The sequence below is a fragment of the Arachis ipaensis genome, chromosome B10, assembly GCF_059453495.1.
Source record: "Arachis ipaensis isolate K30076 ecotype BB chromosome B10, ASM5945349v1, whole genome shotgun sequence".
NCBI lineage: Eukaryota > Viridiplantae > Streptophyta > Magnoliopsida > Fabales > Fabaceae > Arachis > Arachis ipaensis.
In genome coordinates this window covers 30,092,227-30,160,931 of record NC_142435.1, presented here as the reverse complement: position 1 = coordinate 30,160,931, position 68,705 = coordinate 30,092,227, and the positions used below count along the sequence as shown (strand labels likewise).

General features: G+C 35.7%; 4 protein-coding genes and 1 non-coding gene across 8 annotated transcripts; 1 reads left to right on the top strand and 4 right to left on the bottom strand.

Annotated features, from left to right (window-relative positions):
* Nucleotides 1–13,174: 13,174 nt before the first annotated feature.
* Nucleotides 13,175–15,288, bottom strand: LOC148579556 (uncharacterized). Its single transcript, XM_088490610.1, has 4 exons — nt 15,156–15,288; nt 14,240–14,451; nt 13,905–14,126; nt 13,175–13,708 (listed from the first exon to the last, which is right to left on the bottom strand). Exons 1-4 carry the CDS (start codon nt 15,286–15,288, stop codon nt 13,175–13,177), a joined length of 1,101 nt encoding a protein of 366 aa, XP_088346736.1.
* Nucleotides 15,289–24,769: 9,481 nt separating this feature from the next.
* On the top strand, nt 24,770–28,210 carry LOC107624393 (Mad3/BUB1 homology region 1). 2 transcript variants are annotated; one of them, XM_016326892.3, is made up of 6 exons: nt 24,770–25,171; nt 25,446–25,683; nt 25,769–25,913; nt 26,051–26,208; nt 26,642–26,726; nt 26,975–28,210. In XM_016326892.3, exons 2-6 carry the CDS (start codon nt 25,601–25,603, stop codon nt 28,052–28,054), a joined length of 1,551 nt encoding a protein of 516 aa, XP_016182378.1. In that variant the 5' UTR covers nt 24,770–25,171; nt 25,446–25,600; the 3' UTR covers nt 28,055–28,210. The 2 variants fall into 2 exon arrangements, with proteins under 2 accessions (XP_016182378.1, XP_020969164.1); XM_021113505.2 differs by having other exon boundaries at nt 24,845–25,171; nt 26,981–28,210.
* A 188-nt stretch (nt 28,211–28,398) lies between these two features.
* LOC107622014 (non-classical arabinogalactan protein 30-like) lies at nt 28,399–29,149 on the bottom strand. Its single transcript, XM_016323954.3, has one exon. The coding sequence runs from the start codon at nt 29,105–29,107 to the stop codon at nt 28,580–28,582; it is 528 nt and encodes a 175-aa protein (XP_016179440.1). The 5' UTR covers nt 29,108–29,149; the 3' UTR covers nt 28,399–28,579.
* A 2,754-nt stretch (nt 29,150–31,903) lies between these two features.
* Nucleotides 31,904–35,994, bottom strand: LOC107623368 (inactive receptor-like serine/threonine-protein kinase At2g40270). 3 transcript variants are annotated; one of them, XM_088507359.1, is made up of 10 exons: nt 35,630–35,994; nt 35,390–35,531; nt 34,977–35,048; nt 34,730–34,873; nt 34,505–34,645; nt 33,903–34,411; nt 33,584–33,774; nt 33,345–33,477; nt 32,146–32,767; nt 31,904–32,047 (listed from the first exon to the last, which is right to left on the bottom strand). In XM_088507359.1, the coding sequence occupies exons 1-9, from the start codon at nt 35,736–35,738 to the stop codon at nt 32,172–32,174; spliced, it is 2,037 nt and encodes a 678-aa protein (XP_088363485.1). In that variant the 5' UTR covers nt 35,739–35,994; the 3' UTR covers nt 31,904–32,047; nt 32,146–32,171. The 3 variants fall into 3 exon arrangements, with proteins under 3 accessions (XP_088363485.1, XP_016181086.1, XP_088363489.1); XM_016325600.3 differs by having other exon boundaries at nt 31,904–32,767; XM_088507363.1 differs by having other exon boundaries at nt 31,904–32,767; nt 34,752–34,873.
* A 26,827-nt stretch (nt 35,995–62,821) lies between these two features.
* LOC148579555 (small nucleolar RNA R71) lies at nt 62,822–62,929 on the bottom strand. The gene has a single exon (XR_015896699.1). It is a non-coding gene; the product is annotated as a small nucleolar RNA R71 (small nucleolar RNA).
* Nucleotides 62,930–68,705: the final 5,776 nt, after the last annotated feature.

Genomic DNA, 68,705 nt, shown 5'->3' with positions numbered 1-68,705 from the left:
AACCTTGAAAAGACCTCATGATGTTTGCATTGGTATATTAAATGTTGTTGATTGGTTAGGAGAAGAACAAAAAAAAAAATTAGAGAGCATGATTAGAGAAGGATAGAGTGATGACCCTATACACTAGAGAGACTAAAGTGTACATACATCATCAGTGAGGGTTCCATGCTTGAATTTCTATGTTCCCTGCTTTCATGAGCTATCTTCTTGCATTTTTATCTGTTCTTACTGTATAAGAATTGAGTTAGTGGAATTTGATTTGTAATTATTTTGAAGAGCTTATTTACTTTAGATCAAGTGGACAAGAATCATATAGTTGCATTTGCATATATAGGCTGCATTGCATTGCATGGGTTTTACATGTTCTTACTCATTCATTTTATCTCCTTCAACTAAGCATGAGGACATGCTAATGTTTAAGTGTGGGGAGGTTGATAAACCACTATTTTATGGTTTATATTGTGTTTAATTATGTGGTTTTATCATGATCTTTACCCACTTATTCATTAAATAAGCATGCATTTATAATTCCTTCCTAAAGTTATTGCATGATTGAAAACTTGCTTCCTAGAGACTTTTAATTATGTATTTTATTTCTCCTTTATTCCATTCGATGCCGTGATCTATGTGTTAAGTGTTTCAGGCTTTATAGGACATGAATGAGTTGGAGATTGGAGAGGAAGCTTGCAAAAATGGAAGGAACACAAGGAATTGAGGAGATGACCAGCGAGAAGCGACGCGGCCGCATGGATGACGCGACCGCGCGGAAGAGAGGAAATCGCAGTGACGCGGCCGCATGGATGACGCGACCGCACGAGTTGGAAACTGCACAAGTGATGCGGAGGCATGGACGACGCGTCTGCGTGGCAAAGCGAAATGCCGAATGACGTGTCCGCCTAAATGACGCGTCCGCTTGACATGCGCGATCTGCATAATCTGCAGAATCGCTGGGGACGATTTCGGGCCTTATTTTGACCCAGTTTTTGGCCCAGAAAAGCAAACTAGAGCCAGAGAATATGCAGAAACCAACAACAAGATTCATTCCGCATAGTTTTTAGTTTTTAGATCTAGTTTTTCTCTCCTCTAGGTTTTCTCTCTAGACATTCATAGTTTTTAGAATTTGTTACTTTTATTGTTTTTGCATTGGGATATTGAGAAGAGTTATTGCCTCATCAAGACTTCGACATTCTAGTTCGTTCTCTTTACTTGTCTCTTACTCTTCCATGTTCCTCAATTTACTTAATTTTACCAGTGGATTATTTTAGCATTTATTAATACAAGAATTACTTTTATTTTCAATTAATCTTTTGATCATTATTTATCATGCCTTTCTTTAATTTCCTTTCTTATGTTATGAATTTTACATTTACAATGAGCGAGTAGTTCCCTAACTTGATAGGGAGTTGATTGAAAGGAACCCTTGAGTTAGGATGCTCAAGAGAAAGATTGTAATTGGGTTATTGTTGGATTGCTCTCTAGTCACTAACACCAATCCTCCCAAGAGCGGTTTGGAACTTGTGGATAGAACAGCATTCCAACTTGTTTAACTTTCCCTTACTTAGTGAGGGACAACTAAACATAATAACCCTCAATTGTCAATTAATCTTGAGAGTACTCCAACAAGAATAGGGCTTTCAGCTAATCAACTCCTAGTCAAGGCTTTTATTTAAATTTATATAAATTCTCTAATTTAATTTTCTGCCATTCAACTCAAACCTTTTTGAAAACATCTAATTAATAAAATAGCACACTTTTCTACAACTCGTTAGGAGACGACCTGGGACTCATACTCCCAGTATTTTAATTTTAATTTCTGTGACACCCTTCTAAATTGATAAGCGGATTTCTGGTTGGTTGAGAACTATACTTGCAACGCATATTTTATAATTATTCTTAACTCGCCAATTTTCGCCCGCATCAATCGCATTGGCTTTGTTCTTATTAATAGCAATTCCCTTTTTATGGACAATAAATCCCAAGAAATTTTTTGCTGAAACGCCAAATGCGCATTTTAAAGGATTCATTTTTAATCTCTTCTTCCGTATTGTACTGAAAGCCATTCTCAAATGGTCGATGTGTTGGGCTACTGAAATCGACTTAACCATAACGTCATCAATATACAATTCCATAAATTTCCCAATATACTCATGGAAAATAGTATTCATGGCGCATTGGTATGTAGCACCGGCATTTTTTAAACCAACGGCATAACCACCCACTTATACATCCTTAATGCTCCAGGGCATCGAAAAGCGTTTTTAGACACATCATCTTCCGAAATGAAAATCTGGTTATACCCCGAATAACCGTCCATAAAACTTAAAATTTCATTACCTGCAACATAATCGATTAACATATCTGCTATGGGCATAAAATATTCATCTTTCGGAGTAGCATTATTCAAGTCTCGAAAATCAATGCATACTCTTAATTTTCCATTTTTCTTCATTACAGGAACAATATTCGAAACCCATTCTATATAACGTGCAGTTCGAATAAATTTTGTTTTGATCAAGCGTTCAATCTCTTCTTTAATCCTTTGATTACTTTCAGGAGCAAATCATCAAGGCGTTTGCTTTACAGGTCGAGCATTTGGTTTTAACGCTAATCGATGTTCCACAAGAGAACGATCGAGACTAGGCATTTCATGATAATTCCAAGCAAAGAAGTCTTTAAATTCATGTAAAAGATGGAATAATTCTGTTTGAAACGGGACTATAAGGTCCTTACATATGTAAGTAATTCGAACATCATCAACAGATCCCAAATTAATCTCTTCTAAGCAGGGACAGACCCAAGCATACAAATGAGGGGGCACTTGCCCCCATGATGTTTTTAATTTTTGTTTTAAAAGATATAGTTATATATAATATGCCCCCACTTCAAATTTTAAATGATCCCACTACAAATAAAATAAATTCAATTAGCTAAAGTTTTAAATTTATTTTTTTATTTTTTATCATTTTGACTATTATTTAACCTAATTAAATTTAATTATTGTACCGTCAATTCTTTATTCTCTTAAACCCTCTTCTTATTTTTATATTTTCAACCTTCTTTTTCTATTCCTTGTCTAATGGTCATCTTCTTTTCATCAAAAAGTAAATTTTAAATTCTCCAATTTTTTTATATAGCTCTCCAAGACTCTATGTATCTTTCAATTTCATTATTTTTCTTTTTGATATTTTCAATTGCAATTTTTAATTCAAACAATTATAGTTTAGGTATCAGTCTAATATTTTATTTTTTTCGTGACTTTATATATTTTATTTTATTCTCGATTTATTCATCCTTATTACTTATTTTTTATCTTTTGTTCTATTATATGTACCTATGTTGCATATAAAATTTTAAAATGAACAGATTAATTTACTAATTTAGAATATATTTTTTATTTTTAAAAATAATGATAGAAAATATTTTAATTATAATATATAATTAAACAGATACATAAAATATTTTATCTAACATTATATCAAAATTAAATTAAAAAATATATAACAAATTTAATTATTTTAAAAAATAAAAAAAATTATAAAAATTATGTTTTTATTATTTTATATAAACATACTTTTCATATAAAGATTTAATTTTTCTAGTATTTATATATAATTCTAATTTCAAATTATAAATACTAATGTATTATTAGGCGCTAATATGCCAGTTAATTCAGTCTTTTATTATTAAATGTGTATAAAAGATTAGTTAGGATAATAAGTTATTTATAATTTAATTAAAATATTTTAATTTTAAATTTTAGAAATAAAAAATATTTTTTATAAATTATATATAATAAATAGTATTTTAAGAATAAAAGTGTTCACTAACTCTTTTTAATTTTTATATCTCCATATAATTAATAATATTTAACAAAATTTATTTAATATATACATTTTTTTGCCCCCACTCCTAAAATTTTCTGGGTCTGTCACTGCTTCTAAGGGGTCCTACGACTCGAAACCTTTTGCATACTCATCATCTTTTACCGAATATTTTTCAAAACCTAAAGGTTCTAAATCATAAATGCAATCAAAAGACAAAACAACAGATTCACTGGGATCGAAACACACTTAATTACTTACTGAATTAACATTAATCTTGTTTTCAATACAATGTACTTCTGCTATATCAGCAGCAATTTGATTGACATCATTATTAAAATCATGGAAACAAAAGGAATTTAAACCATGACTAAATTCGATTGAAGGAATCGAATCTACACTATAAGAAGAATATGAAATTACATTCCTAAATGATTCGACTTTATCAGAAGAATCACCTTTATTTTCAACTGAAGAAAATTTTTTTAAATATTTATTTAAAGTTACCAGATAATTTGAGACGTCTTGTTCTTCTGCCATCGAAAAACATCATCGAACCACCACTTATGATGAACAATCCCACCCAGTCAGAGGAATACTGAGTTGTGGATAATGAAGCTTAACACTTAAATCCTCTGAAGTCAGATAGCACCCTTCACAATTGAAAGAATTAAGTACCCTGTCAATATTCAAAGGTTTCAATTTAGGACTATACACCCTGAAGTCAACGTGTAACTGTTCGACATACAGATTCAAATCAGCCTTGACTACTTCAGGTTTTCCATCATCTATCCAAAGAAAGACGCTTTGATGCACAGTGGACGGTACAACTGCAACTCCATGGATCCAATCACGTCCTAGTAAGGCGTTATAACTAGCCTTTGAAGACACCACAACAAAGACGGTGTTTCGATCAGAGGATCTAACCTTCACTTCCAAAGCAACTAAACCTTTAGCAGGGGTCGAAGCACCACTAAAGTCTGTTACTAAAATATTAGTGGGGATTAAATCATCAGGATGTTTTTCAACCTTCATCAACATCCTGTCTCGCAGGAGGCTAATAGCTGCTCCTCCATCAATCAGGACTTTGTTTATTTTGATCCCACTCATGGTTTCGGTAATGCGTAATGGGCGCAAATGAGATTTTTGCTTCTCGGAGGGCCTTTGAAAATAACCAGGTTCATCCTCATACCGAATGAACGAAAAGGCTTCCTCATCATCAACATCATAATCCTCCACTGGATTACCCTCATATTCTCCCAGATACTCAGTTGGGATAATCAAAATGGTACTGACCATTTCATCTTCTCCTTCTTCGAAGTACTCTTCATCTAAACCAGCAACCTTATCCTTATCACCATCAGAAGTAGTGACCACTGCTTTTTCCTTTATCCAACTTCACAAGGGAGGGAACTCCCTTTGGATACGTCTCTCCATCAGTCAGGAAGACTATTTGAGAGTGCACAGAAGGTGTTTCCCCTTGACTTTGTCAACTGGAGATACCTTGGATGGCTGTCATCCCTTTCTTCCTTTGCCCCTTTGACACCCTCTGGCGTGGCCACGGATGTAAGGATATCGACCTCGAGGAGGACCTCTATGTCCCCACTGTGGGTTACGCTTATAATATGCATCCCTGTTCTGAAACTCTTGACAGTTTCGAATCCACTGTACACCCAAGGCTTGAGAACGACTTATAGTTGCAACAATGTTTCTCTGAGAGCCATTAGAACTTTGTCCTTCCATTCGTCGAATGGGATGTTTTTGACGTGCTTGCTCTTCTCTATGAGCCAATTCCTTCCTTATCCTTTGTTTTTCGAAAGTTGTTGCAGATTCAGCATCGAAAATTGCGTTACATCGAGGACACAAAGATATGTCCCGATCTTTCAGTTTCTGCTACATTAAGAAATCCAACAACCCATCTCCTGCCCCAGGATAAACAGGTCGAACATCCGATTCGAAATTTTCCAAGGCCAGATCGAAGTCATAAGACATTCCCACCATATTCACACTGAACTATGGCTCAGCAAAACTGGCCTCACTGTCAAAGGGGTCAGAATCAACATTCATCTCATTTTTTCTATCATCAAATTTCAATCGCCCTTCCATGATAGCCTCTTGTATCAAGTCCCTGAAACAGACACAGTTATTAGTCAAATGACTAGTTATTTGATGAAACTTACAATAAGGTTTCCCTTTTAAATCTTTTACCGAAAGCAAAGTTCTACCTTCAGATAAAATTTACTATTGCAACACATAAAAAATCTGATCAGATTTCAAAATATCAAAACTATATCTCTTTCTACTTTTCTGTTTTAAATCATTCGACTTCTCACTATTAGGGATTTTCTTAAGTAAAGAACAAACATAAGGCGGACCTTTCCTAAGTTCGGCCAAATCAACTTTTGCCTCTAAATTGAACTCCTCATCGGAGGACTCCATTGCCACATAAGAGACTTTCTCTTTTTGAGGAAAAGGTTTACTCTTCAAACTCCTTTTATCATTCTTATATTTCTCTTTTTCTTTCCTTAGATTTTCAACCTGACAAACTCTCTCAGCCAAATAAGCCAAGTCAGGTATATGAACATTAAGCAACTTTCGTCGCATATAAAATTCTAATCCCAAAACCGCTATTTTTACCACTTCACTTTCAAGGAGAGACACATAGCATCTACTCCTAGCATTTTTGAAACGAGTCATATAATCATCAATGGTTTTACCATCTTTACGTTTCAAAGCCACTAGATCAGTAACTGCCATATTCATTTCTCCCTAGTAGAATTGGGCATGAAAAGCGGTTTCTAATTGAACCCATGTTGTTATCGAATTTGGTCTAAGATTCGAAAACTAAGTAAATGCATTTTTCATTAACGAAGAAGGAAAGAACTTTATTTTCAAATTTTCATAATTGGCTAGATTTCCAATCTCAACCAAATATCAAGCAACATGTTCAGTAGTCGATTCCACAACTTCTCCTACAAACTTTGTAATTATTTTGGAATTTTTTACTTCTCTCGGCACCTCAGCCATTTGAACATTATGAGGAAAAACTGACAGAAAGTGGGGTCGATTCATGAACCCTATATTGAATCCAACTCTATTAAGAACATCTTCTACAATTCTTGTAACCTGATAACGTTTACCGACTTGATTAGCACGTAATCGAGCTAGAACATCATCTGCATTTTGACCACGAGAAATTAATTGAGGGTTTTCTCTATTTCTAAAAGCGTCATTTTTATTTTGAAATAAAATTTCAAATCCCTCATTATTTCCTCTTGTGTCTTGCCTTTCTCCTTCATCATCATCAACAATTCGAGCAATTAGCTCGACTTGCCTTGCAAGACGATCAAACTTCATTTCATGATCAGCCATCATAGGATTAAGAATTGTAGTCATTTGTTGAGTCAATAAATTGACCAAATCATGATAACTTTCTTCTACATATTGTCGAAATTCTACTCTTGAATTAGAAGCATTCGATGTAGAACCCACATTAACATCTCGAGAATACTCGGTATGTGGTTGTGGAATTTGAACATTATGTATTCCACTTGCACCTCCAAATCGGATCGAAGGGCCAAAACCACTTACTGGTGGCGTATAACCTGGAGAAAGGCCACAAGGAGGCCAACCAGCAGTTACTTGGGGCTGTATTGATATTGAATTACCACGTGGGCGAATGTTACGCCCATTATTACCAGCCTGCACACTTGTAACCGCTACACTTTCACTTACAATAACACCTTCCAAACGTGAAGTATCGTCCGAAGGTTGTACAATTACTGGTGCACTATCAGTTGTGGACAAACCACCATTCACATTCGAAACTTCATCAGTCATGCGAATAATTCTTCCACTCCTTAATTGCATACGCTAAGCAACACCAAAATCATTTGACACACTTAAATTTAAAACTGTCCCACCAGGCGTGCCAATTTGTTTTATCGATTTTTAGCAAATCGAAGATGATTTGATTCTAATGTTCTGGGAGCGAAACCTACTCCTCTTTTGCGAGTACTGATGAGCGGATAATTTATACCCTTTTTGGCATTGTTTTTACATAGTTTTTAGTATGTTTTAGTTACTTTTTATTATATTTTTATTAGTTTTTAAGCAAAAATCACATTTCTGGACTTTACTATGAGTTTGTGTATTTTTCTGTAATTTCAGGTATTTTCTGGCTGAAATTGAGGGACCTGAACAAAAATCTGATTCAGAGGCTGAGAAAGGACTGCACATGTTGTTGGATTCTGACCCTCCTGCACTCGAAGTGGATTTCCTAAAGCTATAGAAACCCAATTGGCGGGCTCTCAATTGCGTTGAAAAGTAGACATCTTAAGCTTTTCAGAAATGTATAATAGTCCATACTTTACCCGAGATTTGATGGCCCAAACTGGCGTCTAAACGCCCACTAGAGACCCTTTTCTGGCGTAAAACGCCAGAATTGGCACCAGAACTGGAGTTAAAAGCCCAAACTGGCACCCAAGCTGACGTTTAACTCTAGAAATGGCCTATGCACATGTAAAGCTCAATGCTCAGCCCAAGCACACACCAAGTGGGCCCCCGAAGTGGATTTTTACACTACCTGCACTTAGTGACTTATTTTCTCATTTTCTGTAATCCCTAGTAACTAGTTTAGTATAAATAGCACTTTTTACTATTGTATTCGCATGGTTGGAATAACATTTGGAGGCTGGCCACACGGCCATGCCTAGACCTTCTTTTCTTATGTATTTTCTACGGTGGAGTTTCGACACCTCATAGATTAAGGTGTGGAGCTCTGTTGTTCTTCATGAATTAATGCAAGTACTATTGTTTCTCTTTCAATTCACGCCTACTTCTTCTCCAAGATATACTCTCGTACTTAATTCAGTTAAGTCAGAATGAAGGGGTGACCCATGAAAATCACCCATTATCTTCGTTACTCGCTTAGCCAAGATCCGTGTGCCTGACAACCACAAGCGGTCTACATGATGTTCAATGTAGTCATTGGACAACAGCCGAAGTATATTCTCTTGGGTCTCTAATCCACGGACCGAGTCCATGAGATTAGGATCTTCGTGGTATAGGCTAGAACTAATTAGCGGCATTCCTGAGATCTGAAAAGTCTAAACCTTGTCTGTGGTATTCCGAGTAGGATTTGGGAAGGGATGACTGTGACGAGCTTCAAACTTGCGAATGTTGGGCGCAGTGACAGTGTGCAAAAGGATAGAGAGATCCTATTCCGACGCTAGTGAGAACCGATAGATGATTAGTCGTGCGGTAGCTGTACCTGGTATTTTTCATCCGAGACGAGAAATCCGACAGTTGATTAGCCGTGCAGAGGCCGTACCTGGTATTTTTCATCCGAGAGGATCATACAGCTTGCCATGGAAGGGAGCACGCATGAGTGGAAGAAGAAAATAGGAAAGCAGAGGTTCAGAAGCAACAAAGCATCTCCAAACGCTTATCTGAAACTCCCACCAATGAATTACATAAGTATCTTTATTTTATTTTATGTTTTATTTATCTCTTAATTATCAAAACCTCATAACCATTTGAATCCGCCTGACTAAGATTTACAAGATAACCATAGCTTGCTTCAAGCCGACAATCTCCGTGGGATCGACCCTTACTCACGTAAGGTATTACTTGGACGACCCAGTGCACTTGCTGGTTAGTTGTGCAGAGTTGTGAAAAGTGTGATCACAATTTCGTGCACCAAGTACCAGTTTTCTAAAAGTGCATCAAAGACTCTCGAATTAGACAAGATTTAAAGAAAAGACTAAAATAATAAATAAAGACTTTGAAAATAAACTTGTCTGAATTATAAATGGTTTGCATTGAATTTAAATAGAGCAATAAAACGCTTTCGATTAGATCAAAGGACTTTGAATTCGAAAATAACAAAGCAAGAATGTAAATTTGAACAAATAAATTAAGTGTTGCTTGAAAGATAAATTTGCAAGAAAAGTAAAGTTTGCAGAAAATGTAAATGGAAAATAAAAACAAGTGAAAATTTTGTTTTATCGATTTTTAGCAAATCGAAGGTGCGATTCTAATGGTCTAGGAGCGAAACCTACTCATCTTTTGTCAGTACCAATTTTCTAAAAGTGTATCAAAGAACCTCGAATTAGACCAGATTTAAAGAAAAGACTGAAAAAACATAAACAAAGACTTTGAAAATAAACTTGACTGAATTTGAAATGGTTTGCATTGAATTTAAATAGAGCAATAAAATGCCTTCAATTAGATCAAAGGACTTTAAATTAAAAAATAACAATGCGAGAATGTAAATTTGAACAAATAAATTAAGTGTTGCTTGAAAGATAAATTTGCAAGAAAAGTAAAGTTTGCAGAAAATGTAAATGGAAAATAAAAATAAGTGGAACGAATCCTACAGAAATTTGACTCCAAGCAGACTCAGAAAGTCGCTAGGATGTGAGTGTGCGTGAGTAATTTCTGAAACAAAGTTCCCACCCTTGTATCTTCGAGCCTTCTTCTATTTATAGCCATTTCTTAATTGATTGAATTAAAATGTAACTTCCACGTGTGTGAAAACGTGAGTAACTGTTCCCGCTTTTTTGCTTGACCATGTAACGGCTGGAAAACAACCTTTAAATCTTAAGACCTTCGATCCACTTCTTCGAATAACTTCTCGACTTGCTAGGTTAATCGGACTTTTACTCGATATCCCTTAACACAAGACTTCTTCGATATCAACTTTCTTCCGAAATCCCACTCATTAAAGTTCGAATAACTCCCTTCTTCGAATTTAATTACTTTGACCAACACAATGACATGTGATTCAATTGCATAATTTTAGTATAATATAACCCAGATGAAAGTGAGGGTAACTTTTCTAATATAACCTTTTTATTTGAATCATGAGTTGTGATATACAAGTACTCATGATTTCCCTCATTCATTATTTCAATATGATATCCATTTCGGCGAATATCTTTAAAACTCAATAAGTTTCTTAGAGACTTAGTAGACAATAGTGCGTTATTTATTTTGAATCTTGTTCTCCATGAAACAAAATTATAGCTCTTCTGGAGCCTTCTATCACAATGCTTGAGCCAATAATAATATTAACATATTCTTATTTTGGCACAAGATGAGTAAAATATATTACTTTTGAGAATAGTATGCGAACTTGCACTATCCACAAGGCAAATATCTTCACTATATATCCTTGTCATTTTTTTCAAAGACAAATAATAATAATAATAAAATGAGTAGAAGTATATGCGCAGTAAAATTATTTTCTTGATTTATTTTCTAAAACATACTGTACATAGTATCATATACTAAAAAATTTATTATTATTTTAGAACTTGGCAGATTTAATAATTTTAAAATTCATAAACATAAATATTTTATTAAACATTATTTATATACATCACACTTGAAATTCAAATTCATAGGGAATAACACATAATTTTTTTATTTATTTATTTACCTGAGTACTTAACAAACCCACATATTAAACTTTTTCATCGTTGATCAAATGACCAATATTTCCTTTAGGATCCTCAAAAAAATCAGATACATCATAATGAGTGGTGTAATTTTTACCAGTATAATTTGAAACAAAATTCATCTTCTTTCTTTTGTCGTTCTTTTTCAAAGATGCTTGATAAAGATCGACTAGGTGCCTTGGGGTACAACAGATACGCGACCAATTGCCCTTTCCACCACAACGGAAATATTTATCCTCTGTTGATTTATTTTGCCCATTGTTTCTTTCTTTATCCCACTTCTGGTGAGATCCTTTCTTGTGAACATAATTTTTCTTCCTTCCATAATTTTTCTTGTTGCCAAAACATTGTCATTTACCTCTTTTGGGGTTATGATTTACTGCATTTATTTCAGAAAATGGGGCGGCGCCAACTGGACGCGCTTCATGATTTTTTAAAAGCAACTCATTGTTGCGTTCAGCAACAAGAAAGTAAGAAATTAACTTAGAATATTTTTTAAATCCTTTTTCTCGATACTGCTGCTGTTGGAGCACATTCGAGGTATGGAGGATCGAGAAAATTTTCTCTAACATGTCATTATCAGTTATCATTTCCTCACATAATTTCATTCATGAGCTAATTCGAAACATTGCTGAATTGTATTCATTTATGAATTTAAAATCCTGGAGACGTAAATACGTCTACTCATATCGAGTTTGAGGAAGTATTACTGTCTTTTAATGATTATACTATTCTTCAAGGTTTTTCCACAGATCTGCAGGATCTTTTAATGTGAGATATTTATTTTTCAATCCTTCGTCAAGATGACGACGAAGGAAGATTATGGCTTTGGCTTTATCCTTCTGCGATGCATTATTTTCAGTCTTAATGGTATCTCCAAGATCCATTGAATCAAGATGGATTTCAGCATCTAGTATCCATGATAAGTAGTTGTTTCCAGATATATCAAGAACATTAAATTCAAGATGAGAGAGTTTTGATATAATGAAAATTTATTACCTGAGTCTTCCTAAAATTTGATCAGAGTCTCGTACTGACAACATGTTGTAAAATAAATAAATAAATAAGAAAAATGTAATAAATATAAAATAAAGAAGTATAATTAAATAACTCTAATAGTAATATTCACCACAATTACTATCTCAATATAATAGAGATGATTAATATATTTACTAATATTATATGGGGCACTCTAGTGTACATATTGAAGTGGTATAGAGAGAGTATAAATTCTTTTTATAGTTATTTTTTATTATTTTATTATTATTCAAAACTAGTGTATGAACCCTGTTCAGCACGGAAAAATTTATAAAAGTAAACAAAAAATTATATGTTTGGATACTTTAAAAAAAACACAAAATAATTATTATGTTAAAAATTTATAAAATTATTATCAAAATCAAAGTTTAACTTAAAAATAGTGAATAATAATCATTTTACATTTTTTAAGTAAAATAATTATACATTGATACAGAATTTAAAATAAAATTAAAATATTTATATTAGAATCCTATTTTTTTAAAGACTTTTCTATAAACAACATTGATGGTTGAATTTGCAGACATTCCTACGTGATTTATAAGTAAAACTTTTAAATCTCTCTTACTCTTAACTCTTGAGAGTGCCACATATAGTTGGCTATGTGTAAAAACTGGTTTGGACAAGTACAATCTAACATGAGATAAAGTTTGTCCATGAGACTTATTAATTGTCATGGCAAACGATACTATTATGGGAAACTGTCTTCGTTGGAATCTAACTGGGACGGTTTTATTTGTTGGTACCATATTCATTCTTGGAGTCAAAGCAATATGACCAACATTGTTATCTGTTAAGACTTCACATTCTATGACATGATTTCCAAGCTTCCTAACTTGTAGCCTTATACCATTACAAAGACCATCTGGATTGGCCAATATTTTTCAGTAACATCACTGGATCACCAACCTTGAGTATTAATTTATGTGGAGGCAAACTAGAGCAATTTATGCTATTCAGTAATTCAGGACCATAGAGATCTAGTTGACTCTCCATATTCCCTTCATCCATAAAAATCGAATCCGAACTAAGATATAATTTTTTCCCTCCAGGAATGATAGCCATCAGATGGTTGTTGACCTCTTCAACGATGTCCAGTGTGGGAGCCAGTATAGGTCTTGCTTTGAAAAAATCCTTTGTGGACATGTTATCAAAAATATTTGGATAAGAAAAATGAACCAACTCATCAAATGCCTGGTCCGAAGAAGGAATAACAATATCTCCTGGAAGACATATCTCAGATTCACCATCCATATTGTCACATATTAGACCATCACAAACTTTCAATAACCACTCACCAAATTGCTCTGTCTCATCTTTATCTGAAGCAGTCGTCCCTACAGAAAGTCTCATGTTTTTTGTTAGTTTGAGCACTTGACAAAACTTCTAAAGGTAAGATGAATTCATGGTTGAATGAACAATATCTTGTCTCGATCCTCGTGAAATGACAGGAAGAATGTCTAAAGTCTCCACCTAGTACAACCACTTTTCTTCCAAAGGGCAAATCTTTGTTATATGTTGGAGAAAAGCTCATGATATCACCTAAACATTTATCAAGCACTTCATAGCAGTACCTACTAACCATTGGAGCCCCATCCCAAATTATAAGTTTGGCTTTCAACAGCAGCATTGCTTGAGGGGAACCAGGTTTGATGTTACATACAGAATCCTCAGTTATATTCAGCAGTATTTTGAACCTTGAGTGTGTCGTTCTTCCATTGGGAAGAAGTAAAGATGCAATACCACTTGAAGCAATGTTTAACACAATATCACCCCTTGAGCGAATCTCAGCAGACATAAGGTTCTAGAGAAATGTTTTTCCAGTACCCCCATAACCATACACAAAGAAAAAAACCCTTCATCACAATACACAGCTGTAACAATTTTATCGAATGCATATTTCTGCTCAGGTGTTACAATGGCTAACATGTTTGAGGCATTTTTCTTTAAATCATCCCTGTTAAAGTGTAGCTCTTCCCTGATAACCCTTTCGGTTAACAAAGAACTATCAAATTCAATTGCTAAAGGCATAGGAAGATAGTCTTTCAAGGTTTTACCATAGGAATGTAAGATCTTGTCTATATTCGTTAAGCACAACTGATTAATCTCATCATCTGATATGTTTAGCTCTGCATATTATACGATACTGTAAAAAATTAATCAAACTAAAAATGATCAATAATGAAGAACTTTTATAATTGCAATTATAAAAACTCACCCCTTATGTTCATCACAATTCTCTGTCGATACAAAATATCATCTGAGAGTTCATGCCAACATCTATCCCAGACATGTTCTGGTCTTGAGATATTGTTGGATGTTAATAGAATGACAAATAACCTTCTAACATATGATCCTGAGGCCCACGAGCTTGCTTCCTTAATTGCATCTATGAATTCTCTGTCATCTTGCAAGAGTCCAAAGACGAAGCATGCATCTCTATACGTAGCATAAATTGTTCCTCCTACTGTTCTTATACCTCAAAAATTCATATATCCTCTTTGAGTACTCAAGAGAAGTCGTTGGTAATATTCTTCGGTATTTGCTGCAAAAAACTTGATTAAAATCCCACTTTTAAATTGCTAAATGGATTAGGCTACATGATTTCAATTATTATGTAGCTACACATCCGAATAAGATTAATTTTTCTAAAAAATATAGAACAATTCTAAAATTGTGTAATTTGAAGATTATAACTGCTGAAAGTTATTTGAACATTTGTTTTCTAGTGTAGATAAATCGAATAAAATGGGCGTGGGGTACATGCTGTTAAGATTTTAAATTTAAATCATCAAATAAATAAGATCAAAATTGAATATAAACTCGTCATTACCTGCAGGTACATGAGTCAACCTTCCAATTGCGAAGCCTTGCTTTCGAGGAAACCACTTTGAAGCATTGTCCTTCCAAACAAACTTGGTTGGAAACTCAGCATAAGTCAGACTTCGAGCATAGGGATATGACATGTTCGCCGTCATCCATCCCAAAAACATGGACTTGAGATATTGTTCTTTCAACGATATCATTCACATTAGAAGTTTCACCATAAACCACAGGTTGCTCATCTTCCAAATGGAATGGAAGTCTAATCACAAATGATTTTTTCTCTTGGATTTCGTATCCAAATAAACCAGACTGCCTCACATGCCGAAATGTACCTACAATCGTAGTAATTCCTAATTTTGTCAACAACTTGTGTGGCTTCTGACGGATCACTAGTGTTGTATAGGGTAGTTGTTGTGTGGTCATTGCCTTTATGTACATACTTAAACAGATACTTAATAGAACTTTTTTGGCATGTGTATTTCACATTTATGTGACACCCGAAGTTGAGCAACAATTCTGGATTATAAGCAATAATGAACTTATTGTTTAGTATACATTCCTTTTTCTTCACTGTTCGACCGTTATCAGTACGCCTATATTTGGGAAACCCGGCTTCATCAATGAGTGCTCGCTGTCTAAACTCTTTGGGAGAAAACTTTGAACAGGATCCATTCTTCATGCAAGGTAAATTCTTGTTATACGGACCACATGGACCATGTACCATGTAATTTTGAACAGCTCCATGTAGATTTGGCCTTTCATTTTCATCAGGAATCTTAGCTGTTATATGTTTGTCTATGTCATCTGGTGTTTGTGGCTTGAACTCGATACTCATGAATTAAAGGATATGTGCATGCGGAAGCCCTCTCTTTTGAAACTCTATAGTGCAAACATCTGAAAATTGAAAAAGACAAATGAGTATAAACATATTAAGTGCTGAGTAAGGGCATCGAAAAAATGCACCCGTCATTCTCAATATGAATGACCAACATGTCAATAAGTTTGCCATCCTTCACATATTTCCTCTCACCCTCTACACCGGTCATAACTCTAGCAACGTCTAAAATAAATATCAAACAGAAGATTGTGCATAAATCACCCGTCTTAGTGATATTTTGTCATAAAAACAAAAGAAAAATTAACTTATGTACTTGCCATAAACCATACACTTACCAACCAGAAAAGGATGTTGAGGAGAGTATCCCATAATTTTCCTAAAAGGGACCAACTTAATACCATATAACGGTATTGCATCACAGAAAGAGGATAAGACAGTAGTTCTTTTTTGAAAAAATAATCAAAAATGATGTGATGTTGTGCGGTACAATCCACAGTTGTTGCTAACTCTAAAGTATGTAAAAACATACACAGCTCCCTCCGATATCAATGATTCGAATACAGATATCAGATCCTTATCTATAGAAGTATGCATAGTTGTTCCCTATTTTTTTCACAAAACAAAATATTTTATTATTCACTTTCTACACACAATACCAATAAGGTCCAACTAAATAAATAAATAAAATTTATATAAAAGATTTCTTTCAACAAAAATAACTGAATAAATTAAAAATATGATTTAATTCTAAAATATTAAGTATTAAGTATTAACTAACAGATTTATATTCACCCAAAAGGAAGAATATACATATAATGGATTCAAATATTTAATACTTTAATGTATACTATCATTATATTTTACACAAAAATTTAATTATATATTAACACAATAATTAAAATATTTAATTTAAAACGACTAATTTTATTTTTTAGTGACTTTCACTTGAGTATAAAATTTTTGTACTTGACTTTTTTTTTCACCAAACTCATATGAAAAACAAGTTGAGAAAACTTTTGATTTATTTTTTTAATCATAGGTATTAAAAAGAAAAAATTTGTGATGACAATCATGCATGAGAATTAAGTGTTATGTAAAAGAGGGTTAAGATTAACAACAATCATGCATATGCGTTAGTCATGCTCTTATTATTTTTCTCTCTTTTTTTTCCTCCATATACATCTTTGTTTAATGTGATTGATTTAGTCTAGAATTTTGAATGTTAAATCAGTGGAGGTTATACTGCTTATTTCCCAACTGTCAACACTATCTAGAGATACTTGGCATAAACTTTTCTAATACAAACCTCTCTTGTTAGTTGTCACCTGTAACACCCTAACTACCAAAGCTCACGTTTCCGGCTGCGCAACTCTGATAGCTCGGACATTACGACGACACTTATACTATTTAATACTAAAATATGAGCCTGTTTAAAACTTTAAACCGCAATACCGCTCCCAAAAATACTTTCGTTCGATAGCGTACATCCATAAATACCATACGACTTACAAAAACTCATAAAGAGTACATCCATATATATATATATATATATATATATATATATATAAGTAATATTACAAACATAATCCAATACAATTCCTATCCCTCTTACAGATTATATCAAGATAAAGGCGAGGGTACAATAGACCATAACTAAAATAATACAGAGCATCACAACAGCAATTAAATAAGCTCTTCGTAACTTCTGCGCCCATATCCTGAAAGGGGAAAAATGTAGGGGGGGTGAGAACATCATCCTCGAAAGGGTTCTCAGTAGAGGTTTTTTTTTTTGGGAATTACTGTAATAGGATACGTGAAGATAAATCGTACTAGTGATTAATAACCGTCTTATGCCTCCTTTTCAAAATCAACGGTTTACAGTAAAAGTAAAGACTAAAAATCTTTTCTGAAGGAAGAACCGTTCAATTCTCAAAAACTCAAAAACCTTTCAAAACAGTTTATCTATGCTGAACCAAAATAGCCTTTCATATTTTATTCCAAACCAGAAACACAAAACCAAAATCAACCTCGGCTCATCTCATTCCAACCACGGCCCTAGGCCCAAACAATCCAACCATCAACCAATCACACAGTCCAACAAAGTCCCAGTAGCAAACACAAATAGGAAGATGCAAGCACAAACAAACAGTTATTGCAAGTAGAACAATTAGCAATTAATGACATAGGCAAACCAAGTATATTATGCACACCCAAGCAATGTCACATAGATGCATATGATGCATGCCTGTCCCTAGTGACTGATGATATCATCTGTCGGTTATAAAGCCAACCCGACAAGTCCTGGTAGCTAACCATTGGACTGTCCCTCTGTCGCGCATCCCCAACTCGAGTTATACTCATCATAAACTTGATCATAATCATGATCCATATCCATCACCCTCACTGGTGAATATTTACAGGGGCGAGCTCATCCGGGCTTTCACAGTGCCCGGCCACACTTACGACATAGGGTCAACAGAGTATCAAGTCTCAACCTGGAGCACGTGGTGGCTAGCCACTGCTACTACCCAGGGAAACTCGTATCTCAGATAGTGGAAGTGCAACATTCACATTTATCAATGATTCAGCATAAACATGCATTCAATCTCATCCATGGATCAACATCCATCTCAACCATCCGGCTCACGGTTCATTCCAGAACCAGCCAATATTCATATCATACACAGCCATTCTGGCTCACGGTTCAATCCAGAACCAATCAATATGTATAATCATACACAGCCATTCCGGCTCTCAACAAAATAGCACTTCCACATTCAAAATCATCAAATTCATGAAATCGGCATTTAAGCCATAAATCATTTTCTCAATTCATTTCACTTTGAAATCGAGTTTCAACTCTTTTCAGCCTTGGCTTTAAAGATCTCATTTCTTAAATCATCCCAGGCTCATAAGCCACTTTTACTCAAGGTAAATTCCCCTTTTAAAACCATGCCACTCTCGGCATCCTCTTTTCAAAACTTCCATAACCATGGAAAGTTAAAGATTTCTTTTGAAACATTCAAAATCACCCATCCAACAATGGGATTTTTGTAACAAAATTTTCTCGGCAGAGTCCCAAGTCCTTAGGGGAGGATAGCATAACTCATTTCGCCAAATTCATTTAAAATCATTAAAACCTTGGCTTTCCGATTTGAGTAATAAAATAGGGTCTAAGCCAAACCGAGTCACGTAATCATTTACTTCTTTCAAAGCCGTTTCCTTTACTTAGGCAAAACCAGATTTAACCCCCATGATAAATTCTACAACGTTTCAACTGTTCAAAATTGTTTTAGTCTTGCAAAAATTCAAAATTCAAAGAGTACTTAAAACCTTTCTCAAAACATTTCAAAATGAAACTTGTCAATAGACATTCAGGTTCTTCCATAGTCATTGAAACTTCTTCAATTGAAACCCCCAAGTCAAATTCAAAGGTATAAACCCTTTTCACATTCAAATAGCTTTAAAACACAAGTTTCATCTAAATAACTTTCTTCTGAAAGAGATACAATGCCTTTCTTAAGAAGCAAGACTAAATCACAATTTTCTCTTTAATAATTCATTTCAAAAGCATGAATCATTCTTTTCTTGATAATTCAAGTAAAATAGTAGAAGTCTTTAACTCATCATTTTTCCAGACAACATTCAATAAAGACTCAGATTTTATATAAATTTCGGCAGCATCTCCCCTAAAATTTGGACTTTGCCACCTGGTTCGGGTCCCAACTAAACCGTTCCACAATCCTTTTCAACAGTCCAGAATCCAAAATCAATTCAAAATCAAGCTAAATCCAACAGTCGCCTCATTGACATATCTCAAGAAAACTGTTTCAAAATCACACCAATATCAACTGAATTAACTCATTTCCAAAGCTTTAAAGAAACGGTTCAGCAACATTCATTTATCAAACCAGATCATTTAAAGCAAGCCAGGCTGAATTCAAGGGTGGATTCTATTTTTCACATTCTCAATAAAAATTAACTCAAATCAATTCTCAACGGGTTAAACTCAATCTCAAAGCTTTAAAAGAATCAACTTGAAAAGCATTTCTTTTCACAAAACCACACAACAATTCAACCAACAGACGTTCATAACCAACCAAGGCAAATCAAGCCATACATAAGGCCGATACAATCACCAAATACACATTCACTCACATCAGTATCCATATGTAATAATTCCAATATATAAAATATAGTTTTTGGAAAGCGCCCCTACCTCAAAACGTAATTCCATAACCCAAACGCCTCTCAGAGTCCTTTCCGCCTCAACCCGAACTGACGGCAGCCAAAACCTCAGCTCCCAGCCACTTTCGCAATAACCAAAGCAACACTAATGCAACATATAAAAATCAGGACTCGATCCCACGTTACCAAAACTCATATTCATTAACCAAACACAATCGAATACTAACGCGAGGCTTTTCGAAACATAATTTACTTACTGAGTTAGCGAAACGAAGCAGCCGCAGCTCCATATCAACCCGGCAGCGACTCCGTCAGCCACCTCAAGCGGCAGCGGCGATGAAAGACTCTGACAACTGCGACTGCACAACAACGTCATGGCGATAAAACCCAGGAATAGAAAGGAATGAAGACCAATTGCAAGGACCCTTACCGGCAGTGGTTTTTCGGCGACTAAGCTGCGTTCTCCGGCGACAGAGATGGCGGAGCAGCTCGAAACGGCCAGCAGCAGTGGCGGCGCTAACCCAGCACCAACATCCACCACCGTTTTCCGGCAACCAGAGGCACTGCAGGGTTTCATGGCGACAGATCTAGCAGGAAAGGGACCCTCGGCGCGGTGAAACGGCGACGGTCAGTGGCGCGTCGGCGGCGACTGGACGCAGCTCCTCCAGCTCGCGTCTCCTTCTCTCCCAGCGTCGCCCAGTCTCGGCCTTCCTCCTCCTTCGAGTTCGACGGAAAGGGACCCACGGCGGCGCTGTGCTTCCTCCACGATTGCGGGCCCGACGGTGGCGCAGCAGTGAGGACGACGGAGCTGGCGGCGAGTCCCTCTCTGCGCGACGCTGACAGAGCGGCTTCTCCCTTCCTTCGACTCGGACCTGACGGCGGACCCCAAGGCGGCGCGACGGCTGGGCGGTGATCACAGCGCAGCCCTTCCCTCTATGCCCTATCTCCCTTCTCAAGCTCCCTCTCCTTCTCTGCCTCAGTTTCTTTCTTTCATGGGAATGGGAAGCCGTGTGTGTTGCATTCTGTTGGGGAAAGGGAGAAAGATCTGCTGCTGCTGTTGAATGTGTTGGTTTGAGGAAGAATGGGTGTTGCTCCGTGGGTGAAAGGGAAGACAGGTGGGGTTTCGGCTGCTGGGATGGAGGCCTCAGGGTTTCATTCATTTTTGAAAACTAGGGTTAAGGGCATTTTTGTAATTTCATGTAAGAGTAGGGATAATATAGTAATTAAAATCCAAATTAAATTCAACACTATTTGTACATAGAAAATACTATTTGCTCATCAATTTTACAAATTATTTTCAATAAAATGCCCAAATCCAATAACTAGAAATAATATAATTAAATCATTTATTTTCCAAAGCAGCAGTATTAATATTTAAAATATTAATTATTTAATCCAAACCATATAGAAATCTTTATTATTTCACAACTACCAATTTTATAATTTGAATATAGAAAATAATCCAATAATTGTGAAATTGGATAATAATCATAACTTATCTCAAATCCCATAAGTCAAAACTTGCCTTAATTATCTTTAATAAAGTGATTTCCGAAATTAAGGCTATAAATAACCGTATGATTTGAGACTTGATCATAATAAAACTTTTTAAAGATTTTGGGTCTTACATCACCCATACGGGAGGAGAAAATTTAAGTCTTCAAGATGAGAATAATAAACAAAGAAGTAAGGAATAATCTGATTCTCAATTTTGTTGTGATGTGCTTATTATTTCTTATCAAAGATATACATTATGCTTTTTTAGGATGTGAAAGCAAGAGTGACTCAAATTTTGTTGTTTTTAGTCGGCATAAACTCTTATATCCAATCTGCATTATTTAGTGATTATGTATCTTGGCATTAGTGCATGTCTTTGCAAGCTAAAATTTATAATTTTATATAACTGTCTATGAAAATCTTGCTAAAAGTCTCCCAATTCCTCTCTTTATTGGCCGAATACAACATGAGCTACATATTAAATCTGTTTTTGATTGTAGAATCTTTTTTTATGATGAAAAGTTTATGTTTTCTTGCAGGAAAGTACAGAATTGGGTTATATTCTTATTCTATTTTTGAATGAATAGTCCCAAGAAAAGCAGAAACTGCTGAGGTTGAAATTATGACAATTATGAGGTGAGAATCATACAAATATGTGACTAAGTGTATGAAAACAGAGAAACAATTGTGTGCATGAATAAAATTAGAAGTACCTGCTCATCCATCAACACCATTTCAATAGAGCTAATGGATTTGGGGTCTTTGAATCTCGGTAAAGACCAAAGTCTGATTATTCTAACATGAATCTTCCAACATTTATTTGGCGGTGCAATCATCTCCAACAAATCATATCGCCTAATAATTTTTTATTTAGTGAAAAAATAAGAGAAAACGTAAATTCTAGCAAGTACGTATGGTAAGATTGTAGGATCACACCTCTTAGGTTTTTATAGCAACTAAGAAGAGGTATATTTTCGAGTAAACCATTTTAAAATCGGAGTGCATCCAAAATCACATATCCTCCATAATCCAAAAGAAGAAAAAATATGTCTTGATGATTTAAAAAACGAAAAAAGATTTGAATTGAAAATAAAACACTTATTCTACATCATAAATACTGTCAAATCAAAATGTACTGAGTGAAAAAGGGGTATGAAAATAAGATCTGAATCCATGCCTTCCTTGCAGCAGCTCACCTCCATCAGTTACAGATAGGGAGCATCCCGGTGCGACGGCGATCTAAACGACAACAATATCAGTGAAAGTCTCTTGCCGGTCCACTATCTAACCTCTCTGGTCACATTAGCATCTCTGATCGTCGTCGACCTCCTCGCCGACACAACCCCATCATCATCCCGTCGCTGTATGAGCAACCAGTCTTCTCATCTTTGCCGTTCTGAAGTTGTTAGTGCCAAGACGCCATTCTCCATTGCTGGCGTATATGCTTGCTTACTGAGAGAGAGAAGACCCAAAAAGACTAAAAGAGGACTTTGGGTGCGGGTTGAAATAAATTGTATGAGATCCGAATAGGTTTTTTATCTGCCCAGATTGGAATCGGGATTAGTCTCCATAAGCCCATGTTTTGTTAAGATGCAATGGAGGCAAGCAAGCCAACATGGTGTGGGCCCTACTTTTTCATTCCCTTTTTATTACAATTCACAAGTTCTATTCTTTGTTTGATTGTTGTATAAATCATGAATCTACATTGGGCCGCCTAGGAAATTAATTTATTTTGCTTACATTTTAGAACGAGTTTAATTAATAATTTGTTATATAAAATTATTTTATATTTTTAATAAATCAAATCTAATGATATTAGTTAATAATACATAGAATAATTCCGTTTAGAATGAAGAAAGTTTTGCCTTATATTACTTTTGCTTACGGAAATATAAAACTTAAAACTTAACAATCCACGGAATATAAAAGGCTAAGGAAATAAGGTGATTTATAAATTATCTTTAATTTATATATAATATAATTAAATCTAATGAATTCAATTAGAATAAACAACAAATTATTTATTTTATTTAAGACTTTATAAATGAATAAACCAATTAACTAATATAATGAATTACAATTAATGTAATGAAATTAATCAAGTATTATATACTATAATAAATTACATTGATATTTAAATATCTAATCAAATCAATTAGTTGATATAATTAAGTCATATCAAAACACTTAAAAATGCACCATACTTAATTAAATACTATCTATACTATATAAATCACATTTAAATCCATTTTTCTGTGCGTATATAATTTAAAGTAATTTACAATTTATTTTATTGAATATTATAATATAAAATAATTTATAAATTAACATTAATTCATATATAATATATAATTAAATTTAATAAATTTAATTAGAATAAACAATAAATTATTTATTTTATTTTAGACTTCATAAATAAAAAAACTAATTTACTAATATAACGAATTACAATTAATGTAGTATAATTAATTAAGTAATATAAATTATATTAAATTATATTGATATTTAAATATTTAATTAAATCAAGTAGTTGAAATCATTAAGTCATTGCAATAAATTGTATTGAATGAGTTAAAATAATTAAATCGGGAAACACTCTCCGGAACATGCCACGTCATCTCCATCATTAAGTACAGAAATCCGATTTTTATATAGATAGAATAGATAGAATAGATGTGGGTCCTATCTTTATCAATCTCTCTTTCATTCTATTAAAGAAAAAATTTATAAACTTACATCTTTACTATATAATTTACCATATTGTATATATTGTAAACTTAAAATCTACGGAGACATAGAAAAAATAGAGAATTTATATTATTGTAATGTATAGAAAGAGAAAAATGTTTTGTTATTGATGTGTGTTATTAGGGGAGGTTTAAAAAGCTTGATTTTTCAAACTTCATTAAAGCCTTCTTTCAATAAGAAACTAAGCCGCCAAAGTATTAATGGACATCCAACTCCTCCCTTATCACAACAGATAGAGTGTTAAAAATCGAACAAAGCCGAAGAATTCGACGAACCGAACTAAAAAAAATTAAAAACCAAATATTGAATTCTTGTTGTTTTTAGACTGGTTTGGTTTGACTTTCGATTGTGCAAGAAAAAATCTGAACCAAATCAGACCGAACCGGCGAGTATAGTTTAAAATTTCAAAAATATTCCCTCTCCACTCTCCAACTGAGAGTCACATCACACACACACAGCGTCACAGCCCCTCGGCCCTCACTTCACTCCACTCTCCGTCGGGCAGTAGGGGTGTTCCAGCGTCACTGTCCAGCCCTGCACGGCGCACGCCTTCCCTTCCGTTCGCAGCGCCACCGTCCAGTCCTCCCTCTCCAGCTTCCACCCCCCGGATCCGTCAAGGTGCCAGTCCCTTGCGCAGTCGCCGTTGTTTCTGTTCAGCCGTCTAGCCCCATCGCAGTCGCCATCTTCGCTCAGTCTCTGTCTCCTTGCTGTTGTCGGATCCGTCGTACCCTGCATTTGGAATGGAGCTTTAAGTAATTTCCGTTTCCCTCTTCTAATTATTTGTTCTAATTGAATTTTTATATGATTAATTGTTCTTGGTGCTGTTCTAATTTTTAGTTATGTCTCTCGTTTTTTTATTTTTGTTTCTGATTTTTGGATATTAGGCTGTTCTTTGGTTCTTCTAATTTTTTGTTTAGGGTTTTGGTTTTGTTCTATTTTTGGTTGTGTTCTAATTTTTATTCTGATTTCTTTTGTTCTTGGTTTTAATTTTTTGGTTCTAAATTTTGTTTGGGGATATTTATGCAGTTTGAATCAGTGAAAGTGAGAACACCAAAAGGCACCGCGAACACCCCTAGCCGCTCAGACTCAAATTCAAACTACTTCCATGAATAAGTGACCAAATCATCACTGCAACGACCACCGTCCACCCTCACCGTCGCCGCCGCCGATTCACTACCTAAATGTCTCACGAAGAAATGCTTTCTTCGATAATAAATGAAGTCAGCAACTACACTGGAAAAGACCCGCTTCTTCCATGGCTCCGGTGCTTAACTCTCGCTTTCTCTTTCTGCAGTTCAGATTTTGAAGAAGTAAAATAAAATTCTTCACTCACTTACAAACGTTTGCAGGGGTATCCGAAAGATGAAGGACAGTTTTGCCCCTGAAGCCCTCAAGGAAAAGCTACCAGTGTTGTTGCAGAAATGCGCACAAAAGTTCCAGCTCGATCGCCGTTACAGAAACGACATGCGCTACCTTCGCGTTTGGCTTCACTTGGTAACCCCCTTTCTCTTACCATTCTGCATAACTAAGGTTTAAAAAAGTTTAGTTTTTTAGGGTTTATTACTTTAGGTTGAGATAGAGTGATGGTTATATTGATCAGTGATTTTGTGTTCCTTTTTGTTATAATGAAGATGGACTTTGTGGATGATCCTGGAGAACTTTTGAGAACAATGGAAGCTAATCATATTGGAACAAAGCGCTGTCAATTCTACCAAGCATATGCACTTTTCTATGAGAAAAGCAAGAAGTATGATGAGGCTGAGAGGATGTACCATCTTGGAGTGAAGAAGTAAGTTATTTGCTGTAATCAGCATCTTGCTTTATTTCCTTTTTTTATTTTTTTTAAGTGATGCTATAAATATAATTAGCCATGAAATGGGGATAGAAGCTAGAAGACCCTAATGAGTTTCCTATTGGAATATGCTGAAGTTATTATTTTCAATGAACTTTGAAAATTTCAATTTAGGGTGTTTCTGAGTTCCAATCTTATAGGGAAAAGAAGGGAAGGGCTTAAAATAAAGGGTAAAAATGGATTCCGCTTTAATTACCAAGCCTTTCTATTCCTCTCTAAGATCCTAACTCGTAACACATACTCTGTTTACTGCCACATTAATTAGCTATAATTGCTATGGATGTTTATTGTGGTTTCTCTTTGCCCAAAATCAGCAATTGTGATGAAACTCGTGATGTTTTTCCTCATATTGCCTTTATTTTTGGGTCAGCCTTGCAGAGCCTATGGATGAGTTGCAGAAATCATATGATCAATTCCTTCAGCGCATGGAACGTAGGAATAACAAGAGAAACAATGTATTTTGATTTCTCCATCGTTCTTAGTTTTTACTTTGTTGAGAGATGTTCTGTTCTCATCTTGCCCCAAACACTAGGTCAACATACATCCCTCCACCATTCGATTGATTGTGAGAACTATGTCGATAAGACCCTACATGTTATCTAATGGTGGACGGCTGCATGCTGGATCAGTATCTGAGGCTGGAGTGAGTACCGGAAAAATTTTGTCAGTTAATTATTGAATTAGCTAACTTCTGCTCCTTCAGAAGCAGGAAGTGAGAGGTGCCAGAAGACCTCTGGCTGCAAAAGGCAACCCTTCTGTTGCGAATAATATTGAGGGAAGCAGTGGAGCATGCAGTGTTGAGGGTGTGCAAAAGGGACCCCAAGTTGTGAGTTCTGAAGCTGATGATGCCAATGATAGAAATGTAAAGAATAGAAAAGATGAATGCAAGAGGGTTTTGGGGGAGAACACAGTAGTTGTATCTAAATTTGTTGACACTGCCATTGTTGGGAAATCAGAAGCAGAAGATGCATGCCATCATGGACTGGTGGATCCCACAATAAATATGAAGGAGGCCATGAATGCCATTAACAGCATGTTCCGGGCACCATTAGAGACAGTCCCAGTACCCCGGAAATCACAGAGAAACCAGTTGAAGGAAGATCGTAGTATGAAGAATGGGTTTGAAGTATTTGTTGACGAAAACTTGGATAATGGAATGAAACCAACTGGTTCTTCGCAGAAGAGAACTGAAGCCAGCCAACCTCCCCAAGAACTACTTAAGATATATATTGATGATGAAGGATTCTCTGAGACCAGTGATGTAAATGCGAATTCACATGAAGATTCTACTTCATCAGCTTCACAACCGAATGGTTTGGTTTTCCCCCATCCCAAGGATCTTCCTTCTGAAAAATCTAGTGATAGAGACGAAGAAAGTTCCCATAAATCAAAGTTTAGAGAGGATACAGTTGTGTGCAGATTTGTTGGCTCTGCAATCTTGGATGAGCCAGAGGTGGAGAATGTTTGCCACCATGGTTTGGTGGACCCAACAATCAACATGAAGGAAGCCATGAATGACATAAATAACATGTTTGGAAAGCCAATGGATTTTGTTAGGAAAAAAAGATCAATGAAACTGGAGAAAGCTCCTGAGATCAACAGGGGAAAGGAACTTGATGGCTTTTCAATCCTTGCTGATGATGATATGGAGCAGCAACAAGTTGCGCCACCACCAAAATTTTCGCGAAAGTCAAAGGAATGCGAGTTATATGAGCCAACTATCCACACAAAGGAAGCGATGGACAACATAAACAAGATGTTTAATATGCCATTGGATTTTTAAGAGCAAGGTGATTGATTAACAATGATTACAATTTATAAGTTGTAAGAATATGCATTTGATTTTTGGGAGGCACCCAAATGTGAGTTTTCTGTTGTCCTTTTTATTCCCCAACAAAGTTTCTGGTTTATACAAATTGCCTGTGAATTTAGAGTTCAATGTGAGAAATGTAAATGAAACCAAAGAGTGACTGGACCAGCATTACAATTCAACTCATCATAAAAAGGCATAAAACAATTACATAATGAATATTACAAGAAAAATAAACCAAGAGGGAAAAAACAGAAAAAAAGGGGGGGGGGGGGTGCAAAAAATAAGAGAAAACTTGATGAAGCATATATCAATGCTTGGGTCAAGGGTAATTGACTAATTGTTTGATACATTAAAAAAGTGTTTTTTTTTTTAGTTTGATTTTTGATTTTGGAGAATTTGGAAGAAAGGGAAGCCTTGAAGTGTAAAGAGGAAACTTTTCCCCCGTTTATTTTGTTCTTTGATTCCTTCTCCAAAACTTCAACTTGCAACTAGATCCTAATAGTGAACCTGGGCACAGTCAGAGGGACGGAAAGCCAAGGGTCCTGCAGCATAGATAGCTGCCTCATATTTGCTTCCACGCAATCTCTTGTTCTCGAATCGAAGCGAAGCGCCATTCAGACCATAATTCAAATTTGAGAGAAGGTTGCAATTCTCAAGCGGGGACCAAATAGGCTTAACATAACAAGAGTGCAGAGGATGATCAAGTAGATAATTCTCCATCTTGAACCCTTCAAGTGGTGCATATAGGTAACCATTTTTATCTGTCTCAAAGACCTTGTAGTAGCTAACATGACCCTTATGGCTATTGCAGGTTACACTTACTTTTGCTGAAGGAATTGGCTTTGCTCCATTCAATGACCATGTTCCAAGGTGCTTACAACTTTGACAGTACACTATGGATTCCACCACCACCTCTATTTTCTTCTCTGTTGTTTTTGGAACAATATTATAATCAGCTTCTGTATAAGAGAATGCAACTATGAGAAGCAAGATAGAAAGAATATTGAAGTGTATGGTTGCCATAACTTGGCGGGGTGTGAAAGTGAAAGAACTAGAAAGAGTTAAGCGACAGAAGCGACTAGAAATAAAGATGCATTTTCATAAACTGGTGTATGTTTATATATATAGTTGATGCCTTGATGGTCATTGATGATGTAGACCAACGTGCCCTCCACTTTGGTACTGATAAATGTTTGTCATTTTAATTTATGTATCTACGTGAAGGCCACCTTTGTTCATCATGTACATATTTTCTTGATGTGGATAAATCATAATATTGAAAAGGTTTAAACAATAGGGTTGTTAATTGTTATTGATTTTAATTTTGGTTTCTGTAATTTTATATTTTAGTTTTTTTAATCTATAAAAATTTAGTTGGGTTTCTAAATCTAAGCTCTTTTTTTCAGTGATACTTTTTGTTGATTATTTTTCACATAGAAGTGATCTCTCTCTGTTCATAAAACATCGATTCTTATCATTTTATCTATTTTGAATTTGAGTATCAAAGCTTAAATATTAAGAATTTACAGAGAGCTTTATAGCAAACAAAAAATAAGTAAGATTCAAAAATTTAGCATAGCCATTAGGCGCGGCTAGTGACTCAAAAATTTGTCTTTGTTATCTTACATTTCTATCATCATTGTTTTTTGACTTATACTATTGTTCAGTCCAGATTCATCTCTTTTATTATAAGAAAGGTATACTGTTTAAATTTGAATATGCTTCTAATCTAATACAGAAAGGATTTTAACCTTTTTTGGGGGTTTTCATATAAAGGATTTTAGCATAATTGAGTAATATTGCCTTAGGAGAATGTATATTTGACCAAAAATATTAATATCTAATGACTTGACTTAAAGCTTTAGTTTTGCTTCACCTGCTTGAAATATATTCGACACAGTAGAAAGAGTCAACTCCCTTTGCAAGTGATTATTAGTTATAAAAGTTAGTTTCAGTAACCATTTATCAAGTTTAGAAGCATATCAAAGAAGCAAAGTGGTTAATTATAAGAATAATAACGATAAATCTTAACCATTATACTTTACATAAATAATCAAAAGTAAAATATAAAAGTGCATGATATTTTTAAAGAATTATGTATCATTTAAATATTTTTAAATTTTAATCATTGATGTAAATTTTAAAACTTAGAATGTGCACCTTATTTCACATACCAAAATAATCTCACTTGAATATTATTATTATTATTATTATTAAAGTTTAATTTTGATGTGTTGATAGTAAAAAACGTCTTACACAAGTGTCCAATCATATCGGTTCTTTTGAACGATTATTTACGCCATCAATATAAAAAATTATTTTTTTATTAATATAATATTATGTTATTAAATACATATATAAAACCACTTTAAACTATTAATTAATTAATTAATGTATCAAAATTAAATTCCTTTTAATATATAAACATATGTCGTCAGTTATATATATATATATATATATATATATATATATTTGACTGCATCAACAAACAAATATATTGTTATATGACATAAAGACAAACTCAAGGAAAAGTTTTGAGTGACATTGACGGCATCCATATTATTTTTGTTCAAAATAGACCAAAAACGTTTTAATCTTTGTATGTTTTATTGTATGTTTAGGATATGATTTTTCAAAATTTTCCATAACGATGGGCAGAATTGGACGTGCTTGGGTCAAATACGTCATCTTCAAATTAGCAACTTCCTTATAGCAAAAGCAATCACCATCATGTTTTTTTCCGTCTTAATTAAATTAACATCCAATTGAATATGATTTATCTTTTAAAATTTGTAAAGTGATAAAAATAAGAGAATAATTATCTTTTAGATTAACTTTATTTTTTTTCATTCTAAGTAAGCCTTACTAAATTATAATCTGAATTTCATTATTTTAACCTATTGTAATTTACATGTAATTTATGTGGTGAAGAGTCTAAACAATATTTTTTATAGTAAAAAATAAATAAATACATAAAAAAATTTCAAAAAAAAAAGTAAACAATTTATGTAAAATTTTACATAAACTTAAGAAATCTTCTTATCTAAAAAATGTATTAAAGATATAATCATCATCCTATTAGCTTAAATTTTTAAAAGAAATGATTACATGACAATTTGAATAAAAGAATGCATTAAAATTAAAAACAATAAATTAGTTGAATACATTAATTTATTATGTATTGCTCTGTCTAAGATGATAATTATTTTGATTTGGAGAGAGCATTATTGAAAAAGAGCCGCAATAATGCCGCGGAAATTTTCTGCTGTTATCTATAATTGACAGGTTGTATTTGCTTGGCACTTCATAATTGGCATCTTCATACTTCATGGTTTATATTAGTAACTAGCCCTCTAGAAGACTTTGACTTTGACTTTTTCAATCAAATATACTACAAAACAAACTTTCAACTTCGTCACACCACAAAAAATATTCTTCAGATAGAAAACCATGTTTAACAATTCATATGTAGATGAGTAGACTACACAAAAAAATTAATTTCTAAATCAACTAATATGGGTAAGAATATATTTATACATATATTGATTAATATAATTTTAAATTAAATAATTAATTATTAAAATAATCAAATATATTAAAATAGAATAATTAAAATCGAAAATTGTTTAAGTAATATAATAAAAAAATTTGATATGTCAAATATGTATTTTTATATGCAGTGATTAATTAATAATTAATTTTTTGTATAGACGTAATATAAAAATTTGAGTGTTAAGAAAAACGTCACTTCTATTTGGAAGAACATAATAAAGAAATTTATATATCTTTAATTCACCAATCGAAAAATTAACTGATATATAGAACCTTTTTTTTTGTTTTCATTTTTGTTAGTGTAATTTCATACACCATAATAATTAAACAAAGCACCCAAATAAACAAACAAAAAAATCACCATTTTTTTTCATCCCTTAATCTCCCTTATGTACAAGTGATTGGCCACTCCTACAATAGATACACAAGATTTGTATCAATCTAACGTGTGATTACCTTTTTTCGTACCTTCAAAGATGGAAAAAATGGTAAAAAGATCCAATACTTACAATCTTGCATTATTTCAAGATTTCACTCAGCTTGCATCCAAAGAAGAAATCTCAAGCTCTGCCCACCAAAGTGGTGAAAGCTTCGGAACGGCCTGTTCCGGCGTAATCTTCGTTATCTCTCTCAATCTCTCACTCACCTCTTTCATTGTTGGTCTTCGCTGTGGATCGCGATCCATGCAAGACTTGATCAAAGCAGTGATTCCCTGGAGCTGTTCTTCTTGGAAAGACAATAGTGTCGGATCAATGATTTCGCTGAGCGACCGGCGGTTGCCTTGTAAGAAGGGCAACATCCAGTCTCCAATAGAGCCACTATCTGCCGAGGAAGGAAGCCGGCCGGTTACTATTTCAAGTAATATGACTCCAAAACTGTGAACATTACTTGTTAATGTAGTGTCAGTGGTGTGTTTTCTAGCACCGGCTTTTGTGTCGGCCGAAACTATTTCATTCAGGTAACTGAAGTCTGATACTTTGGCTGCATAATCATCGGTGAGGTGGATAGCTTGAGAGTCAAGGTTGCTATGGGCCATTGGAGGGTCCAACTGGTGCATATGTTGCAAGCAGTAAGCCATTCCCATTGCGACTCGAAGTCTTGTTCCCCACTCCAAATGCTCGGCTTCTTTTACTGAAATTTGCAACAAAATCCGATATGTCAGTTTTTTACTTGAAGGATGCTAAAAGAAGTTCCTCAAAAGCAACAATTAATGCTTCCAAAATTGAAAATAAAATACAGCAAAACATCATGTTCACATTCCTAACAGCAATTTCGCTCATCACTCCTTGCAAAATAAGAGGTTTGAACATTTTGCCACTATAAACACAGCTAGATAAGATTCATATTTTTTTTTTCTTTTGTTTTTTTGGACATTCCTTCACACTATTAACTTCTAAACTGTGATAAGATGCAATCCAAAAAAAACCGAGACATTTTAGTGTTGAAAATTATAGTAGTAATTCAATAATCATATATGGTGTTACCGAAAAGTTCATATTAATAGCAAATTAGTCCTAATATGAATGGCTAAAGGGTAAATTTGAGTAATAGAACAAACTTCAATAAAAACTGAATGTATCTTGACCAGAAACTGAAGTAAATGCTGTATAATACCAGCAGAGTTGAGAATTACATATTTGAATTGGTGTCTACAAAATCATAAATTTACTTTCGACGAAATGGCATAAACAAAATGATAGGTACTCACTGTGTAAATGCTCAAATAGTGTTCCGTTCGGGGCATATTCGAAGACCACCATTCTGGTGAACGGTTCCTCTTCTTCACAAAATCCAATAAGATTTACAAAATTCTTGTGGTTCATTTTCGATAGTGTATCAATCTGAAACCATTATTGCTTATAAAGTTAGCTTTCATACAACTACTTAAATTGACAACCTGAAAGAACAAATACTGTATTTTCCTTTTTCTTTTTAGTGATTGCATACCTTCTTCCGAAATTGCGTTTCTGAAGTCTTTGACCAATTCTTGGAGTCTTCCTTTGTAATAGATGCTACAGCTATTTCAACACCACTAGATAAAGTCCCTTTGTAAATTGTACCAATGGGCGATGTGCCGATTACATTACTGAAATCTTCACATGCTGCCTCAAGCTCGGATCTCTTTAACTTTGGCACACCTGAAAATGAATGCAGAAACCTTCATATGATGAAATTAAACATAATGCCGCTCCAAGTCGAAGCTCCTAATTCTTAATGCAGTGTGTGCATGTCAGTGAACTGAACTACAAGAAATGTGTAGAATTACCTGTCACAAATGCCTTTTGAAGCTGTCCACTTAATCCTGTCGCCCAAGGTTTTACAGTAGCTACCTTGTTCGTTTTACAGAGATATATCCCAATGCTCGAAACAATAAGAAATGCAGCACCACCCAGAACTCCGGCCAAGATAACAGCTAGATGACTCTTTGATGATTTGGTTTCAGGTTGTATCTTAGAGCCTGAAGTTGAACCGGTAGGAGGGGAAGCAGAATTATTTCCATGTGGTGAAGCAGTAGGAGGAGCAACAGAATTGTTTCTATTGCGAGAAACAGGCTTTAGCCGTGGTTGTGGTTTTTCCGATGGGGATGGAGAAGCAAAAGGAGGACTTGACTGTGAGGGAGAAGGAGCAGAAGCAGGACTCGGCCGAGGGGAAGCTAAAGAAGGATCTGGCTGAGGGGATGGAGTAGGGCTAAGAGGATTAGCTGCTGCACGATTATGAATATCGCCATGCCCACGAGATTGCAGTAGCCTCCGTAAACTGTTTTGGCCAACATGCCTTTTAAAAAGATGTAAAAAGTTAAGATTGTGAATCAAAGAAGAGAATAGGAAACAAAACAAGTATACCATTTTCAAATGCTTGATAACATACCATGAGGTGTATCTTTCTGTACAAGCCGGCATTTTATCAGAATTAATCAGTTGTTTTTCGTCTACTTGAGATTCTGAAAGCATACTCAATTTGTTAATTTCAGGAGAGAACCCACCAAGAAGATCATTGTTGTCCAGCAAACTGCAAAATGAAGAAACTGTGTAAATAGCAGCGAAAGGCATTTGAAAAGTGTAAAATTGAATTGTCTCAAGAGTATAATCCTACAGGATCGATAACGAAATATTACTCCCAAGATCTGCAGGTAGAGGTCCACTGAAGTTGTTGTAGCCCAAATCCAAAACCTCCAATTCTTTCAAGTGCACAATACATTCAGGAACTATTCCGGAAAAAGAATTGTTTCTCAACACACTGTAACACATTTATCAAAATGTTAATAGAGAGTATAAAAGCATTCAGAAGGAGCTGTAAATCCGCAATGCAAAATGCAACCAAGTAATGATTAGTTTCTTACATGGACTTTATATGAGCAAGGTTCGCGAGCTCCGGTGTCAGAGTTCCTCCAAGACAAAGATCTTTCAAATTCCTGGCCAACCAAATAGAAAAAGCAAAAGTTCTCATGATTAAGCACTCCTCGACAATATGAACACTACTCATTTGATTTAAAAGGACATGATTCCAAAATTATTACATCAACCATCCACCACCGACCAATCGATCACTCAATTCAATGTCAAGGTACATCTAAATTACAGAGATTTTATCATATATTTACATGATTCTGAAGAGTCTCAAATAGTCAAAGTATATATATAAGCTTGGAAAAAAAAAAAAAAACGAAAACCAAAAGAACAGACACAACCTATCAAACTTTGATATGAAGATCAAATGTCAAAGCAAATTGTAAATACTGATTTGAGAACTTACAAGACCACAACTCTTCCATATGAGGAACACTCAACACCAAACCAATTGCAAGGGTCAACAGATACTTGATCATCAACCCAATCTGACAAAGCTCCAAAAGGGTCACTCACAATCCTTTCCTTCAACTTCAATAGAGCTCTACCTGCAAAAACACACAAACCCCACTTTTTTTTCTTCAGCTCCTTTTTCTAATAATCCCTTTGATCCACACAAAAACTTGAAAACACTAAGAAAAGGTACCTTCTTCGTTCAAAGAGTGGCATATACCAAAGCTCTGAAACAACAAGCACAAAGCTAGAAGGCTAAGAACTCCATGAAGATCCCTGAATTTCCGGTTCTTCTTGCTCATGCTGCTGCTGCTGCTTCTTCTTCTTCTTCAAGTTGAAAGGGGAAAATAATGGATAAAGGAGAAGAACCCAGATTGAGATTTTGTGGAAAGAAACAAACTTTGAAGAGAGTTTAAAATGAAATGAATGAACGAGTCTCGGAAAGTGTCGAAAAGATGCAACTATGCTGTAAAAATGGAAAACATGTTCTGAAGCAAAAACTAAAAAGCAATAAAGTTTTTGAGTTTGGACCCAAACAAATGGATTTTCAAAGCGCGTAAGATCACAAGTCGCATAATTACATTTAATTTATGATACAAGGAAAAAATCTTATAAAATATTGAGATAATATATAAAATATAAAATATATTTTAGGTAAATTATAATGATATTTTAATTATATAAAATATTATTTTTAATAAATAATAATATATAATATTTTAAAATTTATTTCAAAAATACATATTAAAAATGAGGTTAGACATATTAATACGTAATGATATTTAAGTATGATCAAGCGTGTTTAGAATAATAATAGTATAAATGTGTGTAATATTTGAAAAGTGTAATATTAATTTTAGTTATATTATTTAAGTATTGTCAAAATTTTATAATCAAAATTTATAATAATAATAATAACAAATTATTTCACGTATTACCTTTTAATAATTCTAAACCAAAATTACACAATAAAAAAGAAAAAATGATAAAAACTACAACCATAAATTATTAATTTCACGTTATATACTAAAAGTATAGTAAATAAATAAATAGTTTGAAGCGTTACTCACCGCAAATTGAAGCGGGGAATGGTTCTAAAATGGTAAGAAATAAAAGAGTAGTTTTAGGAGGCATTTCCATGTGTCGTCAATTAATACATGGAAATTGGAATGACAGAAACGCTTTTGCTGTGAAATTAATCAAATTATTCGGTGCATGCATGATGCATCGCTGTAATAACGAAAAATGTAAAAAAAAAAAAAAAATGGAAACCATGTTACTTCATATGACACAAATATGTTGCGTATGCAAAATGCAACAGCAACACGCATCAATAAAAAATATTTGATATATTATTAAATCATCTTAGTAATTATTCAAAACATCCAAATAATATTGAAATATTATATGTACGTATATTATTGTAGGTTATATAATTTTCTTAATATTGTTGATTATTTATTGGCCCAATTATATTAATTAGCGGAAGGAGAACTTTCAAAGGAAAAGAGAATTGATATTGAGAAGTGTTGAATACCTATTAACACACAATTTCTTTTTATGAAATTAATGCATTTTGGTTTATTTCATAATTTATATTTATACAATCGTTCAATTAAATTTATGGATTCAAATAACTTTTTAAATAATAAATTTAAAAGTTAATAATTTTTATTAATATAATAATTTACTAATTGATTATTTGTATAATTTTTTTAAAAATGTTGAGAATGAACTCTTTAAACTAATATTAGTTTTTCAAAAGATAGAAAACAAATTCTTTAAAGAAAAGAAAAGGTCTTTAGTAGCATACTTATTTAACTAAATGGGAATTAATTTATTTTCATCATATCATAATAGAAAGGAGGTGGAGAAGAGTTATATATAATTTGTTAAATTGTTAGAGAAATTTCTTCCATGTCGCCCCATCCCATAATCCTATGTAGGTAACACCATCTGGATTTTGTTGGATGAACGGTGAGTTTGGATACTATTGTTTATTTATTTATTTATTTATTATTCCGAGTTTGGATACTATTATGCGCCGGTGACTTGACTATGAAGCCAAATGTAATGATAATAATAAAAATAAGAATAATATATATGAAAAAAGAGTGCGTATTTGTCTATTTTGTTAGACTCGGTAAATAATCCATGGCCGAGTTTTATGGCCTTGAATTGAAGCTTCCATGGAAACTACACTCTTTTGTAGTAGAACATCTCTCTGAATCAAAATTTTGGTGTGTTCATAAAATAATTAAAATGATATTTTCGTATATATATGGTTGGAATTTTGTATGCCAATTTGGAATTTGCCGACTAATTGATATTTGATGTCCTCTTCCACAAGGTTGTTGGTATGTTAGGTGTCATCTAGTGACTAGTATGACCAATAAGAATAATAAAGTTGAGTTCTTATGATATTTTTGGTGTAAATAACTAAATATGAACAGTACTCGATTTATTTGGCTTAAAAAATATCATAACCATTTTGCAATGAAAATTAATGCATTTTAAAGATTTGTTTGGTAAGTGGGTTTATGCATCTAAAACATATAGACAGTCACATGCTAGTGATGCCACTGTCCTTCATTTGTTAAGACACAAATTAAAAGGTATTTTATTTTTAATATTTTGTAATAATAAATTTTAATTTTTTTTAATGTTATTTTTTATTTCTCTTCGTCACTTGTCTTAATTTTTCCATTCTCTTTTTAGCTTCTCTTTTTATTATTATGATCGTCATCACCATCTCTATCAGTACTTGTGAGTCATGTAAATGCTTCGGTGGTAGTGTACAGTGTACTAGTATTAGTGAAAGAGCTAAAAAGTGTGGTAGATTAGATATTTAAGGGTGTCTTATATTATACACAAACCAAACACAGTTTTAAAGATGTCTTTGATTTGTGTCTTATAACATTGACAATGAGAACGGAAGACACGGAAAAACTAAACATATTTGATACTTGGAATAGAAATATAAACAGATAAAAAAGTAATTTTTTATTTAAATTAATTAAATATTATTTATCGAAATTCGTCAAATAAAGAGTATTTATTGATATACGTAATATGTCATATTTTGAATGCTATGACCGAAGTTCATTACATATATATCTCAGGAATTAAGAACCTGGATTATGACACAAGAAACCTGAATATATTCCATATACACTTGGGATATGGCCGTTAGAGAAATGAGATCATAATATCTAAAATACGTGTATATAGAAAATGGCTTCACAAAACTCGAGATACATATCTAATTATCTAAGTATTTCTCCATCTTAGATAACTACATCCAAAAAAAAAAAAAAACTTCATATAAGGAGTTTTCTGGTTCAATCATTAGTCACACTACATCCATCTCTCTACTCTTAGTCTTTATACTTTTTCTTTAATTACACATGAATAATAATAAGTTTTTTTTTGTGGTAATTTATCCTAATGGGTCAATAAAAAATGGTAAGAAAGGTGTGATATTTGAGTATAAAAAAATTGTGATGTTGTGTACTTGCAGTGTTGACTCTCTAGATGTGCTAAAGAATGTCATACTAAGCAACACGAGGATAATAGGTTCCAAGGAGGTTGGAAGAGTTGCATATAGATTTTATAAGCACTGCTGAGTAGAGGGTTTACTAACAAGGTATTTTGGCTCAAAGTTGATCAACATGTGAGGGTAATGTTCGATGTACATGTTAGGCTAATGCCGCAACATGTGATAGAGTGGTATGCTGTGGTTCATGACACTAGTAGTGGTTGTGGGTCGTCCTCTTCCATCTCGCAAGTAGTTCTGATGGAGGCAATATTTATTCACTTCACCCAGTCTCGAGATAGTATCAAAGAGGACGATAGTGACTCAGATTCAGAGTATGTTGCCGATATTGGGTCGTCCAACAAGAGTGATTCGTCCAAAGAGTATGTGCCAGAGACTCCAACTGATAGAGGTGCTCGGTTTCTTCTTCCTCTCACTTTGGTCATTCTACAGTTATCAGAAGTTTCAATCCATTACCACACTCTTAATTTGGACGCAATGTAGCTGGATGATCCTTTCAACCTTGGCAATGGGGAAGATTATAATATGGATGGCGGTATCAATTTCGGGTGGGCCACAGGTTCAGGAGTAGGGTTGTTGTTTTAATAGCAGTAAAGAACTACAACATTCGAAAGAACATTGAATATAGAATTTTGGAGTTGGATAAAGCTAAAATACCATTGTCGGTGCAAGCAATTTTTTATTGGGTGTTCATAGAGTCTTCGTTTAGCACTTCGACCGAATTTGAACTACTGGTAAACGATGATATCTATGAGTAATTTTGTAGGGAGGTGCATAAATTTGGAGGGGGCTTATCTGTTTGGCACTAACCAAGTCTCAAGTCCATGCTCAATTAGATAGTAGTCTGATCTGCACTGTCATCCTGCTAATAATACATACTAATCCTTATGTTTCTATCCTCCTGTTGCAAAGTGCAGTGCAATAAAGTTATCATTTTAAGACATCCCATCAAAAAATGTAGATGACAAAATAGAAGGCGATTACTCAGATTTACGGTGATTGAAAAGAGTCGTATAACAAAATTTCCGTCTTATTATAATCTTTGTAAGAATGCCTCCTTAGCACCATACATAATCCTGCTAAAAAGTTACCTAAGTTTAAAAAATTTCACAAATTAGTGAATATCTCGCCTGCACCCATTATGTATAGTCGTCTGTGTATATCTCGGGTAATATGACCCCATTCCTTCAGCGGACATATCTCGATACCGAGTATCCGTTGTCATATTTGTGCCATATCCAGAGTGCATTCAGGATGCGTTTAGATTTTTTTGTATCATATTTCAGGTATTCAGTCACCAAAATATGTGTTTAATGAATTTTGGGTCACAGCACTCAAGATGTGACATGTTGCATATATCAATAAATACTTTCTGGTTTACAGATTTTAGTAAATAATATATTTAATTAATTTAAGTAAAAAATCCTAAAAATGAGGGATACAAATTTGTGGAAGAGGGATGAAGGCAGAGGGAAGAGAAATGAGTGACAATAAGATGAGAAGTTATAAATGTCCTATAAAAGGTTGAGAATCTGATGATGTATGTGAGTGTTAGTTGTTACTATTGAGAGGAAGAAAGAAAGTGAATTAGAAAGACTAATTTTGATATTTAAGAAAGTATAGGAACCAACTACTTCATCATCCAACTTGAACAATTTTTTAAAAATTAGATTTTTGAATTTGGAAAAAATAGGATTATGACATAACCTTATTTTTACTACGTAATACACATACACCTTTGTGAATGTAACTATCATTGCTGACCCTGCTCTCATCGCACCGCCGGTCCGTGGAGATCAATCGCCCGTCGCACGGAGCTATACCCTCTGCCATACCTCATCTGTGCGTCACGCCGGACCGACTTCGTCAGATTCTCATCGCCTTGGAGTGCACTAGTTGGGGCGGTCGTCCTCCATTTGTCTGTATTGGAGCTCTTTTTGCTGTGTCACCGTTCTTCGTGCTGGCACCGTCGTTGATGTTGGGACCATCAGAGGGAGCGAAGAAACATCTCCAATCCTATACTAAAAAATATCTATCTACAATACAAATAAATATCCATCTACAATATAAAGAAATATCTATCTAAGATCAAGGAACATTCGTAATTCTATACTAAAAAATATCTATCTAAGAGCAAGGAACATTCGCCGAAACTAGTTAGGAGGCGGCGGCACATCTGGGGGGGACTCCGACAGTAGCATGGATAGGAGTGGGAGAAAAGTGGTGTGTGGTTGATTTTTAAATTTTACTACGTGTGAAAGTGAAAAGGTAAACTAGCATTAGTTATGGATAAAGTGGTGGGATGATTTTGTGTTTTGTTATTGGACCTGCATTAGAGTTGACAAAATTAGTTAGTATCTAATAGATTATCTAACAAAATTGTTGGTATTTTATGCATTTTTTTTATCTGTTTGTTTTAATTAAACGTAAAATTCAAAAAATTCTTGAGTTCTGTCTACACTATAATAAAAAATGAAATATAGAGACAATTTATGTCTATATCTCTTTTGTTTCTGAATTTATTATCCTAAACGTCTTATAGCACATACTAAATGTACCCTAGTTCATTAGTAATGAAAAAAATAAAAGCAAAATAAAAAATTTGGCCTGATGCTATTATGGCTTTAGAAAATAATTTTGTTTTTCATTTATCTATTACTTTAAAAATAAAAAAATATTCAAATAATGTTTTAATGTTGTTATCTTTAAATAAAAAAATATCAATTATATTTATCAGATATAATGAAAATTGGAAGAGAACGAGATATATAAATTTTTTTTCTAAATTAAATATCCTTATTTATATATGTATTCATAAAAAAAATGTTAAATATATTTATAAGTTTAAGAGTTTAATTTTGATGTACTTATAATATAAAATATTTTATATAATTATCAAATTATATCTTTTTTTAGATAATTATTAATTATTTATATAATTATTGTAAAAAATAATTATTTTTATTAATGTGACATTACATAATTAGATATATATATAAAAATATTTTTACATCAAAATTAAATTTTAAACTTAAATCCAAAACTATTTACTAAAAGAATAAAATAATTATGATCTTAACTAATTTTGTTTCGATATATTATACCTATTTAGTTGATAAAATAGTGTATTATTAAATACGTTAATATTCATTAATTGTCTATTAATAGAATAGAATGATATTATATTAAAGTGACAAAATATCAACAAATTAATATTCAATTAATTTTAATATTGTATCATAATTTATTTGATCAAGTCTAGGTTGATCATTTCGTAGATAACATATATGCAATCAAACTTCATGTTTCATATATTTATTTATAGGCATGAAGAGATATATTACCATTTATAAGTCACATTTTTAAGTATATGATCTCAAAAATTTTAGAAAAAAATTTTACAATTAAATAAAATATCTAACCGAATTCAACTAAATTATTATTAAGAGTTTTAAATTTATGTGCGTCTCTTTTTTTTCTCCTCCTCTTCTCGTATTGCTGTTATTTTTTTTTCTCCTCATTTTTCCTTTTTTTTTTCGTTATCATCATCGTCGTCACCATGATAAACTACTATTTTACGGTTTATTTTGTACTGAATTGAGTGGATTTTATCCATTATTCTCAAACTTGTTCATAGAATTCGCATGTTTTACATTTTCCTTCCTAATTTTGTGCTATGATTAAAAACATGCTTCTTTTGGCCTTAAATTTACTAATTTTAATCCTCTCTTATTACCATTCGATGCCGTGATATGTTTGTTAAGTGTTTTCAGGGTTTATAGAGTAGGAATGACTTAGAGGATGGAAAGGAAGCAAACAAAAGTGGAAGAAACACAAGAAATTGAAGGAATTGCTAAGCTATCAATCTTGACCTCTTCGTACTAAATCGATCATAACTTGAGCTACAGAAATCCGAGTGAGGCGGTTCTAGTTGCATTGGAAAGCTAACATCCAGGACTTCAAAATCATATGCAATTTTTCATAGTTGCCTTGCAGTTAGGTAATGCATACGCGTCGCCCATGCGTGCACGTCGCAGGATCAGCGTGACCAGTGCAAGAGGCAAGCGACGCGTACGCATGACCAGGAATTATTCAGCGACGCATACGCGTGGCTGACGTATACGCATGACAAAGCGTCACGTGCTGCGGATATCAGAATTCGCTGGGAGTGATTTCTGGGCTGTTTTTGGCCCAATTTCAAGCTCGAAAATACTGATTAGAGGCTGCAGAGTGAAGTTGGAAGGGGGAATCAATCATTCACACTTCATTCATGCACTTTAGGTTTAGATGTAGTTTTCTAGAGAGAGGCTCTCTCCTCTCTCTAGGTTTTAGGATTTTTAGTCTTGTTTCTTCTCAATTTCAGAATTCTACCTTGCTTTAATTTAGTTTTCTTCTACTCTTATTTGTTCTACCATTTTAGTTATCTACTTCTCTTATTGGTTCCTTTATTTTGCTAATTTAGTTTATGAACTCATGTGTTACTCTCAACTTTCATTAATGCAATTTATGTTTCACATTTCTTATTGCTCAATTGCCTTGTTATTGTTATTTCCTTGCTTTGGTTAGTCTTAGATTTTGCTATGTCTTGTTAGTTTTCTCTGTTTTTATTTTATGCCTTCCAAGTGTTTGATAAAATACTTGGTTGGATTTTAAATTAGATTTTTATGTTCTTAACTTGGATTGATCAATTAGAGACTCTTGAGTTATCAAAATTCTTTTGTTGATTGGTGATTGAAAATTGCTAGTTGGCTTAGGTTTCACTAAATCTAGTCTTTGATTAGGACTTGTGAACTTAAGTTGATTTTGCTCACTTGACTTTCTTTCATTGTTAGAGATTAACTAAGTGAAAGCAAAAGGCAATTACCATCACAATTGGTGATGATAATGAGGATAGGAATTCCAATTCTCAATCCTTGCTAGGACATTTTCTTAGTGGTTATTTTATTTCCTTATTATTTACATTACTTGTTCCTTATTTCAAAACCCAAAAATATACTTTCCCATAACCATAATAACTACACTTCCTTGCAATTCCTTGAGAGACGACCCGAGGTTTAAATACTTCGGTTAATGGGTTTGCTTAAGTGACAAACAATTTAAATATTGATTGAGGTTTAACTGTCAGTTTATAACTATACTTGCAACGCAATATTTTTGTGAAAATCTTTACCGACATTTTTCCTCCATCAAATTTTTGGTGCTGTTGCCGGGAAATTGCAAATGTGTGCCTTATTATTGGTTATTGTTAATATTTTTGCCTTTTTGTTTCTTTGTTAGTTGCTTCGAGTTTAGGAGTTTATTTTCATTATTTCTTATTAGTTTTTGTTTTTATTTTCTTTTGTTACTATGAATTCTCACCCCTTTGGCTATGAGTGTAGTTACAATTATGTTGTAGGAAGTGGAGATTACAATGAAAGCTTGCATCAAGGATGAGACAATCAAAGGTGGGAGGAGCCTCAAGATTATGGACAACCCTCTTGGCAACAACCTCCACCAACTTACTATGAGCAAGAGCCATTCCAAGGTGCATACCACGACAATGGATATGGTGGACCCCCTTGTAGTTACCAACAAGCCCCACCATATGCTTATGAATCCTCCTCAACATAGCCCTCAACCACCATACTCACAAGCCCTGTTTTACCAAACACCTTCATATGATCCTAACCCTTGTCCACCATACCAACCACCTTATGAACCATATGAGCCATACTTAGAACCACCCACACTCCAACCCAATTACTCCTAAGAACCACCACCTCAATATACACCACCTCCAATTTATGTGAGCTTTCAACCACAATATGATCCTAATTATATTAGCCAAGCGGGAACAAGAGCCACAGGATCATTTTAAGGAAGCAATGGATCGACTTCAGGCAACCATCCATCAAATGGAGCGAGAGAAAAACTGGAAAGTACACGAAGCTCTCATGGCTAACAAATCTCAACTTGAGAATCATGGACTGAAGTGTATTGTACATCAAGTGAAAAAGATGGAGAGTGTTGAACCACCACATCCATATCATGATGAACCACCTTCATATCATGAACCCTTCCTTCCAAGCAATGAACCCTCATATCCACTCCACTCTCCAATGGATGACACTCTCAGTGTTCTTCTTCAAGGGCAAAGAGAGATGCAGCGGATGACACTAGAGTTCATAGCTACCTTGACCGAGGTAATAGATAATTTAGCTTCACTGCACGTCAATACTCAAGGCACTCCTATGGCTATATGTGGAGAATCTAATGAAGATCGTAGCATAAAGGAGAGACTAGGAACTCCGTTGGAAAGTGAGGAATGTGACTTTGTATTGGAACAATTGGAGGAAGCCGTAATTATTGAAGAGGAAGAAGTGGTTGAAGACTTAGGAGATGCTGAACCTCTATGGGAATCTAGAGCTGTAGAGTATTCCTCCAAGAAGCTTGAGATTGATGTCGAGGAGGGTAGTGCACAACCTCCAAGGCATGTTTCCTATGAAGAATTGGATGGAATAGAACAAGAGGCAAGCTCCCTTAGTGATGATGATTATGAATCAAGCTCTCCTAATAATGAATTTGCATCCACAAGTGAAATCCTTGAGTTAGAAGAGCCTTCTCCCAATGAAATTGAAAGCAATATTAAGGTAGATTTCTCTCAACCTCTTATTTATGATTTGAGTGATGGAGAAGAGTTGGATGAATCTGGTGAGGAAGAGCTTGAAGGTGAAGAATCTTTTCAAAAGGTGGAAGACCCTCAGCAAGGTTGGACGGGAGTTGAATATGCTTTGTCAAGATCGTTGGAGACTTCTCTACCTAGGTGGCCGTCTACTCCTTCATTTGAGTAGGTAAAACTTATCTCTATTAGTTTTATTGTCCCACTTGAGTATGGTATTCTTGAAACGGATGGCCAACCTAGGAGACTTTGTGGAATGAAGCGTAAGAGAATGATGTTTAGTGGTTGGAGTTACAAATTAAGACTCATCAAGGTTGAGATTTCAAAAGCTAGATGCAAGGGTTGAACTAGTGATCAATTGGTTGGATCTAAGAGAAGAGCTTGGTACTTCATTGAGAATTCGGATTTCTTGCCACCCGATTGGAACAATGATGATCTACTTAGAGATGGGTGTAGAAACAAGATTTGGGATCCAGGTATACAAGAGGATCAATTTTGGGAGCTCAAAGCTTGTAAAGAACTCCATCAAGATTTGGTGAATTCACTTGGAAATGTTGGAGCTTATTGGAAGTCCAAGCATTGGTGGAAGTTTCAGGATGAGTTCAAGCACAAGCCACCATGACAAGGAGCTCACCAAATGTCCAACTTAAGGACTTTAACTAAAAGTGCTAGGTGGGAGACACCCTACCATGGTAAACTCTTCCTATTTTCTCTTTTATTTATGTTGGTAATAAATTAAATTTTTAATTTTAGTTAAGGTTTATTCAGTCTAAGTTGTGGTTTTACTGGTTTAATAATGTTTGGCATTAATTTGATAGCTTGTTGATATAAAAAAAATGTCCCACGCGTGTGTGATGAGCGGATAATTTATACGCTTTTTGGCATTGTTTTTAATATGTTTTTAGTAGGATTTAGTTACTTTTAGGGATGTTTTTATTATTTTTTATGTTAAATTCACATTTCTGGACTTTACTATGAGTTTGTGTATTTTTCTGTGATTTCAGGTATTTTCTGGCTGAAATTGAGAGACTTGAGAAAAAATCAGATTCAGAGGTTGAAGAAGGACTGCTGATGCTGTTGGATTCTGACCTCCCTGCACTCAAAGTAGATTTTCTAGAGCTACAGAACTCCAAATGGCGCGCTTTTAATTGCGTTAGAAAGTAGACATCCAGGGCTTTCCAGAAATATATAATAGTCTATACTTTGAATAAGGATTGATGACGTAAACTGGCGTTCAACGCCAGTTCCATGCTGCAGTCTGGCGTCCAGCGCCAGAAACAAGTTGCAAAGTGGAGTTCAACGCCAGAAACATGTTACAAACTGGCGTTCAACTCCAAGAATGACCTCTCCATGTGTAAACTTCAAGCTCAGCCCAAGCACACACCAAGTGGGCCCCGGAAGTGGATTTCTACATCATTTACTCAATTCTGTAAACCCTAGTAACTAGTTTATACTAAATAGGACTTTTTACTATTATATTTACATCTGATAATCTTGGGACATTTAGTTTTTAGATCATGGGGGCTGGCCATTCGGCCATGCCTGGACCTTATCACTTATGTATTTTCAACGGTAGAGTTTCTACACACCATAGATTAAGGTGTGGAGCTCTGCTGTTCCTCATGATTTAATGCAAAGTACTACTCTTTTTCTATTCAATTCAACTTATTCCGCTTCTAAGATATCCATTTGCACCCAAGAACATGATGAATGTGATGATTATGTGACGCTCATCATCATTCTCACTTATGAACGCGTGCCTGACTAACACTTCCGTTCTACATGCAAACAAGCTAGAATGAGTATCTCTTAGATATCTAATACAGAGGACCGAGTCCGAGATATTAGAATCTTTATGGTATAAGTTAGAACCCATGGATGGCCATTCCTGAGATCCGGAAAGTCTAAACCTTGTCTGTGGTATTCCGAGTAGGATCTGGGAAGGGATGGCTGTGACGAACTTCAAACTCGCAAGTGTTGGGCGTAGTGACAGATGCAAAAGGAGGGTGAATCCTATTCGAGTATGATCGAGAACCTCCAGATGATTAGCCGTGCCGTGACAGAGCATTTGGACCTTTTTCACAGAGAGGATGGGATGTAGCCATTGACAACGGTGATGCCTTACAGAAAGCTTGCCATAGAAAGGAGTAGGACTGATTGGATGAAGACAACAGGAAAGCAGAGGTTCAGAGGAACGAAAGCATCTCTATACGCTTATCTGAAATTCTCACCAATGATTTACATAAGTATTTCTATCTTTATTTTCTGTTTATTTATTATTATTATTCGAAAACTCCATAACCATTTGATATCCGCTTGACTGAGATTTACAAGGTGACCATAGCTTGCTTCATACCAACAATCTCCATGGGATCGACCCTTACTCACGTAAGGTTTATTACTTGGACGACCCAGTGCACTTGCTGGTTAGTTGTACGAAGTTGTGAAACAGATATGTGATCACGATTTCGCACACCAAGTTTTTGGCGCCGTTGCCGGGGATTGTTCGAGTTTGGACAACTGACGATTTATCTTGTTGCTCAGATTAGGTAACTTTATTTTAATTTTAAGTTTTTGTTTTTATTCTTTTAATTGTCGAAAAAAAATTTTCCAAAAAAATAAAATAAAATATATTTTTCTTCAGAATTTTTAAGAATGAATTCTAGTGTTTCATGAAGCATGTTGAAGCCTGGCTGGCTGTAAAGCCATGTCTAAATTCATTTGGACTGAGGCTTCCAAATCATCATTACAAGAGCAAGCTAGTTGTTGCTAATCAAATTTGTCATTGTATGACTGATTTGTATCTTCTAAAGCTTGGCTGGCCATTGGCCATGTCTAGTGTTTTGGACCGAAGCTTTCACTGAGAGCTTGGCTGGCTAGTGAGCCATGTCTAATTCCTGGACTGAAGCTTTAGACTAAGAGTGCAAGATTCCTGGAATTCCTATTAAAAATTTTGAAATCCTTATTTTTCTTTTTCAAAATAATTTTCGAAAAACACAAAAATTTTATAAAATCATAAAGCCAAAAATAATTTTGTATTTCGTGTTTGAGTCTAGTGTCAATTTTTAAGTTTGGTGTCAATTGCATCTTTTTAATTTTTCTTGAAAATTTTCGAAAAATTCATGCATAGTATTCTTCATGATCTTCAAGTTGTTCTTGATAAGTCTTCTTGTTTGATCTTTAAAATTTATTGTTTTGTGTATTTTCTTGTTTTTCATATGCATTCTTGAATTCTTAGTGTTTAAATATTAAAAATTTCTAAGTTTGGTGTCTTGCATGTTTTTCTTTTCTTAAAAATTTTTCAAAAATAAGTTCTTGGTGTTCATCTTGACATTCAAAGTGTTCTTGGTGTTCATTGATGAGCGGATATTTTATACGCTTTTTGGGGTTAATTTCATATAGATTTTAGTATATTTTAGTTAGTTTTTAGTTTATTCTCATTAGTTTCTAGGCAAAATTCATATTTCTGGACTTTACTATGAGTTTTTGTGTTTTTCTGTAATTTCAGGTATTTTCTCGCTGAAATTGAGGGAGCTGAGCAAAAATCTGATTCAGGCTGAAAAAGGACTGCTGATGCTGTTGGATTCTAACCTCCCTGCACTCAAAATGGATTTTCTGGAGCTACATAACTTCAAATGGCATGATTCCAATTGCGTTGGAAAGTAGACATCCAGGGCTTTCCAGCAATATATAATAGTCCATACTTTTCTCAAGGTTAGATGACGTAAACTGGCGTTCCACGCCAGTTCTTTGCCCAATTCTGGCGTCCAGCGCCAGAAACAAGTTGCAAGTTGGAGTTCAACGCCAGAAAAGGATCCAAAGCTGGCGTTGAACGCCCAAAACAGCCCCAGGCACGTGAGAAGCTTTAGTCTCAGCCCCAGCACACACCAAGTGGGTCCCAGAAGTGGATTTCTGCACTATCTGTTATAGTTTACTCATTTTCTGTAAACCTAGGTTACTAGTTTAGTATTTAAACAACTTTTAGAGATATATTTTGTATCTCATGACATTTTAGATCTGAACTTTGTACCTTTTGACGGCATGAGTCTCTAAACTCCATTGTTGGGGATGAGGAGCTCTGCTGTGCCTCGATGAATTAATGCAAGTATCTCTGTTTTCCATTCAAACATGCGTGTTCCTATCTAAGATATCCATTCGCGCCTAATTATGGAGAAGGTGATGACCCGTGACATTCATCACCTTCCTCAATCCATGAACGTGTGTCTGACAATCACCTCCGTTCTACATCAGATTGAATGAATATCTCTTAGATTCCTTAATCAGAATCTCTATGGTATAAGCTAGAATCCATTGGTAGCATCCTTGAGAATCCGGAAAGTCTAAACCTTGTCTGTGGTATTCCTAGTAGGATTCTGGGATTGGATGACTGTGACGAGCTTCGAACTCGCGAGTGTTGGGCGTAGTGACAGACGCAAAAGGATAGCGAATCCTATTCCGGTATGATCGAGAACCTACAGATGATTAGCCGTGCGGTGACAGCGCACCTGGACCATTTTCACTGAAAGGAAGGATGGTAGCCATTGACAACGGTGATCCTCCAACATACAGCTTGCCATAGGAGGGACGTGCGTGCGTGAAGAAGAAGATAGGGAGAAAGCAGAGATTCAAAGGACGAAGCATCTCCAAAACTCCAACATATTCTCCATTACTGCACAACAAGTATTTAACTCGCACTCCTTTATTTTCTACAATTTGAACTGATAAACATAATTGACTTTCTGGCTAAGATTTACAAGATAACCATAGATTGCTTCAAACCAACAATCTCCGTGGGATTCGACCCTTACTCACGTAAGGTATTACTTGGACGACCCAGTGCACTTGCTGGTCATGTGTGCGAAATTGTAAGAGAGTAACAATTTTGTGCACCAAGTTTTTGGCGCCGTTGCCGGGGATTGTTTGAGTTTGGACAACTGACGGCTTATTTTGTTGCTTAGATTAGGAAAAAAATGTTCTTTTTGGTTTAGAGTCTTTTATTATTTATACATTGTTAAAACACTTTAAATTTATAGCTCAATTAGTTAGAGCGTGGTGCTTATGTTCTTGGTAATTGGCTATCTTATTTTTAAAATCTTTTTCAAAAATAATTTTTCTTTGAATAAATCTTGTGCCAAACTCTAAGTTTGGTGTTTTCTTGTTGATTTTTCTTTGTTTTTTGAAAATTTTAGTTTGGTTTTCTAAAAATTTTAAGTTTGGTGTTCTTTCTTCATGTTCTTGTGTTCTTGTGAGTCTTCAAAGTGTTCTTGAGTTCTCCTTGTGTCTTGATCTTAAAATTTTAAGTTTGGTGTTCCTTGGTGTTTTCCCTCCAAAATTTTCGAAAACAAGGAGCATGATATCTAAAAATTTTAAATCTTGTGCTATTTTATTGTTCTTCTCTTTCCTCACTAAATTCAAAAAAATATCTTTTCTCTCTAATTTTAAAACAAATTTTTGAAAATTATTTTTAAAAATTCAGATTTTTTTTCAAAATTTAAAATCTTTTTCAAAACTTCCTTACCACTTTCTCTCCCCTCATTTTTTCGAAAATCTTCACTTATTTTTATTTATTTTATTTTAATTTATTTTATTTTCGAAATAAATAAATAAATAAATAAATAAATAAATAAAAATAAAAATTTTTTATTTTACATCATCTCCCTTTCTCCATCATGGATCTAAGTGGAAATGAACAGTCCAGGAGGACTCTGGGGTCATATGCTAACCCCTCTACTGCTTCATATGGGAGTAGTATCTGCATACCCTCCATTGGAGTCAGTAGCTTCGAGTTGAATCCTCAGCTCATTATCATAGTGCAGCAAAGTTGCTAGTATTCCGGTCTTCCACAGGAAGAACCTACAGAGTTTCTGGCACAATTTTTACAAATTGTTGACACAGTACATGATAAGGAAATAGATCAGGATGTCTACAGACTATTACTGTTTCCATTTGCTGTAAAAGATCAAGCTAAGAGGTGGTTAAATAACCAACCTAAGGCCAGCATAAGGACATGGAAACAGCTGACAGAAAAATTCCTGAATCAATACTTTCCCCCAAAACGGATGACACAGCTAAGGCTGGACATCCAAGGCTTTAAACAAGGAGATAAGGAATCTCTTTATGATGCCTGTGAGAGATACAGAGAGATGCTACGAAAATGCCCCTCTGAAATGTTTTCAGAGTGGGTTCAGTTAGACATCTTCTATTATGGGCTTGCAGAAGGAGCTCAGATGTCTCTAGATTACTCAGCTGGTGGATCTATCCACATGAGAAAGACAATTGAAGAGGCTCAAGAGCTCATTGATACAGTTGCCAGGAATCAGCATCTGTACCTAAGCAGTGACCCTTCCATGAAGGAAGAGGTTAAAACAGTAACTGCTGAACTCAGCCCTGTAAAACAAGCTGCTGAATTCAATCAGCAATTGGACTTTCTAACAAAGCAGTTAGCCGAATTCAAGGATAAACTACAAGAGACAAGGATGGATAATATAAATATGGAAGAACAATTGAAGCAAACAAAGCAGCAGCTGTCAAGACAAATAACAGAAGAATGCCAAGCAGTTCAATTAAGAAGTGGAAAAACATTAAATACCCCACCTCAAGGCAGCAAAGAGTTAAGGAATGAGCAAACCACCCAAAATTCACCTGAGGACAGTAAGAGCCCAGGAAAAAGTAATTCCGGCGTTAAAACGCCAGCAATCTGGTGGAAGGCTGGCGCTGAACACCCAGACCATGCCCAAGACTGGCGTTCAACGCCAGTAACAAGCAAAGACTGGCGTTCAATGCCAGAAACAAGCAAGGATCTGGCGTTGAACGCCCAAAATGGGCAAGATCTGGCGCTAAACGCCCAAAATGGGCACAGTTCTGGCGTTCAGACGCCAGATATAGACAAGGAGTTGGCGTCTCACATCACTCCAGCTTCTAACTCTGGCACTCAATTGCCAGTGAGGGATCAGACACACACAAGTGCTGATGACAACCCCTCTAAAAAGGCTTCTTCAGCCACTTCTGTAGGCAATAAACCTACAGCAACTAAGGTTGAGGAATATAAAGCCAAGATACCTTATCCTCAAAAACTCCGGAAAGAGGAACAAGATAAGCAATTTGCTCGCTTTGCAGATTATCTCAGGACTCTTGAAATAAAGATTCCATTTGCAGAGGCACTTGAGCAAATACCTTCTTATGCCAAGTTCATGAAAGAGATCTTGAGTCATAAAAAGGATTGGAGATAAACAGAAAGAGTTCTCCTCACTGAAGAATGCAGTACAGTCATTCTAAAAAGCTTTTCTGAAAAGCTTAAAGACCCTGGGAGTTTTCTGATACCATGCATATTAGAAGGTAACTGCACCAAGACAGCTTTGTGCGATCTTGGGGCAAGCATCAACCTAATACCTGCATCCACTGTCAGAAAGCTTGGCTTAACTGAAGAAGTTAAACCAACCCGGATATGTCTCCAACTTGCTGATGGCTCCATTAAATACCCATCAGGCGTGATTGAAGACATGATTGTCAGAGTTGGGCCATTCGCCTTTCCCACTGACTTTGTAGTGCTGGAAATGGAGGAGCACAAGAGTGCTACTCTCATTCTAGGAAGACCCTTCCTAGCAACTGGACGAACCCTCATTGATGTCCAACAAGGGGAAATAACACTGAGAGTCAATGATGATGAGTTTAAGTTGAATGCTGTCAAAGCCATGCAGCATCCAGACACATCAAAAGACTGCATGAAAGTTGATCTTATTGACTCTTTGGTAGAAGAGATCAACATGGCTGAGAGTCTCGAATCAGAGTTGGAGGACATCTTTAAAGATGTTCAGCCTGATTTGGAGGATTCAGAGGAGATTAAAGAGCCTCTGAAATTTCCTCTGGAAGAGGAAAAACCTCCTAAACCCAAGCTCAAACCATTACCACCATCCCTGAAATATGTATTTCTGGGAGAAGGTGACACTTTTCCAGTGATCATAAGCTCTGCTTTAAATCCACAAGAAGAGGAAGCACTTATTCAAGTACTAAGGACACACAAGACAGCTCTTGGGTGGTCCATAGGTGACCTTAAGGGCATAAGCTCAGCTAGATGCATGCACAAAATCTTATTGGAGGATAATGCTAAACCAGTGGTTCAACCACAGAGGCGGCTAAATCCAGCTATGAAGGAAGTGGTGCAGAAAGAGGTCACCAAATTACTAGAGGCTGGGATTATTTATCCTATTTCTGATAGCCCCTGGGTGAGCCCTGTCCAAGTCGTCCCAAAAAAGGGAGGCATGACAGTGATTCATAATGAAAAAATGAACTGGTTCCTACAAGAAGAGTTACAGGGTGGCACATGTGTATTGACTACAGAAGGCTCAATACAGCCACCATAAAGGATCATTTTCCTTTACCATTCATAGACCAGATGCTAGAAAGACTGGCAGGTCATGATTATTACTGCTTTCTGGATGGCTACTCAGGCTATAACCAGATTGCAGTAGATCCCCAGGATCAAGAGAAAACAGCATTCACATGTCCATCTGGAGTGTTTGCTTATAGAAGGATGCCATTTGGGCTGTGTAATGCGCCTGCAACCTTCCAGAGATGCATGCTTTCTATTTTCTCTGATATGGTGGAAAATTTTCTGGAAGTCTTCATGGATGACTTCTCAGTATATGGAGACTCATTCAGCTCCTGTCTTGATCACCTGAAACTTGTCCTGAAGAGATGCCAAGAGACCAACCTAGTCTTAAACTGGGAAAAATATCACTTCATGGTAACTGAAAGGATTGTCCTTGGGCATAAAATCTCAAACAAGGGAATAGAGGTGGATCAAGCAAAAATAGAGGTAATTGAAAAATTACCACCACCTGCCAATGTTAAGGCAATCAGAAGCTTTCTAGGGCATGCAGGATTCTATAGGAGGTTTATAAAGGATTTTTCAAAAATCGCAAAACCTCTAAGCAATCTGCTAGCTGCTGACACGCCATTTGTGTTTGACACAGAGTGTCTATAGGCGTTTGAAACGCCGAAAGCTAAGCTGGTCACAACACCAGTTATTTCTGCACCAGACTGGACATTACCATTTGAGCTAATGTGTGATGCCAGTGATCACGCCATTGGTGCAGTATTGGGACAGAGGCATGACAAGCTTCTGCACGTCATTTATTATGCTAGTCGCATTTTAAATGATGCCCAGAAAAATTACACAACCACAGAAAAAGAATTACTTGCAGTGGTTTATGCCATTGACAAGTTCAGATCATACTTAGTAGGATCAAAAGTGATTGTGTATACTGACCATGCTGCTCTTAAATATCTACTCACAAAGCAGGATTCAAAACCCAGGCTCATCAGATGGGTGTTGCTTCTGCAAGAGTTTGATATAGAAATAAGAGACAGAAAAGGGACAGAGAACCAAGTAGCTGATCATCTGTCCCGGATAGAGCCAGTAGAAGGGACGTCCTTCCCCTCTCCTGAGATCTCTAAGACTTTTCTGAATGAGCATTTATTTGCCATTCAGGAAGCACCATGGTTTGCAGACATTGCAAACTATAAGGCTGCAAGGTTCATACCCAAAGAGTACAACAGGCAACAAAAGAAAAAATTAATTACTGATGCAAAGTACTACTTGTGGGATGAACCCTATCTCTTTAAGAGATGTGCAGACAGAATAATTCGGAGATGTGTGCCTAGAGAAGAAGCACAGAGGATACTATGGCATTGCCATAGATCACAATATGGAGGCCATTTCGGAGGTGAGCGGACAGCCACCAAGGTCCTCCAATGTGGGTTTTATTGGCCCACACTCTATAAAGACTCCCGAGAGTTTGTACGTAACTGTGACAGTTGCCAAAGAGCTGGTAATCTGCCCCATGGTTACGCCATGCCTCAACAAGGAATCTTGGAGATTGAGCTGTTTGACGTATGGGGAATTGACTTCATGGGACCTTTCCCACCATCATACTCAAACACTTATATTCTGGTGGCAGTTGACTACGTATCAAAATGGGTAGAGGCCATTGCCACACCCACCAATGATACTAAAACAGTGCTGAAATTTCTCCAGAAACATATCTTTAGCAGGTTTGGTGTCCCTAGAGTACTAATCAGTGATGGGGGCACTCACTTCTGCAACAAACAGCTGCCATGGTCCGGTATGGGATTCACCACAAGGTGGCGACTCCATATCATTCACAGACTAATGGATAAGCTGAAGTCTCTAACAGAGAGCTAAAAAGAATCCTAGAACGGACTGTAAATACTCGTAGAAAGGATTGGGCAAGAAGCTTGGATGATGCTCTGTGGGCATACAGAACAGCATTCAAGAATCCTATAGGGACCTCTCCATACCAACTGGTCTATGGTAAGACATGTCACCTGCCCGTGGAACTGGAACATAAAGCCTACTGGGCAACCAGATTCCTAAACTTTGATGCCAGATTAGCTGGAGAAAAAAGATTGCTCCAGCTAAATGAGCTAGAGGAATTCAGATTCAATGCTTTCGAAAATGCCAAGCTTTATAAAGAAAAATAAAAAAAGTGGCATGACAGAAAGCTGTCATCTAGAATCTTTGAACCAGGACAAAAGGTTCTATTGTTCAACTCTAGGCTCAGGCTATTCCCCGGGAAACTGAAGTCCCGGTGGAGGGGACCATATGTGATTACAAGTGTATCACCATATGGTTATGTGGAGCTTCAAGATAGTGATTTTGATAAGAAGTTCATTGTCAATAGACAGAGAATCAAGCACTATCTTGAAGGCAATGTTGAGCAGGAGTGCTCAAGGCTGAAGCTAGACTAAAAGCTCAGCAAGGTCCAGCTAAAGACAATAAAGAAGCGCTTGCTGGGAGGCAACCCAGCCATGGGGCATCAATCCTCTAAGCATCTTGCCCTATTTTTATTTTTATTTGTTTATATAAAGTTCACTGATCCTAAGGTAAAGAGTCAATTGTATAAGTTCTCAGGATTACAGAAGGATTCTGCACACAAAATAGAGAAAAAGAGCTCACTGGCAAGAAAACGCCAGTAAAAGTCTGTTTTGGGCGTTCAACGCCCAACAGAAGCATCCACTGGGCGTTGAACGCCAGTAAGGATAGCCATCTGGGCGTTAAACGCCAGAAAGAAGCTCTTTCTGGGCGTTTAACGCCAGATTTACAGCATTCTGGGCGTTCAGAAAAATGCCCAGTAACAAAGGACTTCCTGGCGTTCAACGCCAGAAAAAAGCAGCAGCTGGGCGTTGAACGCCTAGGAGAGGCAGCATTTGGGCGTTGAACGCCCAAAACATGCAGCGTTTGAGCGTTCAAACGCCAGGATGGTGGGGAGGAGGTAAAATCATTTTTTTCATATTTTTTATTTTAATCTTGATTTTCATGTTTCAATTCATGATTTCTTACATAAACATGTCAAGAACCCCGATTTCTAAAATTCCTAATTTCCAAAAATCCTACTTAAAAATATCAAATGTATCTTAATCCATAAGCACCAACCCTCTTTTTCAATCCAATTCAACTCTTTTTCAAATTTTCAAAAAAAATCTATCTTTTTACTCTAAAATCTTCTCAACTAATATCTTTTTCAAATCTTCACATTATCTTTTTCAAAAATTAGATTTATCTTTTTCAAAAATCTTTCATATCTTTTCAATTTTAAGCTATATCCTCTCTTATCATATCTTCTATCTTATCTTTTCCAAATCAATCTTTTCTATCATATCTTATCTAAATTTTCGAACCCACCCCCTCCCTTTAAATATGGGTTCGGCCTCCCTCCCCTTCCATCAACAATCGCACCTTGCTCTCCTTCTATCCCTCTCCTTTCTTTTCTTTTGCTTGAGGATAAGCAAACCTCTAAGTTTGGTGTGTTTATCCGTGATCACTAAGATCATGGTTCCTAAGGGAAAACAACCCACTTCAAGAGGCAAGAAAGAGAGCGTTCCAAAACCACTTTGGAATCAAGGGAAGTTCTTATCTAAAGAACATTCAGACCATTATTATAAAATAATGGGTCTAAGATCAGTGATCCCGGAAGTTAGATTTGATCTGAAAGAAGACGAATATCCGGAGATCCAGGAGCAAATCCGAATCAGGAACTGGGAGATCCTAGCCAATCCTGAAACGAAAGTGGGAAGGAATATGGTCCAGGAGTTCTACACTAATATGTGGCATACAGACAGGCAAAGACTATCTGGATCTGATATCTATGACTATCGAACCATGGTCAGAGGAAAGATTATTCATACCCACCCTGACAAGATCAGAGAGATCTTAAAGCTACCTCAGCTGAAAGATGATCCAGACTCCTTCAATAGGAGAATGATGAGAACAAACAAGAGCCTGGATAAGATTCTAGAGGACATATGCATCCCTGGAGCCAGGTGGACCACCAGCACGAAGGGTGTTCCTAATCAACTCAAAAGAGAAGATCTCAAACCAGTAGCCAGAGGCTGGCTGGACTTCATTGGGCATTCCCTGCTGCCCACAAGCAACCGTTCTGAAGTCACTGTTAAAAGAGCAGTGATGATCCATTGCATCATGATGGGAAAAGAAGTGGAAGTTCATCAACTGATTTCAACTGAATTCTACAAAATTTCTAACAAAAATTCTAAAGAGGCCAGGTTGGCTTACCCAAGCTTGATTTCTCTGCTCTGCAAGGACGCTGGAGTAAGGATGGGAATAACTGAGTATATCTCAATTGAGAAACCAATCACCAAAGCATCAATGGAAAAATAACAAGCACATGATGACCCCATCAAGAAGAAAACACAGGAATTTCTCCCAGAAATCCCTCAATCTGAATATTGGGAGTATCTTAAAACATCAGTTACCAAGATACAAGAAGCTATGGAACAAATAATAAAGGAACAGAAGGAACAAAGTCAAATTCTTTGCTATTTGATTAAAGAACAGGAAGAGCAAGGGCGTGACTTGAGGGAATTAAAGCGCCAGAAGTTATCTCTTGAAGGACCAAGCACCCCACAGATCCGAGGAACATCCACTTCCCAGAACAAAGGTTGTTAAATTCCAATTTCTGCTTTAACTCTGTGATAGTTGTCGTTATAGGAGTTTACCTTAGGAGTCATATAGTAGTAATTAGTGTCTATTTTGATTTTATCTCCAATTAAGTTATAGTCTATTTTTCTCATCATCAGCAAACATGAATAAAATAGCAGATCTTTTGAATAAGAGGCAATAAAATTCGAGTTTTAATAAGAAAAATTCTAATTAGTAACATGTGGTGGCAATGCTTTCTGTCTTCTGAATGAATGCTTGAACAGTGCATATATCTTTTGAATTTGTTGTTTAAGACTGTTAAATATGTTGGCTCTTGAAAGAATGATGAACATGAGACATGTTATTGATAATCTGAAAAATCATAAAAATGATTCTTGAAGCAAGAAAAAGCAGCAAAGAACAAAGCTTGCAGAAAAAAAAAGAAGAAAGAAAAAGAAAAGCAAGCAGAAAAAGCCAAAAGCTCTTAAAACCAAAAGGCAAGGGTAAATAAAAAGGATCCCAAGGCTTTGAGCATCAGTGGATAGGAGGGCCTAAAGGAATAAAATCCTGGCCTAAGCGGCTAAACCAGGCTGTCCCTAACCATGTGCTTGTGGCGTGAAGGTGTCAAGTGAAAACTTGAGACTGAGTGGTTAAAGTCAAGGTCCAAAGCAAAAATAAGAGTGTGATTAAGAACCCTGGACACCTCTAATTGGGGACTTTAGCAAAGCTGAGTCACAATCTAAAAGGGTTCACCCAATTATGTGTCTGTGGCATTTATGTATCCGGTGGTAATACTGGAAAACAAAGTGCTTAGGGCCACGGCCAAGACTCATAAAGTAGCTATGTTCAAGAATCATCATACTGACAGAGGAGAATCAATAACACTATCTGAATTCTAAGTTCCTATAGATGCCAATCACTCTGAGCTTCAATGGATAAAGTGAGATGCCAAAACTGTTCGGAAGCAAAAAGCTACTAGTCCCGCTCATCTAATTAGAATCTGAGCTTCACTCAAAAACTCTGAGATATTATTGCTTCTTGACTTATTAGTCTTCTATTTTATTTGTCTAGTTGCTTGAGGACAAGCAACAGTTCAAGTTTGGTGTTGTGATGAGCGGATATTTTATACGCTTTTTGGGGTTAATTTCATATAGATTTTAGTATATTTTAGTTAGTTTTTAGTTTATTCTCATTAGTTTCTACGCAAAATTCATATTTCTGGACTTTACTATGAGTTTGTGTGTTTTTCTGTAATTTCAGGTATTTTTTGGCTGAAATTGAGGGAGCTGAGCAAAAATCTGATTCAGGCTGAAAAAGGACTGCTAAAGTTGTTGGATTCTGACCTCCCTGCACTCAAAATGGATTTTTTGGAGCTACAGGACTCCAAATAGAGTGCTCCCAATTGCGTTGGAAAGTAGACATCCAGGGCTTTCCTGAAATATATAATAGTCCATACTTTGCTCAAGGATAGATGATGTAAACTGGCGTTCAACGCCAGTTCTTTGCCCAATTCTGGCGTCCAGCGCCAGAAACAAGTTGCAAGTTGGAGTTCAACGCCAGAAAAGGATCCAAAGCTGGTGTTGAATGCCCAAAACAGCCCCAGGCACGTTATAAGCTTTAGTCTCAGCCCCAGCACACACCAAGTGGGCCCCAAAAGTGGATTTCTGCACTATCTGTTATAGTTTACTCATTTTCTGTAAAGCTAGGTTACTAGTTTAGTATTTAAACAACTTTTAGAGATTTATTTTGTATCTCATGACATTTTAGATCTGAACTTTGTATCTTTTGACGGCATGAGTCTCTAAACTCCATTGTTGGGGATGAGGAGCTCTGCTGTGCCTCGATGAATTAATGCAAGTATCTCTGTTTTCCATTCAAACATGCGTGTTCCTATCTAAGATATCCATTCGCGCCTAATTATGGAGAAGGTGATGACCCGTGACATTCATCACCTTCGTCCATGAACGTGTGTCTGACAATCACCTCCGTTCTACATCAGATTGAATGAATATCTCTTAGATTCCTTAATCAGAATCTCCGTGGTATAAGCTAGAATCCATTGGCAGCATCCTTGAGAATCCAGAAAGTCTAAACCTTGTCTGTGGTATTCCTAGTAGGATTCTGGGATTGGATGACTGTGACGAGCTTCGAACTCGCGAGTGCTGGGCGTAGTGATAGACACAAAAGGATAGCAAATCCTATTCCGGTATGATCGAGAACCTACAGATGATTAGCCGTGCGGTGACAGCGCACCTGGACCATTTTCACTGAAAGGAAGGATGGTAGCCATTGACAACGGTGATCCTCCAACATACAGCTTGCCATAGGAGGGACGTGCGTGCGTGAAGAAGAAGATAGGGAGAAAGCAGAGATTCAAAGGACGAAGCATCTCCAAAACTCCAACATATTCTCCATTACTGCACAACAAGTATTTAACTCGCACTCCTTTATTTTCTACAATTTGAACTGATAAACATAATTGACTTTCTGACTAAGATTTACAAGATAACCATAGATTGCTTCAAACCAACAATCTCTGTGGGATTCGACCCTTACTCACGTAAGGTATTACTTGGACAACCCAGTGCACTTGCTGGTCATGTGTGAGAAATTGTAAGAGAGTAACAATTTTGTGCACCATTCATCTTGACATTCATAGTGTTCTTGCATGCATCACATGTTTTGATCCAAAATTTTCATGCATTGAGTCTTTTTGATGTTTTTCTCTTTCATCATTAAAAATTCAAAAATAAAAAAAATATCTTTCCCTTTTTCACTCATAAATTTTCAAAAATTTGAGTTGACTTTTTCAAAACTTTTTAAAATTTAGTTGTTTCTTATGAGTCAAATCAAATTTTCAATTTAAAAATCTTATCTTTTCAAAATCTTTTTCAAAAATCAAATCTTTTTCATTTTTCTTATTTATTTTCGAAAATTTTAAAAATATTTTTCAAAAATCTTTTTCTTAATTTTATCTCATAATATTCGAAAATATTATCAACAATTAATGTTTTGATTCAAAAATTTCAAGTTTGTTACTTTCTTGTTAAGAAAGATTCAAACTCTAAGTCTAGAATCATATCTTGTGATTACTTGTGAGTCAAGTCATTAATTTTGATTTTAAAATTCAAATCTTTTTCAAAACTAATTTTAATCATATATTTCTATCATATCTTTTTAAATCATATCTTTTTCAAAAATTTTTTTTAAAATATCTTTTCTAACTTCTTATCTTCTTATCTTTTCAAAATTGATTTTCAAATCTTTTTCAACTAACTAATTGACTTTTTGTTTGTTTCTTATCTTTTTCAAAACCACCTAACTACTCTTCCCTCTCTAATTTTCGAAAATAACTCCCTCTTTTTCAAAAATTCTTTCTAATTAATTAATTGTTTTAAATTTAAATTTAAATTTTATTTCCCCTTTAGTTTTCGAAAATCATCAACTCCTTTTCAAAAATTATTTTCGAAAACTTCTCTCTCTCATCTTCTTCTATTTATTTAATTACTTACTAACACTTCTCTTCATCTCATATCTCTGTTTCTATCCTCACCCTTGTGTTTGGATTATCCATTCTTCTTCACTCTTATTCCCTTTCTTCTTCTACTAACAATAAGGAACCTCTTTACTGTAACATAAAGGATTTCTCTTCTTTTCTTGTTCTCTTCTCTTTCATATGAGCAAGGACAAGGAAAAGGGCATTCTTGTTGAAGCTGATCTAGAACCTGAAAGGACTCTGAAGAGAAAACTAAGAGAAGCTAAAATACAACAATCCAGAGACAACCTTACTGAAATTTTCGAACAAGAAAAGGAGATGGCAGCCGAACCTAACAACAACAATGCAAGGAAGATGCTTGGTGACTTCACTGCACCTAATTCCAATTTACATGGAAGGAGCATCTCAATCCCTGCCATTGGAGCAAACAATTTTGAGCTTAAACCTCAATTAGTTTCTCTGATGCAACAGAACTGCAAGTTTCATGGACTTCCATCTGAAGATCCTTTTCAGTTCTTAACTGAATTCTTGCAGATCTGTGATACTGTTAAGACCAATGGGGTTGATCCCGAGGTCTACAGGCTTATGCTTTTCTCGTTTGCTGTAAGAGACAGAGCTAGAGTATGGTTGGATTCTCAACCCAAAGATAGCCTGAACTCTTGGGATAAGCTGGTCACGGTTTTCTTAGCCAAGTTCTTTCCTCCTCAAAAGCTGAGTAAGCTTAGAGTGGATGTTCAAACCTTCAGACAGAAAAAAGGTGAATCCCTCTATGAAGCTTGGGAGAGATATAAGCAACTGACCAAAAAGTGTCCTTCTGACATGCTTTCAGAATGGACCATCCTGGATATATTCTATGATGGTCTGTCTGAATTAGCTAAGATGTCATTGGATACTTCTGCAGGTGAATCCATTCACCTAAAGAAAATGCCTGCAAAAGCTCAAGAACTCATTGACATGGTTGCTAATAACCAGTTTATGTACACTTCTGAGAGGAATCATGTGAGTAATGGGACGCCTCAGAAGAAGGGAGTTCTTGAAATTGATACTCTGAATGCTATATTAGCTCAGAATAAAATATTGACTCAGCAAGTCAATATAATTTCTCAGAGTCTGAATGGAATGCAAGCTGCATCCATCAGTACTCAAGATGCATCTTCTGAAAAAGAGGCTTATGATCCTGAGAACCCTACAATAGCAGAGGTAAATTACATGGGTGAACCCTATGGGAACACCTATAACCCCTCATGGAGAAATCATCCAAATTTCTCATGGAAGGATCAACAAAAGCCTCAACAAGGCTTTAACAATGGTGGAAGAAACAGGTTTAGCAATAGCAAGCCTTTTCCATCATCCACTCAGCAAAAGACAGAAAGTTCTGAGCAGAATCCATCTAGCTTAGCAAATTTAGTCTCTAATCTATCTAAGGCCACTGTGAGTTTCACAAATGAAATAAGGTCCTCCATTAGAAATTTGGAAGCACAAATGGGCCAGCTGAGTAAGAAAATCACTGAAACTCCTTCTAGTACTCTCCCAAGCAATACAGAAGAAAATCCAAAAGGAGAGTGCAAGGCCATTGAAATGACCATCATGGCCGAAACCACAAAAGAGGAGGAGGACGTGAATCCCAGTGAGGAAGACCTCCTGGGATGTCCAGTGATCAACAAGGAGTTTCTTTTTGAGGAACCAAAGGACTCTGAGGCTCATCTAGTGACCATAGAGATTCTATTGAATCTCCTTATGCCATTCATGAGCTCTGATGAGTATTCTTCTTTTGAAGAGAATGAAGATGTCACTGAAGAGCAAGTTGCCAAGTACCTTGGTGCAATCATGAAGCTGAATGCCAATTTATTTGGTAATGAGACTTGGGAAGATGAACCTCCCTTGCTCATCAATGAACTGAGTGATCTGGATCAACTGACATTGCCTCAGAAGAAACAGGATCCTAGAAAGTTCTTAATACCTTGTACCATAGGCACCATGACCTTTGAAAAGGCTCTATGTGACCTTGGGTCAGGGATAAACCTCATGCCACTCTCTGTAATGGAGAAACTGGGAATCTTTGAGGTGCAAGCTGCCAGAATCTCATTAGAGATGGCAGACAACTCAAGAAAACAGACTTATGGACAAGTAGAGGACGTGTTAGTAAAGGTTGAAGGCCTTTACATCCCTGCTGATTTTATAATCCTAGACACTGGGAAGGATGAGGATGAATCCATCATCCTTGGAAGACCCTTCCTGGCCACAGCAAGAGCTGTGATTGATGTGGACAGAGGAGAGTTAGTCCTTCAACTGAATGAGGACAACCTTGTGTTTCAAACTCAAGGATCTCCTTCTGTAACCATAGAGAGGAAGCATGAAAAGCTTCTCTCACTGCAGAGTCAACAAAATCCCCCACAGTCAAACTCTAAGTTTGGTGTTGGGAGGCCAAAACCAAACTCTAAGTTTGGTGTTGAACCCCCATATTCAAACTCTATGTTTGGTGTTGGGAGGTTCCAACCTTGCTCTGATTATCTGTGAGGCTCCATGGGAGCTCACTGTCAAGCTATTGACATTAAAGAAGTGCTTGTTGGGAGGCAACCCAATGTTATTTAATCATTTTTATTTTATTTTCTCTTTGTTATTTCATGTTTTATTAGGGTGATGATCATGTGGAGTCACAAAAACTACTGAAAAATAAAAAACAGAATGAAAAACAGCATTGAAAACAGAACACCCTGGAGGAAGGGCTTACTGGCGTTTAAACGCCAATAAGGAGCATCTGGCTGGCGTTCAACGCCAGAACAGAGCATGGATCTAGCGCTGAATGCCAGAAACAAGCATAGAACTGGCGTTCAACGCCAGAAACATGCTGCATCTGGGCGTTGAACGCCCAGAACAAGCATCAATTCAGCGTTTAAACGCCAGAATTGCATGCAAAGGTGTTTTACATGCCTAATTGGTGCAGGGATGTAAATCCTTGACACCTCAGGATCTGTGGACCCCACAAGATCATCTCAGCATCTGTGGACCCCACAGGATCCCCACATACCTCCACTCACCTTACCTCCTCATAATCCTATATCACCCTTTCCCAAGAACCCTTCACCAATCACCTCCAATTCCCCTCCAAAACCATCAACACACCTCCATCTCTCCTTCTTCTCATCCTTTCTCTCTTCTTTTGCTCAAGGACGAGCAAACATTCTACTTTTGGTGTGGAAAGTTTTGTTTTTTCATAACCATTGATGGCACCTAAGGCCAGAGAAACCTTTAGAAAGAGGAAATGGAAGACAAAAGCTTCCACCTCCAAGTCATAGGAGATGGAGAGATTCATCTCAAGGGTCTATAGCTCAGTGGTAGAACATTTGACTGCAAATCAAGAGATCCCTGAGATACCTCAGGGGATATATTTTCCTCCACACAATTATTGGGAGCAACTAAGGGTGAAACATCAAGAGCACTCCATCATCCTTCATGAAATTAGAGAAGATCAAAGAGCAATGAGGGAGGAGCAACAAAGACAAGGAAGAGACATAGAAGATCTCAAGGACATCATTGGTTCCTCAAGGAGAAAATGCCACCATCACTAAGGTGGACTCATTCATTGTTCTTAAATTTTCTGTTTTTTGTTTTTATGTTAAATGTTTATCTATATTTGTGTCTTATTACATGATCATTAGTATTCAAGTGTCTATGCTTTAAAGTAGTGAATATGAATCCATCACCTCTCTTAAATGGAAAAATGTTTTAATTACAAAAGAACAAGAAGTACATGGTTTCAAATTTATCCTTGAAACTAGTTTAATTATTTTGATGTGGTGGCAACACTTTTTGTTTTCTGAATGTATGCTTGAACAGTGCATATGTCTTTTGAAGTTGTTGTTTATGAATGTTAAATATATTGGCTCTTAAAAGAATGATGAAAAGGAGAAATGTTATTTGATAATCTGAAAAATCATAAAAATGATTCTTGAAGCAAGAAAAAGCAGTGAATACAAAAAGCTTGCAGAAAAAAAAGAGAGAAAGAAAAAAAATGGCAAAAAAAAAAAGAGAAAGAAAAAGAAAAAGCAAGCAGAAAAAGCCAAAAGCTCTTAAAACCAAAAGGCAAGAGCAAAAATCCAATAGTCCTTAAAACCAAAAGGCAAGGGTAATAAAAAGGATCCAAGGCTTTGAGCATCAGTGGATAGGAGGGCCTAAAGGAATAAAATCCTGGCCTAAGCGGCTAAACCAAGCTGTCCCTAACCATGTGCTTGTGGCGTGAAGGTGTCAAGTGAAAACTTGAGACTGAGCGGTTAAAGTCAAGGTTCAAAGCAAAAGAAGAGTGTGCTTAAGAACCCTGGACACCTCTAATTGGGGACATTAGCAAAGCTGGGTCACAATCTGAAAAGGTTCACCCAATTATGTGTCTGTGGCATTTATGTATCCGGTGGTAATACTGGAAAACAAAGTGCTTAGGGCCACGGCCAAGACTCATAAAGTAGCTGTGTTCAAGAATCAACATACTGAACTAGGAGAATCAATAACACTATCTGATCTCTGAGTTCCTATAGATGCCAATCATTCTGAACTTCAATGGATAAAGTGAGATGCCAAAACTATTCAAGAGGCAAAAAGCTACAAGTCCCGCTCATCTGATTGGAGCTATGTTTCATTGATAGTTTGGAATTTATAGTATATTCTCTTCTTTTTATCCTATTTGATTTTCAGTTGCTTGGGGACAAGCAACAATTTAAGTTTGGTGTTGTGATGAGCGGATAATTTATACGCTTTTTGGCATTGTTTTTAATATGTTTTTAGTAGGATCTAGTTACTTTTAGTGATGTTTTTATTAGTTTTTATGTTAAATTCACATTTCTGGACTTTACTATGAGTTTGTGTATTTTTCTGTGATTTCATGTATTTTCTGGCTGAAATTGAGGGACTTGAGCAAAAATCAGATTCAGAGGTTGAAAAAGGACTGCTGATGCTGTTGGATTCTGACCTCCCTGCACTCAAAGTGGAGTTTCTGGAGCTACAGAACTCCAAATGGCTCGCTTCCAATTGCGTTGGAAAGTAGACATCCAGGGCTTTCCATAAATATATAATAGTCCATACTTTGAATAAGGATTAACGACGTAAACTAGCGTTCAATGCCAGTTCCATGTTGCAGTCTGGCGTCCAGCGCCAGAAACAAGTTGCAAAGTGGAGTTCAACGCCAGAAACACGTTACAAACTGGCGTTCAACTCCAAGAATGACCTATCCACGTGTAAACTTCAAGCTCAGCCCAAGCACACACCAAGTGGGCCCCGGAAGTGGATTTCTATATCATTTACTCAATTCTATAAACCCTAGTAACTAGTTTAGTATAAATAGGACTTTTTACTATTGTATTTACATCTGATAATCTTGGGACATTTAGTTCTTAGATCATGGGGGCTGGCCATTTGGCCATGCTTGGACCTTATCACTTATGTATTTTCAACGGTAGAGTTTCTACACACCATAGATTAAGGTGTGGAGCTCTGCCGTTCCTCATGATTTAATGCAAAGTACTACTGTTTTTCTATTCAATTCAACTTATTTTGCTTCTAAGATATCCATTCGCATCCAAGAACATGATGAATGTGATGATTATGTGACGCTCATCATCATTCTCACTTATGAATGCGTGCCTGACAAACACTTCCGTTCTACATGCAAACAAGCTAGAATGGGTATCTCTTAGATATCTAATACAGAGGACCGAGTCCGAGATATTAGAATCTTCGTGGTATAAGTTAGAACCCATGGATGGCCATTCCTGAGATCCGGAAAGTCTAAACCTTGTCTGTGGTATTCTGAGTAGGATCTGGGAAGGGATGGCTGTGACGAACTTCAAACTCGCGAGTGCTGGGCGTAGTGACAGACGCAAAAGGAGGGTGAATCCTATTCCAGTATGATCGAGAACCTCCAGATGATTAGCCGTGCCGTGACAGAGCATTTGGACCTTTTTCACAGAGAGGATGGGATGTAGCCATTGACAACGGTGATGCCTTACAGAAAGCCTGCCATGGAAAGGAGTAGGACTGATTGGATGAAGACAGCAGGAAACCAGAGGTTCAGAGGAACGAAAGCATCTCTATACGCTTATCTGAAATTCTCACCAATGATTTACATAAGTATTTCTATCTTTATTTTCTGTTTATTTATTATTATTATTCGAAAACTCCATAACCATTTGATATCCACCTGACTGAGATTTACAAGGTGACCATAGCTTGCTTCATACCAACAATCTCCGTGGGATCGACCCTTACTCACGTAAGGTTTATTACTTGGACGACCCAGTGCACTTGCTGGTTAGTTGTACGAAGTTGTGAAACAGATATAAGATCATGAACGTGCGAATTGAGTTTTTAGCGCCGTTACCAAGGAATGGAATGATCACGATTTCGCACACCAGTGTGCGTGGCCGACGCGAACGCGTCATTTTGGATTTTGCTCTTTGTACATTTTTTTCGAGAGTTGTGCTGGAATTGTGCGGGTGGTGAGCCTGGCGCACAACCTACCTCACGCGTACGTGTGACCCACGCGTACGCGTCACCCAGCCATTTCGTCTTTTCTCGCGTTCGCATGAGTGACGCTTACGCGTCATATTCTCAA

What these genes read in the sequence shown, in the direction of transcription:
- LOC107623368 (XM_016325600.3), bottom strand. Translation starts at nt 35,738, where the DNA reads ATGAGCAAGAAGAACCGGAAATTCAGGGATCTTCATGGAGTTCTTAGC. An exon ending in CCACTCTTTGAACGAAGAAG is followed by an intron (nt 35,532 to 35,629) that starts GTACCTTTTCTT and finishes GTGTTTTTGCAG; the next exon opens with GTAGAGCTCTATTGAAGTTG. An exon ending in CTTGCTCATATAAAGTCCAT is followed by an intron (nt 34,874 to 34,976) that starts GTAAGAAACTAA and finishes AATGTGTTACAG; the next exon opens with TGTGTTGAGAAACAATTCTT.
- LOC107622014 (XM_016323954.3), bottom strand. Translation starts at nt 29,107, where the DNA reads ATGGCAACCATACACTTCAATATTCTTTCTATCTTGCTTCTCATAGTT.
- LOC148579556 (XM_088490610.1), bottom strand. Translation starts at nt 15,288, where the DNA reads ATGTCATATCCCTATGCTCGAAGTCTGACTTATGCTGAGTTTCCAACC. An exon ending in CCTCAAACATGTTAGCCATT is followed by an intron (nt 14,127 to 14,239) that starts GTAACACCTGAG and finishes ACATTTCTCTAG; the next exon opens with AACCTTATGTCTGCTGAGAT. An exon ending in TTTGGGATGGGGCTCCAATG is followed by an intron (nt 13,709 to 13,904) that starts GTTAGTAGGTAC and finishes TCTTACCTTTAG; the next exon opens with AAGTTTTGTCAAGTGCTCAA.
- LOC107624393 (XM_016326892.3), top strand. Translation starts at nt 25,601, where the DNA reads ATGTCTCACGAAGAAATGCTTTCTTCGATAATAAATGAAGTCAGCAAC. An exon ending in TTCGCGTTTGGCTTCACTTG is followed by an intron (nt 25,914 to 26,050) that starts GTAACCCCCTTT and finishes GTTATAATGAAG; the next exon opens with ATGGACTTTGTGGATGATCC. An exon ending in TACCATCTTGGAGTGAAGAA is followed by an intron (nt 26,209 to 26,641) that starts GTAAGTTATTTG and finishes TTTTTGGGTCAG; the next exon opens with CCTTGCAGAGCCTATGGATG.